This window comes from Oncorhynchus mykiss, chromosome 14 (assembly GCF_013265735.2).
Source record: "Oncorhynchus mykiss isolate Arlee chromosome 14, USDA_OmykA_1.1, whole genome shotgun sequence".
Classification (NCBI taxonomy): domain Eukaryota; kingdom Metazoa; phylum Chordata; class Actinopteri; order Salmoniformes; family Salmonidae; genus Oncorhynchus; species Oncorhynchus mykiss.
Genome location: NC_048578.1, coordinates 13,673,549 through 13,743,620, shown reverse-complemented (window position 1 = coordinate 13,743,620; position 70,072 = coordinate 13,673,549). Strand labels below are relative to the sequence as shown.

The window sequence follows — 70,072 nt, the reverse complement described above, 5'->3', positions numbered from 1 at the left end:
GCTCTCCGTCAATTAAGGCGTGTCATTGAAATGCTATTGTCCCTTCTTACTTTGTTCCTGTCTTTGTGCCTCCCTCTGTCTATCTGGTCTCTCCAGGGTCATGCTGTAGGCCTGGTGAAGAACCTGGCCCTCATGGCTTACATCTCTGTGGGCTCCCAGCCCTCTCCCATCCTGGAGTTCTTGGAGGAGTGGAGCATGGAGAACCTGGAGGAGATCTCACCTGCAGCCATCGCAGAGTTAGTCCAGCAGATGGCAGCACACTGCTCTTTATCAGTCCAGAAGATATCTAAGCGTTCTCAGTCTTTTATGCTGAGTGACTTGTATAGTTTGTCAACCTCTCTTATTTGCATTTTAACTGAATTTTTTTCTTCATTAATTCAACACTAACAGTGCCACAAAGATCTTTGTGAATGGCTGCTGGGTGGGAATACACAAGGACCCAGAGCAGCTGATGAACACACTGAGGAAACTGAGGAGGCAGATGGACATCATTGTGTCTGAGGTAAGGGATATGATTTTTTTCCCGGAATTTCAGCTTTTCTAACATTTTCATTATTTATTATTATTATTCATTTGAATTAACCTACAAACACAATATCCCTTATCCTGATGTGCTACGTTGTTCTGATCCGTGTTTACGCCTGTTTCTAGGTGTCCATGATCAGAGACATCCGAGAGAGGGAGATCCGCATCTACACAGACGCCGGGAGGATCTGTCGTCCTCTGCTGATCGTAGAGAAACAGAAGCTGCTGCTGAAGAGGAGACACATCGACCAGCTGAAGGAGAGGGAGTACAACAACTACAGTTGGCAGGACCTGGTGGCCAGCGGCGTGGTGGAGTACATCGACACCCTGGAGGAGGAGACAGTGATGCTGGCCATGACCCCTGACGACCTCCAGGAGAAGGGCGTGGCCTACTGTTCTACATACAGCCACTGTGAGATCCACCCCTCCATGATCCTGGGAGTCTGTGCTTCCATCATCCCCTTCCCCGATCACAACCAGGTACGGCTAAAAATATTACGCTCCTAAAATATATTTTTAAGTTGGCATGGTTGATTAGGTGCGGTGGCAATGGTATTGTCTATGAAAAGACAAGGATATAAAACATACTTTTTTTTTTTTCAGTCTTGGTATACAGTATCGCACGATTTGTAATTTATATGCCTCTGTTTTAAGTGTAATCTTATTAATACCATTCCCCCCCATCTTTTCCCCTGTGTAGTCTCCCAGAAACACGTACCAGTCTGCTATGGGTAAACAAGCCATGGGTGTGTACATCACCAACTTCCACGTGCGGATGGACACCCTGGCCCATGTGCTCTACTACCCCCAGAAACCCTTAGTCACCACTCGCTCTATGGAGTACCTGCGTTTCAGAGAGCTCCCAGCAGGTGAGAACTTGAGCGCTGCAGAAGTAGCAGCCAAAAACACTCCTTAACTCTGACCTAAAGATTTATGCCTCTTTGTTTTTTAAAGTTCTGGCTCGTTGAAATCCTCTCATTTGTGCCTGGTTTAGGTATCAATTCTATTGTGGCTATTGCGGCGTACACTGGCTACAACCAGGAGGACTCTGTCATCATGAACCGCTCTGCGGTGGACCGTGGATTCTTCAGGTTTGCGCTGTGATTTGAAGATAGAAATTTGCTGTGATAATGACTTTTAAGGCGGTGGTGTAATTAATGGTGTTTATTTCAGGTCTGTGTTCTACCGCTCCTATAAAGAACAAGAGTCGAAGAAAGGCTTTGATCAGGAGGAAGTCTTTGAAAAACCCACACGCGAAACATGTTCGGGTACGTCCTAGGCATCTTGGCATCTACAAGTATAGAGGAGTCGGCCAGAAAATCAGAGCCTACTATTTCCATCATCTCATAAAATGTTCCATCGGCAGCTTCCATTTAAATTGGCAGTCATACAAACAGAACTGCTCAGTGAACAATCCAATGCCCCTGCCTTCCCCCAGGTATGAGGCACGCCATTTACGACAAGCTGGACGACGACGGCCTGATAGCTCCCGGCGTGCGCGTCTCCGGCGAGGACGTGATCATCGGCAAGACGGTGACCCTGCCGGAGAACGACGACGAGCTGGACAGCACCAACCGGCGCTACACCAAGAGGGACTGCAGCACCTTCCTCCGCACCAGCGAGACGGGCATCGTGGACCAAGTCATGGTCACCCTCAACCAGGAGGGCTACAAGTTCTGCAAGATCAGGGTGTGTCCTGAGTCCTCTAGCTTCCCACAGTAGGCATATTGTGTCAAGTTGACAATGCATTAGTAGGCTGTAAAAATGACAAACGAACCGTAATAAATTATCCCTGTTGGCAGCTCTACCTATTTGTCAAATTTAGAGTAGGCAGGAAGGTCGTCCGTAGTATGGGCAGGTTTGAGTTGAGTTTTACAAGCATTATTGCTTCCATAGAAGCAACAAGCCCGAGATACCAAATCCGAGATGTTGACAGATTGACTAAATGAAATATGAGCTCCACTGGTTGAATATTGCACCCTCTAACCTTGGGCCATAAGGATATGGAGCCTCATGGCCCAACTTGTGGCATGATTTAACTCAAACTCCATTTGTTTCTTCTTGCAGGTTCGCTCTGTTCGTATCCCCCAGATTGGTGACAAGTTTGCCAGTCGACACGGGCAGAAGGGTACTTGTGGTATTCAGTACAGACAGGAGGTAGCGTATTAAACACATGTTCCTCATGCATAGTCTACAGGACTGCTCACTCTTAAGTAGATGACACAGTATGACATTGAGCCTGTAAATGTTTATCATGATGTTTAGTCAATGGCCTAGAGACATTGTGTTTACACTGAGCCTAAACATAAATAAAGCCAAAGGCCTCTTCAGAGGAAATGCTAAGTCAACCACGTCCCAATAAATACTATAAAACTGATTTAGAGAGAACATGGAAGTCTCTGTAGAACGTGGAACATTCCTGCAAGGGGTTATGCCATAGAAAGACTGGCTTAGAAAACTGGAACCCTCACACAAGTTTTTGTAAGGGAACTATGTCCTTTGTTCCGTTTCTTTCCACAGGACATGCCCTTCACTTGCGAGGGAATTACCCCAGACATCATCATCAACCCCCATGCCATCCCCTCTCGTATGACAGTCGGCCATTTGATCGAGTGCCTGCAGGGCAAGGTACCTGTCTAATAACTCCTCCCCCTACTTAATTTTAACTTGTGTTACTCCTATGTTGAGACCTCTGAAGAATGTGACAGTAAACTAATAAGGTACCTAGATTAAATATTTTAGAAATTACAAAGGTCAGTGTGAATTTGTTTGTTAAAGGTCAGACTTTTTGTCATGGAAATAAAGTATAGTGTATGGATGGGAGTTTTCTTGTTTTCACCCTCTTTCACCGTGTAGGTTTCAGCCAACAAAGGGGAGATTGGTGACGCCACACCTTTCAACGATGCGGTCAACGTGCAGAAGGTCTCCAACCTGCTGTCTGAATACGGATATCACCTGAGGGGCAACGAGGTCAGGACAACACCCTCCTTTACCATTCACATCTAACTTCCTTAGTAGCTATTTCACACTAGTCTGTCTATAGAGTACAATTAACGGGCCTCGTCTTTCCCTTCTAGGTGTTGTACAACGGTTTTACCGGCCGTAAGATTACCTCTCAGATCTTCCTCGGTCCCACATACTACCAACGCCTAAAGCACATGGTGGACGACAAGATCCACTCTCGGGCCCGAGGCCCTGTCCAGATCCTCAACAGACAGCCCATGGAGGGCAGATCACGGTAAGAATACTAAGAATTATTTAATGTAGGACTTTTTCCCTTTTATGGCACTATTTGAGTGCACTGGGCAGGCATTCCTGGGCTTGTATTCGTTAAGCAACTTTAAGTAGGAGATGAACTAGGATCAGTTCTGTCTTTTTAGATGATAATAAATGCACAGTGGGAGAGGGACCTGATCCTAGATCTGCACTTCTAGATCAGATGCTTTATGAATACAGGCCCTGATCTCGCCCAGTTAAATCTAGAATCCTTAATTGAAACAATAACAAAGCAGGCACCCCACCTCTGTTTTGGTAAAAAGCTGAGGGATGGGCCTGGAGAAATGTAACCACTGAAATTCGTAGACAGCAATGGATGCAAGGACTGACCATCCATGATATCAACATTATAGTTTTAACCATATTTTGAGGCAACAATAATGCAGTAAAACATGGTTATATTTTGGGTTATGATGGCGTACAACAGTTGAACTAAGCTCATGAGGCATTTCTAAGTTATATTCTTCAAGAAACAATGGCTATAAGTCATTACTTTATAAGTCCAAAACTTGATTTAGTAACTGCAGATTGACACTTTAACTAACCATGCTCTCATGTTGCACCCAGTGATGGAGGTCTTCGTTTTGGGGAGATGGAGCGTGATTGTCAGATAGCCCACGGCGCGGCTCAGTTCTTGCGTGAGAGGCTGTTCGAGGCGTCTGACCCCTACCAGGTCCACGTCTGCAACCTCTGTGGCCTCATGGCCATCGCCAACACCCGTACACACACCTACGAGTGCAGGGGCTGTCGCAACAAAACACAGGTACGGAACAACACCACCACCAGTCTCCCAGTTATTCCTGTTTATTACTTAGGCCGGCCTATTCACATGTTGTTTATGTCCATTATATCTTTATTACTATAACCAGAATGTCAATTCTAAATTCTAACTACAATACAGTATAGTGAAATAGATTTTAAAGTGTTCCGACAGGACTATAAAAAAGTCTTGCCTCTATAGCCTTAGTTTTGTTGAAGATTTATCGAATAAGATGTTTGTACAATGTAACTGTTTCCACCCTTTCTTGTCAGATCTCACTGGTCAGAATGCCATACGCCTGCAAGCTGCTCTTCCAGGAGCTCATGTCCATGAGTATCGCCCCTCGCATGATGACCAGTTAGGAGCACTACTAAACCCCTGTCCAGTCAACAGGAATTGAATTGTGTTGTAGGAATGTCGAGGACATCGCTTATCTCTTCAGTGGGAGAGATGGAGCCTCAGGAGACAAAAACCAAACGCAACAGTCAACTTGTTTTGACGCTAATGGTCAGGTCCCCACGATTTGTCTCGCAAAATTATTTTGGCCGTGATATCACTGTTTTATAAAGGAAGGAACATCATCTCGGTTGTTTTTGTCAAACTAGAATAAATAAATGTTGGTTTTTAATTTATTGTCACACTTTCTTCATTCAGTGTTTGTATTGAGCTAGCTAGCTTTATGTGGATTTGAAAAACTGAGGTATATACTGTGTGTGTGTGTGTGTGTATATATATATATATATATATATATATATATATATATATATATATATATATATATATATATATTTATTTCATAGTGTTACACTTCTGTGCAGACGTCTTGATCATATAACATCGAAATAGCCACAACTTGTAGTCCATTTTGTATTTATTAGTAATGTGTCAGCAAGTGTCCCATGGTAGTAACATCAGTGTTAGTAAACCATACACCAAAGTGAATACATCAAATACATCCTTAAGCTGAAAAACTAGCAACATTTTGGTAAAAGCAATGTCCACTGGCCCCTTCATTGGAGTCGCAGACTATTAGCAATAGCACCGAAAGTGGATCTCTGCATTCCAACATAAATCCTAATTTTCTTCTACGCCATTTCAAACTTGTCGTTTCCTCAAAATACCCTACAGTACATCCCCAGACATCCGCCGCTGTGTGGTTTGTTAGCTCAACCCGTGGTATATGAGCCCTGGGGTTATATGAATGCTAGAGAAAGCCTTGTGTCTGGTTAAGCCTGCCTGTCATTCCAGATCGCTCACTCCACACAATGGCTTTTGCAAAGGCATGGCTTTATGGCTTATCAAGTACCATGTCAAGGGAAAGAATGATTTGTGTACTTTTCAGGAGGTCAAAGAAAAATAGTGTACATTATCAATAAAAAGTGGAATCTCGAATGTAATGATTTATTCATATTCATTCGTTTTTCAAGTTGTGATTTTAGTTATTTTTAGCCTGCATGTCAGTATATTTCTGCCTTGGCCAACCATGATTGCCTTGAAATGTAATATTTTTGAGGTACCCAGGGTAAAATTCTTTAGAGTAAATAAATTCACAAAAACATAGAAAACTACATCAAAGGAAGAGATGGTGGAAGAGTAAGGCAGATGTGAAATACTGCTGAGTTTGGTTGAGCATGCATGTGTGTGCGCACATACAGGAAACTGCCAAAATAAAGGAAACACCAACATAAAGTGTTTTAGTAGTGTAGGGCCACCACGAGCCAGAACAGCTTCAATGCACCTTGGCATCGATTCTACAAGTGTCTGGAACTCTATTGGAGTGATGCAACACCATTCTTCCATGAGAAATTCCATAATTTGGTGTTTTGCTGATGGTGGTGGAAAATGCTGTCTCAGGCGCCACTCCAGAATCCCCCCGTGTTCAATTGGGTTGAAATCTGGTGACTGAGACAGCCATGCATATGGTTTTCAGGCTCATCAAACCATTGTGACCACTCTTGCCCTGTGGATGCAGGCATTGTCATCCTATAGTCATGGTAGCCAAAATAATGGAATGCCCAGCATTTTTATACATGACCCTAAGCATGATGGGATGTAATATTTGCTTAATTAAGCCAGGAATAATACCTGCTTACAATATACTTTGTATACCTCATTTACTCTAGTGTTTAAATTATTTTGGCAGTAACTTGCACATTTTAACGAATGACTTGTGTGTGATGCCACTGACAAGAAAAATGTGTGTGAGGCCTCGATGTGTCTTGTGGATGTCCATGATGGTAACTTTCAATGTTGTGAGATGCAGCGTTGATGCTTGTGCATACACAGTATACTGAGTATCACAATGAAAACTATGAATTGTTACCAAATAACAAATCAAGTATAAATACGATTGATGCCCTATTTCTCAGTCAGTGTACAGGTCTACTTGTGTCAGCGGTGGGATAGTTGGGGATGGGGGGGCTTGGGGCTGCTCCCTCCTCTCGTGATCCTGTAGGAGCCGCCACTGAGTCCCTACTGTGCTGAGATGCCTTACAGCTCATCATCCTTGGTCACTGGAAGAGACACAGACAAGTTCATTTATCAAAGAGGTAAGTGAATGTCTAGGGTCTGGGTCCTTAACTGGTCCTGTTTATAATAAATAATAATACTTAATTTAATTGTTAAAAGCGCTTTCTCAGACCCAAGGTGCAAAAAAACAAACATACAAATGATGACTAAAGTTGGGGAAGACCTGAATACTTGGATTGGTTTTCATCAGATTGTGTCACCTATCTAGCCCTGCTTCCTTTTTAGATCACTGGAAATGAAGGAGAAGTGCTTAGATAGGATCTTGCACGATGGAGAGTGTGCCTTGGAAAGGGTTTGTTGTTTTTAATAGTATCCATCATCACAGACCACCAGGGATGGGAGATCACCTAAAGGTAGAGCTAACCTTGTTATTGTGATGGGTTTTTCACTCAAACATCCAGGTTCTTTCCCATGGAGCAAAGCTTTAAAGGCAGGTCAAATTGCATGTGTCAACCCCAGTGACACGTGCTGCCTTGTCGAGGCAACCATCTAGCCCTGTCGAGAGCCAAGTGACGTGGGCCGAGCCAAAAGCAAAGCAGGCACTCCTAAACATGTCAGGACGGGATGGTCACCACGGGCTAGAAGTCACACACACATTGAATGTACGCATACATGCACAGACACACACACACAAAATGTACTCATACAAGGACGCACATGTACAGACACAGCATCATGCAAACCTGAAGAGACAAAATCAATGTATAAAGGGTAGACATGCCCTTTGGTGCCATGTTGTGTGGGTCTAGATTTAACATGAAACAAAGTAGAAATGCGTGTGCAATAGGAGTGCAATAGAACAGGGGTGCTTCAGTACCCTTCTTGACAGGGATGTCATCGATGGACTCCACCACGTGAATGGTGCCCACCGCTGAGGCCTCTCCCTTGGCGTTGACAGCGTGACACTCGTACGAACCCGCCTCTTCCTTGGTGAGCGGCGAGATCTGAAAAGCATGGCGACGGTGGTTATTGAACCTCAATGTGATTTTTAGCAGAACACATGATGTGGTCTGCAGTAAACAAGCAGCTGCAAGGGGACACAAACACAGCCTCAAATTCTCCCTTCCAGCCAAACTCTGCTCATTTCGACAGAGCATGGGCGCCATTTCAAGTGTTCAGGATTGTTTGCAGTTGTATAACTGCTGTCCAGTGCCGGCTTGCACCTGTGTAGATGTTTAGATGTTTACTTCTCACAACTACAAACATCTACAGTGGAAGATGGCAAATTAAGAAAACATGGCAACGAATCATTGTGGAAGATAAATACTCTGAAATGAGATCAAGAAATTGAGAGAATTTGATGTTTGACAGCAGGAGAGCAGAATAGCGAGAGTGAAAAGAGACGGAAGAAGAGATAGATATAGGTCTAACCACTGAACAGGGCCCACCAATGTTTTCTGTTCCTTTACTGAGACATTGAAGAAGGAGTTTAATTTCTATTCAGCTCTCTGTTATGTAGAGGCTCTGAACAGAACAAGTCAATGAGGAGCGTTGATGGACAACTTTGGAATATGCCTCGGGTAATATTTAAGCAATATGACATGAGGGGGTGTGGTATATGGCAAATATACTACGGCTAAGGGCTGTTCTTAAGCATGATGCAACGCGGAGTGCCTGGATACACCGCTTAGCCGTGGTATATCAGCCATATACCACAAACCCCCGAGGTGCCTTATTGATATTATAAACTGATTAGCAACGTAATTTGAACAGTAAAAAAAAAAAATCTCATACCCGTGGTATACCACTGCTTTAAGCCAATCAGCATTCAGGGCTCGAAATACCTGGTTTATAATTATAAATAAATTGCATAAATAATGGAATGTCAGCTATCTAATACATAGTAACTCTTCCACCCTATGCTTTAATTTTCCCTTTATTAACTCTGTGTGTGGTCTTTGAGGTATTTGACTGATTTGTGTCTGTGGGGGAAGATCCACAAGTCAGTATGACAGCAAAAATATTTCAAGTAGTGTGCATATCTGTATGTTTATGTGTGTGTGGGCTGGTTGGACTCACCAGGACCCAGCCGGTGACCTCATGTTTCTCAGGTCCTCCACGGGTCTGAATGGCTAGGTTGTCTCTGTCTCCTGGAAGCAGCTCCATTCTCTGTTTTCCGCTGGTGACCTGGGAAAACCACCGTTAACGTAATAACTTACTAATCAAATCAACTCATTAAAAGCACACAGTGTGCGTGCAGCTGTGAAACATTTGACGCTTCAGCTACTACACTTCGAGGCAACCAACTTAATCAGGTTATAGTAGGTTTCAATAAATTGCCCAATGTTATTTCAAGTCATCTAAAATCACATTCTCTTTGTATGACCTAAGCTCAGACACTGACATCTACAGCTATAAAAACACATGACATAAGCAAAGGCTCATCTGGGAAATCAGTGGGCCACAAGAAAGTCTTGGTATGGAAAGATGGATGTAACTAACACATGTTCTGTTGGATCCAAACCATCCATCTTCAGTTGTATTTTATCGAGCTCACTGACATGTTTTTCCTCTCTCTCCCCTCAAAGAGACGAAGTGTGAGAACCAGCTGGAGGTGAGTTTGGCCTGTTTTGGTGTGTCGAAGACGTTGAAGGTCACTTAATTCCAGAGAGAAATGCCAGGGTGGTTGTGGGTTTGATTCCCACGGGGGGTCAGTATGAAAAGGTATGCACTCTGGATAAGAGCGCACCTGCTAAATTAGTCAAATGTAAATGTTGTAACATATTTTGGCCTTTCTCTCTCCTTCACTCTCTCGCCCCGTCTCTCACTTATCTCACTCATCAGTTCTGTCTCCGTCTCCTACTCTTCCCCCTCAATTTTATCTCCCTCTCTCCCCTTTCCCATTCTTTTCCTCCCTCAATCCCCTCAGATAGGGAGGGAGAGGGGAATTTGAGGCAAGCTGAAAACTGTTCTTCAGGAGGCCCGGACATTACTTTCTCCAGGCTCTAGTCCTCTACAGTAGATAGGACCTAACCCGGGCATATTCATCACCTTCACTCTAACAGCTCAGCGTTCAACACCATAGTCCCGTCCAATCACTAAGCTAAAGACCCTGGGATTAAACACCTCCCTCTGCAACTGGATCCTGGACTTCCTGATGGGCCAACCCCAGGTGGTGAGGGTAGACAACAACATATCTGCCATGCTGACCCTCAACATGGGGGCCCCTCTGGGGATTTTTTTCAACTTCTCACCCATCTACACAGAATGCTCCATAATGACAAAGTGAAAACACGTTTTTAGACATTTTTGCAAATTTATTAAAAATGAAATGCAGAAATATCAAAATTACACACCCCTGAGTCAAAACTTTGTAGAAGCACCTTTGGCAGCGATTACAGCTGTGAGTCTTTCTGGGTAAGTCTCTCAGAGCTTTCCACCCTTGGATTGTACAACATTTGCTCATTTTATTATTTTCTAAATTCTTCAAGCTCTGTCAAATTGGTTATTTATCATTGCTAGACAACCATTTTAAGTTCTTGCCATAGATGTTCTAGTAAATTTAAGTCAAAATTGTAATTCAGAAACATTCACTGTCTTCTTGGGAAGCAAGTATAGATTTGGCTTCTTTTAGGTAATTTCCTGCTGAAAAGTAAATTAATCTACCAGTGAACCAGGTTTTCCTCGAGGGTTTTGCCTGTGCTTAGCTCCATTCTGTTTAATTTTTATCCTTTAAAACTCCCCAGTCCATAACAATTACAAGCATACCCATAACATGATGCTGCCACGACTATGCTTGAAAATATGGAGAGCGGTACTCAGTAATGTGTTGTATTGGATTTGCCCCAAACATAACACTTTGTATTCGGGACAAACATTTAATTGCTTTGCCACATTTTGCAGTATTACTTTAGTGTATTTTTGCAAACAGGATGCATATTTTGGAGATTTGTATTCTGTACAGGCTTCCTCCTTTTCACTCTGTCAATTATGTTAGTATTGTGGAGTAACTACAATGCTGTTGATCCATCCTGAGTTTTCTCCTATCACAGCCATTAAACTCTGTAATTGTTTTATTGTCACCATTGGCCTCATAGTGAAATCCCTGTGGTTTCCTTCCTCTCCGGCAACTGAGCTTTTTTCTATTTAATCCTTTTGATATAATTTTTAAATTGTTCTACTATTTCTCATTTTCTCTCTCTCTGCATTGTTGGGAAGGGCCCGAAATTAAGCATTTCACTGATAGTCTACACCGGTTGTTTATGAAGCATGTGACAAATAAAATGTGATTTGATTTGATTAGGACCATGACAGGCCCACTACCTACTGTAATTAAAACATAATGGGGCCCCTCCACTACAAGAGAAAGAGGAATGTGGTTGCTAAGCTCACCCTTAATTCCTCAAGTTCTGCTATTTAAGGTGTGTGACTGGCTATTTAAAGGAAAACCCCTAACACCAGTTACATAGGCATTGATTGCTAAATAGGTCAGATTTAACAGGTCAAGGCAAATCTCTAATCTATGGGCTCCATTCGAACAAAGCTACATTCTGTTGAGAGTGGGCGTTTGTGTTAATCGAATCAATTAAACCACGCTTACAATGTTTAAATGTATCAATTCAAACCCACACTCTCTCTTTCAGTGCAGGAAGACTTTTTTGTTTACCACCAAAACTTCCAGATTTCCATCATGATTATATCTGTTTTCATATTAACCCCTTATGTCCTGTGCTATTGTTTCAGTGTAAACTATCACGCGCTTCATATCCTCCATGGTCATATCTCTTTCATCCATTGTCCTCAACTATAGAGCCCAAATCAACATTCAGTTGGAGGGGATGTATGAATATCTAGACATAGGAAAATGAATTAACAACCTACCATATGTACAGTTATTTGGACCGTCATACTAAACTATACATGGGAGTGATTCTGATACCCATGTAGAAATGTTTTCTCAAAGCATGGGGCGATTGTCTTTTCTTTTGTACCATAACCTAGAAAAGTGTTGATTCAAATTTCAATTGAACATGTCCTATTGACCTCACCGTTGGACCTTCTGGTACCTTCTTCCAGGTGATCACAGGGGTGGGGATTCCAATGGCCTCGCAGCTCAGGTAGACCTGGGAGCCTGTGACATTGTAGACCTCACCAGGGGCTGTCACAATGACAGGTGCTATAGAGGAGGAGGAGAAGAAGAAAGGAAAAAAAGGTGAGACAATCGAGTGGATTTAATATCTCCTTCACATCAACCTGTAACATGTATTTTTACCTTGGGCGGACTCAGAGAGAGCTCTGGTGTTATCCCCTGGGACAAGCTGGTACAGGATGGAAATGAGTGAGCGTGTTACAAATGAACAGATAGCGGCTCCAGTCCTTTTAGCCGTTCAGAAAATAATTAATGTGAATCTTAAAGTAAGTGGTGAAGCTGATATAACATGGAACACATCAAGGAGTTTGGAGTTCATTCTGTTAGTTAGGAATTTGGTGAAATATTAAGCATACTTTCTCCCTTCGATTTTCTCATGCCAGTAAGAATTAGTTGAACATGACCTCTGTTTGGTTTCTCAATGTGAACCTGGACATTACTGTAATTGCCTTTGAAACATTGGGACAGGCTTTTTGCGGACTTGCACTAATTAAAACTCTATTATTAATTCTGAAAAACAAAACTGGTAATCTATTTAGCTCAAACAGAATGATCTGTCATTTCTATGGGTCAAGAAAATAATTTGTGCAATTACATCACGTCACACTTCTGGCACGTAATACTTTACATGCGATCCACAAGTGTAGACAGAAATGTAGCTTTACTGGAATGTTATTTTAGTTATGATGAATAGGCTTTGAATGACAAGGGTTGCAAAGTAAGGGCTGCTTTAGAACAATGTTATGATGAAACAGCTGACCTATGGAAGATTGACTATGTTGTCTTTTCAATGCTCTATACTCCAACCCAAGGAATGGATATGATAATTAGGATCATAAATAAGCACTGACTCATATACAGTTAAAGTCAGGAGTTTACATACACCTTTACCCAATACATTTAAATTCAGTTTTTCACAATTCCTGAGATTTAATCCTCATAAAAATTCCCTGTCTTTGGTCAGTTAGGATCACCACTTTATTTTAAGAATGTGAAATGTCAGAATAATAGTAGAGAGAATGATTTATTTCAGCTTTTATTCCCAGTGGGTCAGAAGTTTACATACACTCAATTAGTATTTGGTAGCATTGCCTTTTAATAGTTTAACTTGGGTCAAATGTTTCGGGTAGCCTTCCACAAGCTTCCCAAAATAAGTTGGGTGAAGTTTGGCCCATTCCTCCTGACAGAGCTGGTGTAACTGAGTCAGGTTTGTAGGCCTCCTTGCTCGCACATGCTTTTTCAGTTCTGCCCACAAATGTTCTATAGGTTTGAGGTCAGGGCTTCGTGATGGCCACTCCAATACCTTGACTTTGTTGTCCTTAAGCCATTTTGCCACAACTTTGGAAGTATGCATGGGGTCATTGTCCATTTGGAAGACCCATTTGCGACCAAGCTTTAACTTCATGACTGATGTCTTGAGATGTTGCTTCAATATATCCACATAATTCCCCCACCTCATGATGCCATCTATTTTGTGAAGTGCACCAGTCCCTCCTGCAGCAAAAACACCCCCACAACATGATGCTGCCACCCCCATGCTTCATGGTTGGGATGAAGTTCTTCGCCTTGCAAGCCTCCCCCATTTTCCTCCAAACATACCGATGGTCATTATGGCCAAACAGTTCTATTTTTGTTTCATCAGACCAGAGGACGTTTCTCCAAAAAGTACAATCTTTGTCCCCATGTGCAGTTGCAAACCGTAGTCTGGCATTTTTATGGCGATTTTGGAGCACTGGCTTCTTCCTTGCTGAGCGGCCTTTCAGGTTATGTCGATATAGGACTCATTTTACTGTGGATATGGATACTTTTGTACCTGTTTCCCCCAGCATCTTCACATTGCTGTTGTTCTGGGATTGATTTGCACTTTTCGCACCAAAGTACGTTCCTCTCTAGGAGACAGAATGCGTCTCCTTCCTGAGCGGTATGACGGCTGCGTGGTCCCATGGTGTTTATACTTGCGTACTATTGTTTGTACAGATGAACGTGGTACCTCCATGCATTTGGAAATTGCTCCCAAGGATGAACCAGACTTGTTGATTTCTTTTGATTTTCCCATGATGTCAAGCATAGAGGCACTGAGTTTGAAGGTAGGCCTTGAAATACATCCACAGGTACATCCCCAATTGACTCAAATGATGTCAATTATCCTATCAAAAGCTTCTAAAGCCAGGACATAATTTTCTGGAATTTTCCAAGCTGTTTAAAGGCACAGTCAACTTAGTGTATGTAAACTTCTGACCCACTGGAATTGTGATACAGTGAATTATACGTGAAATAATCTGTCTGTAAAGAATTGTTGGAAAATGTACTTGTGTCCTGCACAAAGTAGATGTCCTAACTGACTTTCCAAAACTATAGTTTGTTAACAAGAAATTTGTGGAGTGGTTGAAAAACAAGTTTGAATGACTCCATCCTAAGTGTATGTAAACTTCCAACTTCAACTGTAGCTAGAGGCCCCTGTTGTTTTGAGTTCCGGTGAAATTTACTGTCACCAGTTAAGTAAGGTCAACAAAATCCTCCCCTGAAACCACAGCCCTAGGCCTAGTCAACTAACCCGCAGAAAACAATAACAACTTGGAGTGGAGAGAGGAATGTTGGCCTTGAATTTGAACCTAACGTTACATTCACCTTGACCTGTCTGAGAGCCTAAAGGGTGCAGCTTAAGTGGTGGTCTGACCTCGCCCTGTTGTATATGGGCAAATTAGCAAGAGTGTGGGGTCTTTCGTGTGGCGCGACTTTTTCTGGCAGCTAGCCAGGTTTTCCCCATTCTTTTTCCACGTCCTGAACCTTTTCGTCTGCCTAATCCAGAGCCGCCATGCAGTTATAATGAATCATGTGAAGGTTCAGTGAACTAGACACTGCTGGCTTTGCTTTAAACCAACAGGGCCTGTCTGTGTGTTTGTAGGCGAGACGCTGCTGTTTGATCGACAGTCATCCTCCTTTATAACATTTAAAATCTCAGACATGTCTGTTCAGGGCTATATGTTCTATAGAGAGTGCCACCCCAGAGTGGAGACAACGGCTTTCAGCTTGTTCAGTGGCTGGCATTAGATCTGGTTGTTTTCGAAGGTTTATAGAGATAGAGGATGATGTAAACCTTGTCCACACCCAGTGGACAGTGCCACAGATCGTCCATAGTTCTCAGTTCTTCTATCCTGTAACTAGACAGTAGTCTAATCAAGACCATTTAGAATCAGTTTAATATATGAATTCATCGGATTAATATATTAACATTATTTGCATTGTGTAAATGGTTATTGATTATGCCAGAAAGTGTATAGCAAGCATATCACACTTAAAAATAAACATAATACCTCTTACTGATTGAGGGGAAAGATTAGTCAAGATGAAAGTGACACCAACATGTAACACCAAAATGCCATGTCTAGGCCCCTTGGTGAACTATTGGCTATCAGGTCAGAATGTATTTGATATGGATGAGAATTATTGTAGCGTGATACACCAAATCAAAACAGTTTTTCCAAAATATACAGAGTTCAATGTCCACTAAACTACTACTGCGCTCTATATAATAAGTGGACCGTTATCTGCCGTCCCCCCCATTCTCACCTGTTGAGCATTTTCCTTTATTCAAGATCTTGATTTCAGGCTTCTCCTCGTTCACCGCTTTCAGGCTGGCAACTTTCAAGTCGCAACCAGTTTTATAAGTCACCCCATCGGAGCCACACACTTCGTAGTTGGTTTTGCAGGCGCAAACGCCGATTTTTGTCTTTCTGTCCTTTTCGCTCTTTATGCACTCCAGTCCAGAGGCGCAACGCTTGGCTGTGGCTCCGCGCCCCCCACATGGTTCCCCGGCTCCATACGCGCAAACTGAACAACAACCGCAGGAGTCAAAAATTGTGCCAGACTTGCAGCCCTCCTTTGGTAGAGGATCGCACAGGCTGGGTTCACACGTGCCACAGGTGCGCGGCACACGGTCCGCAGATGCGGACGCAAGTGACAACGATACCGCCACGGCGAAAAGCACCAACATGTTGATGTTGAGTTTATAGTGGTGATTCTGTATTGCCATGGCTGTCTCATACGGTATAAAGCACTGTACAGTTCTTATTAGCGATTTTGTTGAAGCTCAACCCCGCCCCCAAAATCCCCTCCTTTGACTTCCATGTCTCCATAAAAGTTTGTCTAAATCCCCATTTTAAATTGACTTTGCAATGAACCAAAAACACCACAGTTAATACAAAATAATGTTTTATTTTACTGAAGTAACTTCAACCCAATTACTTCAACTTTTTGAACACATCTGATATAATCAACGATTTATGGATGACATAATGAGATTCACATTCAATAAATAAGCATTTTGTGCAATTTACACTGGATGTTCAAAGTACAAATCTACAGTGCCTTGCGAAAGTATTCGGTCCCCTTGAACTTTGCGACCTTTTGCCACATTTCAGGCTTCAAACATAAAGATATAAAACTGTATTTTTTTGTGAAGAATCAACAACAAGTGGGACACAATCATGAAGTGGAACGACATTTATTGGATATTTCAAACTTTTTTAACAAATCAAAAACTGAAAAATTGGGCGTGCAAAATTATTCAGCCCCTTTACTTTCAGTGCAGCAAACTCTCTCCAGAAGTTCAGTGAGGATCTCTGAATGATCCAATGTTGACCTAAATGACTAATGATGATAAATACAATCCACCTGTGTGTAATCAAGTCTCCGTATAAATGCACCTGCACTGTGATAGTCTCAGAGGTCCGTTAAAAGCGCAGAAAGAATCATGAAGAACAAGGAACACACCAGGCAGGTCCGAGATACTGTTGTGAAGAAGTTTAAAGCCGGATTTGGATACAAAAAGATTTCCCAAGCTTTAAACATCCCAAGGAGCACTGTGCAAGCGATAATATTGAAATGGAAGGAGTATCAGACCACTGCAAATCTACCAAGACCTGGCCGTCCCTCTAAACTTTCAGCTCATACAAGGAGAAGACTGATCCGAGATGCAGCCAAGAGGCCCATGATCACTCTGGATGAACTGCAGAGATCTACAGCTGAGGTGGGAGACTCTGTCCATAGGACAACAATCAGTCGTATATTGCACAAATCTGGCCTTTATGGAAGAGTGGCAAGAAGAAAGCCATTTCTTAAAGATATCCATAAAAAGTGTTGTTTAAAGTTTGCCACAAGCCACCTGGGAGACACACCAAACATGTGGAAGAAGGTGCTCTGGTCAGATGAAACCAAAATTGAACTTTTTGGCAACAATGCAAAACGTTATGTTTGGCGTAAAAGCAACACAGCTGAACACACCATCCCCACTGTCAAACATGGTGGTGGCAGCATCATGGTTTGGGCCTGCTTTTCTTCAGCAGGGACAGGGAAGATGGTTAAAATTGATGGGAAGATGGATGGAGCCAAATACAGGACCATTCTGGAAGAAAACCTGATGGAGTCTGCAAAAGACCTGAGACTGGGACGGAGATTTGTCTTCCAACAAGACAATGATCCAAAACATAAAGCAAAATCTACAATGGAATGGTTCAAAAATAAACATATCCAGGTGTTAGAATGGCCAAGTCAAAGTCCAGACCTGAATCCAATCGAGAATCTGTGGAAAGAACTGAAAACTGCTGTTCACAAATGCTCTCCATCCAACCTCACTGAGCTCGAGCTGTTTTGCAAGGAGGAATGGGAAAAAATGTCAGTCTCTCGATGTGCAAAACTGATAGAGACATACCCCAAGCGACTTACAGCTGTAATCGCAGCAAAAGGTGGCGCTACAAAGTATTAACTTAAGGGGGCTGAATAATTTTGCACGCCTAATTTTTCAGTTTTTGATTTGTTAAAAAAGTTTGAAATATCCAATAAATGTCGTTCCACTTCATGATTGTGTCCCACTTGTTGTTGATTCTTCACAAAAAAATACAGTTTTATATCTTTATGTTTGAAGCCTGAAATGTGGCAAAAGGTCGCAAAGTTCAAGGGGGCCGAATACTTTCGCAAGGCACTGTAGCATCCACTGATCATCCATGACTATGGTGGTCATCTTAAATACATTTCTTGCACATCGTTTGCCAGTTGCATTGCCAGTTACATTCCCTAACCACAGCACCAAGTTACCCTGGGTAGAACAGGGAGTGGTTGCCTTTCAAAGTAAGCATGCACATACATGTTACAGTATACACCAGTCACATAGATATCTTGATACTGACTTGGTTTGTTAGATATGGACGTGTTGGATATGTCTGATTTTCTCTGATGGACCATCACCCATTGTGGTACACTCTAGATCTCAGTTCAGTGGTCACCAACCCTTGTCTTTGAGAGATACAGGGTGTACAGTGCAGGCGTTTGTGTCAACCCAGTGCTAACACGTGATTATTCAGCTAATCATTAATACCTTGACTGGCTGAATTGGGGAAGGGGCTTTAGGGTTGATTTAGGATTGAAAGTCTTTTATCCACTATGAGATGGAAAACCGTTTTGACTTGATGTATTTGGAAACGAAGGAGGAAGCAAAATCTCTGTAAGGCGTGTCTGAGTTGGAGCACGTGGAGGGGATGCGGCACAGCCTCCGGAAGCGAGGCGAGCGCAGGAGCAGATTGTGTCCCAGTCCCACCCAACTGGAGGTCAACCAGTACAGAGTTATAGACTAGATAAGAATGAGGAGGCCAAAAGGATAGTGTGTCAATCTTTGGTATTCAGCATAGACAAATAAGCAGGGTTTAATTCCATACATAAAATAAAATTCAACTGGAAGCGAGGTTCATATGGGTAGCCCCTCAGAATCATATCTGAAAAAGCATACGAAACATCACCCTACTAGAATAGATCTAACTAAACCAAAGGTCAGGAATAGCCTCCAATTTTTTCAGTTTACCTTGGAGGATTTCATGGGCCTACTCTCACGTGGACCAGTGTTTTGGGTTTCTCTTTGGCAGATCGGTTTCTTATGTAACGATCATGCTGCTCCAAAGGAAGACAACAAAATTACAAGTCGCATGAATCAGTGTACCTGGGAAAGAGCGAGAGAGGGCTTTCAAAAACAGAGAAGGCTATTCAGGGACAAGCAGGGTTTGTCTGTCGCAACATCTGTCGAACTATAAAAAAATGTACAGCGTGTGTGTGTGTGTGTGTGTGTGTGCGTGTGTGTGCGTGCGTGTGTGGGCATCTTCCATATACGAGAGGCGTCCTGTGCATGGGTCTGTGGACTTGGTGGAATTGTCACTAAAGTCGGGGAGAAGACATCCTCAGTGTGTTTTCAGCTACTACCATTTATGTGGGCTTCTAAATAAAGTGTTCCTCTCATCCATACCTTATGTGATGGATGGATAGGCACAGAGAGGCAACTGGAGTTAGGGAGACAGAGGTGTGGCTGAAGTATTTTGTTTCAGAGCTAGTGGTAGGGTGTTAACAGGGCTGGCTAGGGAAATGTGCTAGCTGTCTGTTAATCCACAGGGGAAAGTGATGTGGCATGTTTAATAGCTTTTGTGATGAAATGTTGTTGAAGGCTAAAATGTTTCTGGTTTGTGGTTGCGTGTGCAGACAAGCATGCAGACTCGCAAGTGCATACATGCAGATATATGGACACGCACGGATGGACTCACAAACAGGCACGAAACACGATAACTTATACGCACGCACGCATGCAAACACACACACACACATAAACTTACTGAGGGCACGGTGGCAGCTATGGGCATCATCACCAGAGAAATCCCTCTGACAAAGTTGGTTACATACTTCTGGAACCTGGATGCTTCTTTCCTCCGCAGAGAAAATACTGGACAACACAGAAACCAGACGTAATAAGGTCAATAAGGTCTCAATGTTCTCATTCCTAGTGGGAAATACATTCTGTGTTTTCATGGGTCAGTGAAGGATGCAGAATGACCAAATTAAAATCCAAAACAGATGTGTCAATCACATACAGTAAATCTGAACCAGGGCGCCAGGTAGCCTAGCGGTTAAGAGCGTTGGGACAGTAACTGAAAGGTCGCTGATTTGAGTCCATGAACTGACTAGTTGAAAAGTCTGTCCTTGAGCAAGGTACTGAACCCTAATTGCTCCTGTAAGTCGCTCTGGATGTGAGCATCTGCTAAAATGTAAATATAAAAATGTTTTAGCAACCCTATTCATATTTCTATCCTTTGCAAACATATCACAGTAGATCATCTTTAACAGTATGTTCTGTTCTAGCCTACGTTTTGTTACACTAAAACATGACACTCCACCCCTGAAATCCATTGTGAGTTTAACACAGCTGAAAGCACAACAAAGCTCTCCTCTAAAATGTTTCCCTATTGTGTGTCTAATGGAGCTGCTGCTCAAGCCAGGGTGTGTTAGACCAGGGCCTCACCTCTGTGGAACAGGTTGATGACGCCCAGGGAGACAAATGGAGTCATACAACGTCAGGTTGAAGAACCATAGAGCGCCACCTACTGTCAGCTCTGTCTGCCACACTGAAATAATGACAGTATTAATCAATTAATATTTTAAATATTCCATAGTCAGAATAAAGCAGTACAAATGTGATTATGTCTCTTGTAGAAGATACAACAGCCTTGATTGTGAATTGATTGATTGATTGATTAAGTAGGTGAGTGAGTGTGGAGGTTTACCAGTGGCGTCATCAGACACCCCCAGGCTCAGGATCTGCAGGGCCAATAAAAGGTCACTTTAAAATGTGCAGTTTTGTCACATAACACAATGCCACAGATGTCTCAAGTTTTAAGGGAGCGTGCAATTGCTGAGTGCAGGAATGTACACCAGAGCTGTTGGCAGAGAATTGAATGTTCATTTCTCTACCATAAACCACCAACATCATTTTAGAGAATTTGTCAATACGGCCAACTGGCCTCACAACCGCAGACCACGTGTAACTACGCCAGCCCATCCCAGGACATCCACATCCGGCTTCTTCACCTGCGGAATCATCTGAGACCAGTCACCTGGACAGCTGATGAAACTGTGGGTTTGCACAACCGAAGAATTTCTGCACAAACTGTCAGAAACCGTCTCAGAGAAGTTTGTCTGTGTGCTCATAGTCCTCACCAGGGTCTTGACCTGACTGCAGTGGGAAAATTTGCACCTTCGATGGCCACTGGTATGCTGGAGAAGTGTGCTCTTCGTGGATGAATCCCGTTTTCAACTGTATCGGGCAGATAGCAGACAGCGTGTATGGCATCGTGTGGGCAAGCAGTTTGCTGATGTCAACGTTGTGAACAGAGTGCCCCGTGGTGCCGGTGGTGTTATGTTATGGGCAGGCATAAGCTATGGACAACGAACACAATTGCATTTTATCGATGGTAATTTGAATGCACAGAGACACCCTGATCAGATTCTGAGGCCCATTGTTGTGACATTCATCCGCCGCCATCACCTCATGTTTCAGCATGATAATGCATGGCCCCATGTCGCAAGGATCTGTACACATTTCCTGGAAGCTGAAAATGTCCACTTCTTCCATGGCCTGCATACTCACCAGACACGTCACCCATTGAGCATGTTTGGGATGTTCTGGATCGACGTGTACGACAGCGCGTTCCAGTTCCCGCCAATATCCAGCAACTTCGCACAGCCATTGAAGAGGAGTGGACAACATTCCACAGGCCACAATAAACAGCCTGATTAACTCTATGAGAAGGAGATGTGGTGGGCTGGTGGTCCCATCAGATACTGACAGGGGCATGATTCAGAAAACAAACCTTTTTTTTTAGGTATCTGTGACCAATAGATGCATATCTGTATTCCCAGCCATGTGAAATCCATAGATTAGGGCCTAATGAATGTATTTCAACTGACTGATTTCCTTATATGAACTGTAACTCAATAAAATCTTAGAAAATGCATTTATATTTTTGTTCAGTGTAAAATAGATCTAAAAAGGAAACTGTCATACACCATTGCATTGACAGTGAAGATCAAGAGAGCATTTTTCTTTTAAGAAAAACTCAAAAAGGCAAGGCTTATCAAATCAAATGTTGTCACATGCATGTAGACTAACATGAAATGCTTACTTACAATCCCTTAACCAACAATGCAGAGTTTTTAAAAAGTAAGTAAGAAAAATAAATACTAAATTAAAGAAACTAACGTTTTTAAAAATGTAACACAATAAAATAACAGTAATGAGGTTGTATACAGGCGGTACCGGTACCAAGTCAATGTGTGGTTGTAAAGGTTAGTCGAGGTAATTGAGGTATTATGTACATGTAGGTAGTAAGAGACTATGCATAGATAATAAATGGCCAGTAGCAGCATCGTAAAAAAAGGGGGTCAATGCAAATAGTCTGGATAGCCATTTGATTGACTGTTTAGCAGTCTTATGGCTTGAGGGTTGAAGCTGTTCAGGAGCCTTTTGGACCTAGACTTAGCGCTCCACACTGACAGGTGTCTGATCTCCCTATAGGCTGTCTCATCGTTGTCGGTGATCAGGCCTACCACCGTTGTGTCGTCTGCAAACTTAATGATGGTGTTGGAGTCTTGCATGGCCACCCAGTCGTGGGAGTACAGCAGGGGACTAAGCACTCACCCTTGAGGGGCAACCGTGTTGAGGATTGGCGTGGCAGATGTGTTGTTGCCTACCCTTTCCACCTGGGGGCAGCCCATCAGAAAGTCCAGTATCCAGTTGCAGATGGAGGTGTTTAGTCCCAGGGTCCTTATCTTAGTAAGGAGCTTTGAGGGCACTATGGTGTTGAATGCTGAGCTGTAGTCAGCGAACAGCATTCTCACGTAGGTGTTCCTTTTGTCCAGGTGGGAAAGGGCAGTGTGGAGAGCAATATATATTGCATCATCTGTGGATCTGTTGGGGCGATATGTGAATTGTAGTGGGTCTAGGGTTTCTGGGATATTAGTGTTGATGTAAGACATGACCAGCCTTTCAAAGCACATCATGGATACCCTTTAGGCAAGCTACCTTGGCTTTCTTGGGCACAGGGACTATGTAGGTATTACAGACTAAGCCAGGGAGAGGTTGAAAATATCAGTGAAGACTCTTGCCAGTTGGTCAGCACATGCTCTGAGTACGCGTCTTGGAAATCCATTTGGCCCCTTCCAGATGTTTAAAGGTCTTACTCACATCAGCTACATAGAGCGTGATCACACAGTTGTCTAGAATAGCTGGTACTCTCATGCATGGTTCAGTATTGCTTGCCTCGAAGTGAGCATAGAAAGCATTTAGCTCATCTGGTTGTCAGAGCCGGTGTGGTAAGATTCAATCTTAGTCCTGTATTTACACTTTGCCTGTTTGATGGTTCATTTGTTGGGCATAGTGGGATTTCTTATAAGCGTCCAGCTTATTGTCCCGCTCCTTGAAATCGGCAGCTCTAGCCATTAGGCGGATGTTGCCTGTTATCCATGACTTTTATTTGGGATATGTACATATGGTTACTGTGGGGACGACGTTATTGATGCACTTGTTGATGAAGCCGGTGACTAATGAGGAATACTCGCCAATGCTATCGGATGAATATCGGAACATATTCCAGTCTGGGCTAGCAAAACAGTACTGGTAGCGAAGCATCTGCATCATCTGACCACTTCCGTACTGAGTGAGGCAGTGCATTCTATTTCTGTTGATATGTATAGACTAGAGTCTTGAGGTTGGCGCCAAGCTCCCAGAGGCAGCCCTCCATAAGCCTGGGTCAAAGGTCATTTCTTTACCGGCAGTGTTTTTCTATCCAGCCCTTTTCACTTGGCTCGCACTGAGATCTTGTAGCGCAACCTCTTAGCCAGCTCCGCCATCTCCACTTTCAGGTCTTCAACTTAACTGGAGGCAAAGAGAAACACGGGGATTAGCTTTGATTCAACATAGACACCCCCTGCAGCCAAAAGTTATAAAATTACACTGCACACATTAGTAACCCAAAACTGGACATAGGTCGTAGAGTGAATCAGGGTAGCCAAGTAGCCTGGTCAGAAGGGAGCACTCTCTCTGAGTTATGACAACGAAACATTCAAACCGACTGCTCCTTTTTTTAAATCAAGTTCTCAAAGTCCTCCAATAGTCAGGGACCTTGATGTATTACAGACAAATATTAAAGTAAAAATGCTGTTTTCCTCATGATGACTCATGAAGGTCATTCCCAGACATGAGTAGAATAGAATGCTTGTGTGTGTGTGTGTGTGTGTGTGTGTGTGTGTGTGTGTCAGTGTGTCAGGCCTGTGAGAGGGGGGAGCAATATGCTGACCCTTGTTCTCACACAGTGGGGGAGAGAGCAGCACTGGGGAGGGGAGGAAAAGGAGTAAGTGGAGGCAGGAAAAAAACAACATCCCACAGCTGAGGAAGGATGGAGGAGTGGGAAAGAATGCTTAATAAGGCCAAGCGCTCAGCAACGTTTGCACCAGTCACAGCATTGGCTGACTTTAAAATGCCTGTCATAGTTCCCCAGAATGTGTGTAAACATCTTGATCTTCCTGGGATGTTTCAATAACAGACAAAACGATGGGAGACGAGGGAGTTTCAACAAGTGTCTCATGTGTTCCCTCTGGTGGAATGGTGAGCAGCAGAGAACATCTCCCCATTGTGATTATATCATGTTTCACATAACAAAATGGATGAGCACTTCTTTCCTGATAAAATCTGTTGTGGTTGTTTGGATACTGTACATTTACATTTTAAATTGTTTAGCAAATAATACATTACACCAGGGTTGTACCTCAATAGTCTAATGTAGCTTCCTACTCGTATCTCTTCTCCTTCAACTGCATCCATCTGTGTTCACAAAATAGGTGAAACCACTTGTCGATGCTTCCTGGATATTTGCTTTTCACCTGTGGAAATGAAGGGAATAAGATGAGGAAGGATGCTACTTCACTTTAGACTATGGAGATTGTGGCCAACCTAAGAGGGATGTGGTTGCTGTGTGTTGTGTGGTGGTCACAGGCAAAGGGAGTGTGGGAGATGCTTCGAATGGGAGGTGGTTGATTTGATGTAATGTTTTTTATTGAACCTTTATATAACAAGGCAAGTCAGTTAAAAACAAATTCTTATTAACAATGAAGGCCTACCTCAGCCAAACCCTAACGACGCTGGGCCAATTGTGCACTGCCATATGGGACTCCCAACCATGACCGGTTGTGATACAGCCTGGAATTTAACCTGGGTCTGTAGGACACCTCTAGCACTGAGATGCTGTGCCTTAGACCACTACGCCACTCGAGAGCTCCAAGTGCTTGCTAATATTCTGCGGCAGTATTGTGACAAATCTTTAAGAAGAGACAACTATTTTTATGAGAAGTAGGCTTCATTTGTGAATGGGCTAAATAAGTTGCACAGTAATATAGAAACCAACAGTCACCATTGGCACATTTGTATATAACCTGTTGCCTGTGTAGCTAGCTAGGTAGTCTGGTAAATCAGACTGTGATACCAGCTTTCCAAGTTTTTGCAGTGCTTGTTTCAGGCTGTGTTACCAGAAAGCTGGTAGCTGTCTGATTGATCAGCTTACCTAGTTAGCGACACGGGCAACAAGGTCACTGGACATTGGAACTTAAAACATTTTTTTTTGCACTTTGAAGCAACTTTCCCATTACTTTAGAAGAATAGGAACCACCCAAGAAAGCTGTTGCAAACAAGCAGCAGCAAGGTTATCTTACAACTAAAACCTGTCTGTGTAGCTTAGCTACTAGTACATAATGTATTGCACATGAGCTAGCTATCCCATGCAGTTTGGATAAAGTTATACATTCTCACTTTCATTCCAAATGCAGAAACTAATATTGAAATGAATTAAATCTGCAATCTGTACATTACAATCCAGCAAGTTAAATCAACGAGCCAATAGGATCTCACTCTGCCAACCACCTTGCTTGTTCTGCCAACTATGATTAATTTGCTGCCGTTGGAAACTACAGATTCTGTCTGGTCTATCTTGGGTTAGTTATACAAATATTTGATTATAGCGTCTGCAACAACATGGCCAGCGCCATTGAGGCTATCTCAATTTAAGTCTATTTTTCTTCTTCCCCCTTTCAATCTCAGGGTGGACTCTACCACGGGGCCACTGATTTGCTGGTACTGTTAAAGTAACTGTAATTGTAGCAGTGTCACAAGTGTAGAGAGGAGTAGGCAGTCACAGGTATAGAACTACTACATTTATTAAATCGCCATATATAAAAGCGGGACGAAACCCAAAGTGCAAAATATTAAAGTTCTCAGGGAATAGTAGGAGAGATTCCTCTCAGGAAAACAAGCAACATTTACAATGACAGAGGGAGTATATATGCAGTGATAGAGTGGGGATTGGAACCAGGTGTGTGTAATGATTACGAGACATGTACGGGGTTGATGAGTGAAGGGCGTTTGTTCACAGCAGATTTGGCAGCAGCTAGAAGGCCGGCGACGCCGAACTTCTGAGCTGGACAGGAGGGGGAGCCAGAGCGAAGGATGGTGTGACATTCAGTAGTAGTAGTGTAGAGCTAGCAGTAGTAGTGGAGAGCTAGCATAGCAAAGGAGGAAAGGAAGAAAACAATCAAGGAAAGGATGCTAGGAAACGAGGAAAGGAAATTTAGCTTGGAAATTATGTGAGGAAAGGGAGTCACAAATGTCATCTGTGGAGTCACAAATGTTGTCATATTCAGAAAAACATATTTGACCACTTGTGTTTGCAAAGTATAAAATATGTTTGTAAAAATGTGAAGGGTTAACCAGAAAACCCCTTTTTTTAATTTGCTAATCATCATTTGTTTTGAGAGTGGTGACATTTATCTAGCCAAATCCCTTAGCTTTTTATCCAAACTGTAGTAGGGTCGCTGATTTCTTATTGTTTGAATTGCAAATTGCCAGTCAAACTGCGCACAGATAATGACCTGTGTCTGTTTATACAGTCAATTATACAATCATACAATAAATTTGACTTTGTTTTTACAAATCTAACTATACTGAATAAAAATATGAATGCAACATGCAACAATTTCAACAATTTTACTGAGTTACAATTCATATAAGGAAACCAGTCAATTGAAATAAATTCATTAGGCCCTAATCTATGGATTTCACATGGCTGGGCAGCGGTGCTGGGCCTGAGGAGCCAGGCCCAGCCAATCAGAATGAGTTTTTCCCCACAAAAGGGCTTTATGACAGACAGAATACTCCTGGTATACTCCTGGCTGGTCGAAGACAATCCCGCAGGTGAAGTAGCCGGATGTGGATGTCCTGGGCTGGCGTGGTTACATGTGGTCTGCAGTTGTGAGGCCGGTTGGACGTACTGACAAATTCTCTAAAACGATATTGGAGGTGGTTTATGGTAGAGAAATTAACATAAAATTCTCTGGCAACAGCTCTGGTGTACATTTCTGCAGTCAGTATTCCAATTGCAAGCTCCCTCAAAACTTGAGACATCTGTGGCATTGTGTTAAGTGACAAAACTGCACATTTTAAAGTGACCTTTTATTGTCCCCAGCACAAAGTGCACCTGTGTCATGATCATGCTTTTTAATCAGCTTATTGATATGCCACACCTGTCAGGTGGATGGATTGTCTTGGCAAAGGAGAAATGCTCCCTAACAGGGATGTAAATAAATGTGTGGACAAAATTTGTAAGAAATAAGCGTTTTGTGCATATGGAACATTTCTGGGATCTTTTATTTCAGCTCATGAAACATGGGACCAACACTTTACATGTTGCATTCATATTTTTGTTTACTGTACATAACATAATGGTAATCATTTATATGAATGGTAAATCTCTATTGATAAACTGTGTAAATCAACCAAGATATAGCCTAGGCCTATTCATAATTCAGGTGAATGCATATTCAATAGTGTTATTGAGCATGTTTTGGCTGATATCATGAGGCTACAGATGACAAACAATCTGTTTCCCTTCCATTTGGGACTTATTTTATTATACTGTTCCACGATATTTGCATAAAAAGACACAACCTCTTCTTTTATGAAAGCGCACGCTGTCTCGTTAAGAGCTAATGACGTCGTTCACACACAGGATGGCGGGATGGAGACAGGTTTTTTGTTTTTACTGTGTTTCTTACAGTCTATGCGGGGAACATGGTGTCTGACAGTGAAAGTGATAAGAATTGCAACGGAAGTATATTTCCAGGGTTGGGGTCAATGAGGAGATGGAAGGAAGTAGGTTACAAGTTTGAATCCGATGAAGCTAGCAACAATGAGGGAGACGATGTGTCGAGGAAGATAGGTGTCGAGTTCATAAGAATGAGCTGTACTCCAGTAGCTCTGGAGATGAACTAGAAGAGGTGGCAGGTGTAGTGAAGGTCTCAGAGTAAATGGAATGGTATAGAAAACATGGTTTTCATGGGTTTGATAATAGTCCATTCAGTCCATTCCATCCATTACACTCCATTTCATCAAACCCAACCTTCATTTATGTTGTGATGCAGTATTCACGACCACAATCTCACAAAACTTGGTTAAAGAATGACTTTATGAAAAATGATCCTATTTACACTTGGTAGTCGATTTTGACACTGAAGAATACGTTTTGGACTCATAAAGATGCTACATAGGCTGTTTTCTAAATGAGAAGTTGGTTTTTAGGGGCGGTTGCTGTTTAAAGAGAAAGATGTTGCTAGATAAGATGAGCTATTCATACTTCACTGTGCTTACCATATGCGTGATGTTACCAAATCATTACTTAGAATGAAAGCCAAGCTGGCATTTGACATTAACTCATCGCTTGTCAGAGAGCATGGGAGCAATTATATTTCTCCTGATTCTGGGTCGGTAAATGTTCAGCTTTTTATTTGACCAACATCACTGAGTCTTTAAAAGATATATATTATATGTATGTGTGCAGTTCAACCTTTCTTTTGTGTCTTCATTTAGCGCTTCTCAAGGACTATGGTCATGGAGCGCCACAGGAAGGTGGGGCTGAAGCTAAGGGGATTTTGTGTTATGCTATTTGTGATGATGATGATGAAGACTGAACGTGAAGGTTTTAGACTTAATGTTTGTAAATGATTGTATTGTTAAGTTGATCAGTAATACTCACCTATATCAGCAATTTATACATATACATTTATGCAATTTATACATTTGTTCATTCTCCAGCATTAACCAGACCTTGCTCAAGAACATTAAAACCATCCACTTTAAGGGGGGTCTTTATTCAGAAAATATGTATTTATTTTGACGTAAATATGATCTGTCAGAACTTTAAACATTATTTTCCTCTGATGTATATAGCTTTGAATCAATACTCTTATGGATACCTTGAGTTTGAGAGTGAATTGTATGTAAGCAGGACTAGCCAAAACCAGCGCTTTAAAAATGGCCATGTAACGACATTACGCCTGTCATAACATTCTTCTGTATATGTGGTGTCATTTAGATATCGACAAGTGTAGTAGCAACTCCCTCATCTGTGGGGACAATTCAGATTGTTTCAACACTATCATGTGCTTTCACCCATGGAATTAGCTGTTAGGAGGTTGAAGGTCAAGGGGGTGGGATGACCTGAAATATTCTGCTTTTACAAAATGTTGTGCTGTTTTCAAATGAAACACAATTACCTTGCTCCTGTTAAAGCTTTTAAAATTCATGTATTTTTAGGTATTACTGTGTGTGTTTCTCTGGGTTTAATGACTACTGGTGGCACTCAACAATGCTTGGGTAAGCATTCTGTGTCTTTAGTATCATCCTTATAATCAGACACTCTCACCCTCATCTCTCCATCTCATCCTCACCACACACTTTCTCTTTCAGACATAGACGAGTGTGTTGGGATCCCAGATATTTGTGGGAAATGGGGAACCTGTCGTAATCAGGGTTGTAGCTACCTGTGCACGTGTCCCAATGGATTTAGGAACTCTGGCAACGGACAAACTCCGTGTGCAGGTGAGAGAAACACAATTATTCTTGAGTCTTCTGACTGTCCCATCCACTGCTGTGTTATTTTGACTGACCCATAATATTCTGTTTCTGGTATTTACCCCTTGTGTAACAGGCTTCACTGTGCCTGCTTTACTGTCCCTGGCTCAAACTAATTATCCTCTGATTAACAAACACACATAACTGTCTGCTTGACAACACATTAGCCAGATGCGCCATCGAAAAGGTACCATTTTGGTGAAGAAGGTGGAACATTTTAAACTCTCTAACACTTGGACTCGACTCAACATTATTTAGATATCAACGAGTGTATAGACATTCTCCCCGTCTGTGGGGACAATTGAACATGCGTCAACACCGCAGGCTGTTTAAAACTGTGTCTTCCTGGGTTTTGATTAGAGCCTGAGAATATCACTGGTAAAATGTTTGTGTGACGTCCTTTCTTGTCATCCCACACTTTCAACATCTCTCCCTTAATTCCTCATCTCTTTCTTTTTCTCTTCCTCTTTCAGACATTGACGAGTGTAATACAGACGGAGTATGTGGAAATGTGGGCATCTGTCAAAACCTGATTAGCAGTTACTGGTGCCAGTGTCCTGCTGGATTTACTAACTTTGGCAAAAACCAAGCTAAGTGTGTAGGTGAGAGACAAGCACCATTCCACCTGTTTTCCATGATGTACTCCTTTATCATGCACAGGTCTGTACATAGTGTACTGTAGAAGGGTATTGAGATAATGTCTCCATGCTTTTACTTTAGAGCTTATTTGTGACCAGTATGAAACACAGCCTGGACAGGTAAAGCTTTACTTTAGAATTATTACATTATTAATTGGGAAAAGGGTATTTTTCCTTGAACTTGAAATGTGTTATGCATTTTCCCACTAATGCACATGCCCCCCCTCCTCCCTCCCTCCCTCCCAGACTCTACCAGGCTTTGATCGTTTATTGTCTCTGTTGAGAAACAACTGTTTGGGGTTGAGCAACTCTATGTTGCCTGGACCGACAAGACTGCTGCCAACTGGAGATGTGCTTTTGACAGTAAGTCACCACACAGAAACACACATGCAAACGCACACACACACACGTACAAAACCCTCATGTGTCTCTTCTCTAGTTACTGGTTAATACCACTGATGTTGTTCAACTCGGCCTCCAGTCCAATGGTCACCGTAGTAGCAGTGAAGTGACTAAGTTACTGAGGACGATTGAAATCTCTATCAGACTGATCGCTCCACTGCTGACAGAGAACGTGACCAGGATAGAGACCAACCACACAGGTAACACACACACACTGAGCACATATTTACAATGGGGCGGCAGGCTCAATCTGAGCACCATACTGACCATAAACGGAGCACTAACGAGTACATTACATTGTGTCAACTTAAAATATAATTAATGCAATACTGTGTTCTTCCCAGTAATGGTGATGTCTGCTCTGTGTTGATTTTGTCAATATGATGAAAAACAGAGGTTGAGATTATGGTGAGGAGAGACAAGACTCCACCTAAAGGACCAATCAGCCTGACCAATGAGAACACTCAACTTGACACCACCTGGGAGACGGTGGTTGGAGATGACCAGAATTACCCAGGTAGCCACAGTCCTACAGTACCAATCATCTGCTCAAAATATTATTAAAGGCACACATTGAGATATTGTGAGTTGTACATGTTCTTGTATCAGGCCTTATGTTTTTTGTGTGCAGGGTTTGCGTATGTCGTTCTGCTCAGCTATAGGAATCTGGATAGTCTGAAGGACCACACTTCTCATCAGAGCCAGCAGCTCATGTCCAGTGCTGCGACGGTGTCCGTTAGCAACTCCAACACAACATACCTGCCCCAACAGGTTAATCTCACCTTCCATCACCTGCAGGTAACACTTGTCTCTACTTAATAGTTTCTGACTGTCAGTAAAACATGTTTTTCATTTATATATTTTCAATTAAGTCAAATTTTTTCCTGAATTTACTGAGTCTAAATGGAATTGACCCCAACCCATATACACTGTGTCCTAGTCCAGTGATGTTGACCCCACCTGTGTTTATTGGTCGGATGAGAATGAACCGGGGGTGTGGTCTGGGAGGGGTTGCACCTTAGTGATGTCAAACTCCAACCAGACTGTGTGCTCCTGCAACCATCTCAGCACATTCGCTGTGCTGAACGAATTGCAACAGGTAAAGGTGATGAGAACACTAACCAGTTTTCCATCCTATGACTTGTCGGGAAAGCATGCAGTTTATTAGGCAACAGACTAAGTGTGTTTATGTTGAACTTCACAGGGTGGTGAATGTGCATGGTGATGAGTTTGGTACTGCTTTCAAATAGTGCTGTGGGCTTAAGGGCACGTTTCAATACCGGAGTGGGCACATTTGCTATAAAGCGCAAAAAAAATAATTGTGAGAAAACGCTCAGTAGAGTCGAAAATGCCATGTAAACCCATTTAACTTGTATTTTTTATTCGGGTCATGGACATTTTACCGCAAAGGATATTTTTATCTGCACTATGTCATCAAGCACAGCCTTTTATCTGCAACATGTCAATGTGATGGAAACACCTCTCTGGTGGGAAAATGCACATATTGTTTTAATGCTGATTTTAGAGTATTCCCATGTAAATCTGTTGCCAAATGGATGGAAACTTACTGTAGCTAGTGTAGCACATCTGAAGAGGGAGAAAATATATTCCCAGATATCTGTGTCAGAGACTATCTTTGGCTCATCTTCAAATGTTCGTGTTTTAAACTACTAAATGTAATTGTTTGATTCATTTGTCACATTATTTAGGGGAGTTTGATATTTGTTGAGTGCTTAAGTGCTGATGTTCTTTTGGAGGCTCGAACGTGTGTTTGATATGTTCATACTGTCTAGATGGTGTGTGTCTAATGCTCGTTATTCCTCTTCGGCAGGGAAGCGGGCAGCTGTCGTTGGTGATGTGGGTGGGTGTTGTTGTGGCACTGACCTGTGTGTTCCTGTCCCTGATCACCACCCTGTGGTGTCGCTTTGTCAGCCGCAAACGCCGTGGAGGACGCCGGCTGCAACAGGATGTACAGCTACATAGAAAATAAGACATGGATTTGAACTATTTGTGTTCTAAGAAAAGCTTTACTTGGATTGAAATTCATTTGTAACATTGTCTCTTGGCTTGCAAGGGCATCCACATGCCAGCAATTCTTTTTTTAAGTAGTATGAAAATGTATCAAACAAACAAAAGTATAAGAACACAACTTTATGTTAATAGATATACAATATCTCATGTGTAGAACTCAGTTCTGGAGTGTAACAAATGAGCTCTCATCTCTATGGCAACATACATAAGTCAATTCAGTCTCATAAACATGGTTTGTAATTTGTAGAGATGAGAATAGTGGTATATCCACTCAATGCTGCATTTGTCCAGTATTATGCCACTTGGTTGTTGTTGTAACTGAGTTATTTCAAGTGAAAGTAGATTTTTCCTGTTTATTATACAGTACTTGAGAAGGTATTTTAATCCAAAAATCATCTCCCTATTATTTCCTCCATTCTGATATAAATATCTAAATATGAGTTGTCCGTTTCTTCAAAAATAAAGCACAACATCATACTGAAAGTACAATGAATTTGATAATTGCTCACCCAAGACATTGTTTTTTTTGCCTCTCATTAGGCTAGGCCTATAGAACTGCCCACATGGTGTAAAGACTTCCAAACTGACTTAAAGGCCCAGTGCAGTCAAGAACATGATTTCCTGAGTTTTATGTATATTTAAACACTTTGAGGTTGGAATAAGACTGTGAAATTGTGGACATTATGATAATGCCCTTTTAGTGTAAGAGCTGTTTGAAAATGTCAGCCTGTTTAGGTAGGATGGAGTTTTGGCTTGCTGGTGACATCACCAGGCAGTAAATTAGTCAATAGACCAATAAGAAAGAGCGTTCCAAACCTGGGCTGTATCATAAAAATCCCCCACCCCCCCCCCAAAAAAACAAGCTTTTTGGTCTTAATTTAAGGTTATGGTTAGGCATATGGTTAGCCGTGTGTTTAAGTTTAGGGTTTTGTTTCAAATGAAATTTTAATTAAGAAGAGACATTTTAGAAATAAGCTGTGGCTGTAGTAACTAGTGACGACAAGTGCACAGAGAGGGATAGCTTTGTCAAGAAGACTTCGCGTTTTGTGTCAGCCAGACTAGAGAAATGTACTGTATGTCTGCCCTGAAATTTACCGTTGATCATCATGAAGGAACATAGTGTGAGTGATATTAATATTGTAAATCCAATGTCTCCCACCATTTGATCATAGTTACTTCTTCATTTTCCAACAGGCTGTTTATCACACAAATGCATTTGCCATCATTATCATGACTTTGATATCTCTCATTCTCAATAGCTCTTGAAACTTCTCTCTTCATTGGTTAATCGACCTACCTTTTGAGCTAACATAAATCTAGATAATGTAGCCTTTCAATATATTAGGATGCTTCGGCTATGGAAGGAGAATTCATCAGGAAAATTATTGATTTAATGGACAAATAGTCCCACCACCACTTCAAGAAAAACCCAGAAACCCTCTTAATTTGTGTAATCACAAAGACACACTAAATGTTAAGCATTGCAACCCCTTTCCCGTCAATGCTGATAGAGCAAGTGAGAATGTGAAAGTTAAGGGAAATGCTGCTGCAGTAACTTGTAAAATTTGCATAAAGGTCAGTCATCTTCAAAATAAATCAAGAGCAAAACATTTTGAAAAGAAAAGAGAAAGATAAGTAGCCTTGCTTCAGAGTGAAATATGGATTGTTAGTCTGCTTTTGGTAAGGCAGATGGTTTATGTGGCCCTGTTGATAAGAGTCTATACTGTGCATGTTGGTGTTTTAGATCAATGTGTCCTCTTATGTCTGATCTTGGAGATAGACCCTCTACACTAGAGTCTAATTCAGGGATGGAACTCCTGGACGTGGTCTACGCAAAACTAGACAAATTAACCTGATGTGAATTGCGATGCAAATGGTCTTCTCATGCCACACAGTCAGTTCCTCTTTGTTTTCTACTTAAAATAATACTCCGTTGCTAGTTATGGGGAAATATTTTTACATCCCTGCACTAACCACATGTGTGAGGTCTCCAAATTATTCTTTAGAACTAAAACCAAGCTGACATGTAACATTAACTCACCAGCTGTCAGAGGTCATGGAAGCCATTCTATTTCTACTGATTGTGGGTCGGTCCATTTTCTGCTTTTTATTTGACCAACACATCATCATTGAAATGTCCTTGTTTTTGAAAGAAAAGCACATTTTTGGGCCATTAAAATAACATCAAATTGATCAGTAATACATTGTAGACATTGTTCATGTTGTAAAAGACTATTGTAGCTGGAAACGGCTTATTTTTTTATGGAATATCAACATAGGCGTATAGAGGCACATTATCAGCAACCACCATTCCTGTGTTGCAATGGCACGTTGTGTTAGCTAATCCAGGTTTATAATTTTAAAAGGCTAATTGTTCAATTTCTCACATGGAATAGCCTTAATTTCTCAGAACAAGAATAGACTGACAAGTTTTAGAAGAAAGTTATTTGTTTCTGCTCATTTTCAGCCTGTAATCGAACCCACAAATGCTGACGCTCCAGATACTCAACTAGTCTAATGGCGGCCAGTTTTATTGCTTCTTTAATCAGCACAACAGTTTTCAGCTGTGTTAACATACTTGCAAAAGAAACGACAGTCCATCTTTAATTTAGGACATGAAGGTCAGTCAATGTGGAACATTTCTAGAACTTTGAACGTTTCTTCAAGTGCAGTCGCAAAAACCATCAAGCGCTATGATGAAACTGGCTCTCATTAGGACTGCCACAGGAAAGGAAGACCCAGAGTTACCTCTGCTGCAGAGGATAAGTTCATTAGAGTTACCACCCTCAGAAATTGCAGCCCGAATAAATGCTTCAGAGGGTTCAAGTAACAGACACATCTCAACATTAACTGTTCAGAGGAGACTGCATGAATCAGGCCTTCATGGTTGAATTGCTGCAAAGAAACCACTACTAAAGGACACCAATAAGAGGAAGAGACTTGCTTGGGCTAAGAAACACGAGCAATGGTCATTAGACCGGTGAAAATCTGTCCTTTGGTCTGATGAGTCCAAATTTGAGATTTGTGGTTCCAACCGCCGTGGCTTTGTGAGACGCAGAGCAGGTGAACGGATGATCTCCACGTGTCGTTCCCACCGTGAAGCATGGAGGAGGAGATATGATGGTGTGGAGGTGCTTTGCTGGTGACACTATCAGTGATTTATGTAGAATTCAAGGCACACCTAAACAGCATGGCTACCACAGCATTCTGCAGCGATACGTCATCCCATCTGGTTTGTGCAATGACCCAAAAACAAACCTCCAGGCGGTGTAAGGGCTATTTGACCAAGAAGGAGTGATGGAGTGCTGCATCAGATGACCTGGCCTCTACAATCACCTGACCTCCACCCAATAGAGATGGTTTAGGATGAGTTGGACCGCAGAGTGAAGGAAAGCAGCCAACAAGTGTTCAGCATATGTGGAACTCCAAGACTGCCAGAAAAGCATTCCAGGTAAAGCTGGTTGAGAGAATGCCAAGAGTGTGCAAAGCAGTCATCAAGGCAAATGGTGGCTACTTTAAAGAATCTAACACATTAAATCTATTTTGATTTGTTTAACACTTTTTTGGTTATTACATGATTCCATATGTATTATTTCATAGTTTTGATGTCTTCACTATTGTAGAAAATAGTAAAAATAAAAAAAAACCTTGACTGAGTAGATGTGTCTTAATTTTGGACTGGTGCTGTACTTTGATCAGTATTGTTGACCTTTGATCATCTCCAGCATTAAACAGACCCTGTTTAGGAACGTTCAACACTATGTACTGTTTAGTAGTGGGATGTTTTTTCTGAAGATAATCTAGTATTTCGAAATTCACCTCTCATCTCCCTCATGTAGATATAATGAGAGCTTAAATGAGAAGAACATCTGTAGGCTATTCAACTTGTATCAACACCTTTGAAAGCTACTACTGTCAATGCTATTCTGTCTTCAGATCGCTTGGCTTTGAATCATGTGGTGGTCAATATAATCTTATTGAAAGTGTGACTGTGTTAACGTGTGAGGGATTATCACCCTCTCTTTGTCAAAAAAACAATCTTTAATCATCTTTCCATCTCCACTACTTTTCCCTTTACCACTCCCTTTCTCTATCAGACATAGATGAGTGTGTTGAGAACCAACATTTTTGTGGGGAACGGAGAATCGATCTCAATCAGCTGGGCAGCTACCTGTGCAAGTGTCACACAGGATTCAGTCGCTATGGCAACAGACAAACTCAGTGTGCAGGTGAGAGACACATTTCTTCTTGGGTGCTGTTGTATTGGGTTTAGTCTAAATACTCTTTTGTCTGTCTTCCATGTACAGGCTGACTACTGAACCACTATAACATTCCTTGTCAAGTTTTATTTACCCAGGCCAAAACCTGAATGGCAGTTACTGGTGCCAGTGTCCTGCTGGATTTACTAACTTCAGCAAAAACCAAACTAAGTGTGTAGGTGAGAGTGAAGCACCATTCCACCTGTTGTCCATGATGTACTCCTTTATCATGCACAGCTATGTACATAGTGTACTGTAGAAGGGTATTGAGATAATGTCTCCATGCTTTTACTTTAGAGCTTCTGTGACCAGTATGAAACACAGCCTGGACAGGTAAAGCTTTACTTTAGAATTATTACATTATTCATTAGAAAATTGTATTTTTCCTTGATCTAGAATTGTTTTATGCATTTCCCCACTAATGCACATGCCCCCCTCCCCCCTCCCAGACTGTACCAGGCTTTGATAGTTTCTTGTCTCTGTTGAGAAAAACAGTTAGGTGTTGAGCAACTCTACGTTGTAAGTCACCACACACAAACACACACATGCATATAACTATTGTCTCTTTTCTGTAGTTACTGGTTAATACCACTGATGTTCTTCAATTGGGCCTCCAGTCCAATGGTCACCGTAGTAGCAGTGAAGTGACTAAGTTACTGAGGAAGATTGAAATCTCTCTGACTGAACGCTCAGCTGCTGCCAGAGACCTAACCACACAGGTAACACATGGACTCTGAGCACACGCTGACCACATATTTACCATTTACTGACCACCTCGCAGGCACCACAGGTTGACCACAATCTGAGCACCATACTGATCATAAACGGAGCACTAACAAGCACATTACATTGTGTCAACGTTAAAATATCTTTAATGCAATACTGTGTTCTTTCAGTAATGGGGATTTCTGCTCTGTGTTGATTTTGTCAATGTTGAAAAACAGAGGTTGAGATTATGGTGAGGAGAGACAAGACTCCACCTGAAGGACCAGTCAGCCTGACCAATGAGAACACTCAACTTGACACCAACTAATTGAGAGAAAAGAGACAGCTACATATACATTTTAGTCATTTAGCAGATGCTCTTATCCAGAGCGACTTCCAGTTAGTGCATTCATCTTAAGATAGCAAGGTGGGTGAACCACATATCACAGGCATAGAAAGTACATTTTCCCTCATTAATGTAGCTATCGGTAGATTCAGAGCTAGAAGAGGGGTGGGGGTGTCAAGTGCAAGTGTTATTTTTTTATAAAAAAAATGGCGGGTGGTCGAGGTGAGGAGGATAATTATTTAAGATACTGTTTGAAGAGGTAGTGTTTCAGATGTTTTTGGAAGATGGGCAGGGACTCTGCTGACCTAGCTTCAGGGGGAAGCTGGTTCCACCATTGGGGTAACAGGTCAGAAAAGAGCTTGGATTGGGCTGAGGTGGGAGCTCCCCCCCCACCCGTGCCATGAGACCTGAGGTGGCAGAGCCGAGTGCTCGGTTTGGGCTGTAGGGTTTGAGCATAGCCTAAAGGTAGGGAGGGGCAGTTCCTCTTTCTGTTCCGTAGGTAAGCACCATGGTGTTGTAGTGGATGCGAGCTTCGACTAGAAGCCAGTAGAGTGAGTGAAGGAGTGGGGTGACATGAGGGATCTTGGGAAGGTTGAAAACCATGCAGGCTTCTGAGTTCTGGATAAGTTGCAGGGGGTTGATTGCACAAGTGGTGAGCGCAGCCTCCTGCGAGTTGCAGTAGTCCAGACAGGAGAGGACAAGTGCCTGGATAAGGACATGTGCAGCTGCACTCCGAACTGATGATTACTTGTGTGCTGCCATCTGTGTGCAGTATTGAACAGTTGTGGAGGCTGCTGAGGCGGAGAATGGCTCATAATAATGGTTGGAATTGAGGAAATGGAATGGTATAAAAAACATGGTTTTCATGGGTTTGATAATAGTCCATTCAGTCCATTCCATCCATTACACTCCATTTCAACAAACCCAACCTTCATTTATGTTGTGATGCAGTATTCACGACCACAATCTCACAAAACTTGGTTAAAGAATGACTTTATGAAAAATGATCCTATTTACACTTGGTAGTCGATTTTGGCAGTAAAGAATACGTTTCGGACTCATATAGATGCTACATAGGCTGTTTTCTAAATGAGAAGTTGTTTTTTAGGGGCGGTTGCTGTTTAAAGAGAAAGATGTTGCTAGATAAGATGAGCTATTCTTACTTCACTGTGCTTACCATATGCGTGATGTTACCAAATCATTACTTAGAATGAAAGCCAAGCTGGTATTTGACATTAACTCATCGCTTGTCAGAGAGCATGGGAGCAATTATATTTCTCCTGATTCTGGGTCAGTAAATGTTCAGCTTTTTATTTGACCAACATCACTGAGTCTTTAAAAGATATATATTATATGTATGTGTGCAGTTCAACCTTTCTTTTGTGTCTTCATTTAGCGCTTCTCAAGGACTATGGTCATGGAGCGCCACAGGAAGGTGGGTCTAAAGCTATTTTGTGTTATGCTATTTGTGATGATGATATGTAAATATGTATTTATCTTGACGTAAATATGATCTCTGTCAGAACTTTAAACATTATTTTCCTCTGATGTATAGAGCTTTGAATCAATACTCTTATGGATACCTTGAGTTTGAGAGTGAATCGTATGTAAGCAGGACTAGCCAAAACGTTTAAATGGCCATGCAACAACATTACACCTGTCATAACATTCTTTTGTATATGTGGTGTCATTTAGATATCGACGAGTGCAGTAGCAACTCCCTCATCTGTGGGGACAATTCAGATTGTTTCAAAACTGAGGGTAGCTACTTCTGTTTGTGTCATCCTGGGTTTGATGACTTTACTGGTGCCGCGCGACAATGCTTGGGTAAGAATTCTGTGTCTTTAGTATCATCCTTATAATCAGAGACTCTCACCCTCATCTCTCCATCTCCACTTCATCCTCACCAAATGCTTTTTCTTTCAGACATAGAGGAGTGTGTTACGTTCCCAAATATTTGTGGGAAATGGGGAACCTGTCTTAATCAGGTGGGTAGCTACCTGTGCACGTGTCCCAATGGATTTAGGAACTCTGGCGACGGACACACTCCGTGTGTAGGTGAGAGAAACACAATTCTTCTTGAGTCTTCTGACTGTCGCGTCCACTGCTGTGTTATTTTGACTGACCCATAATATTCTGTTTCTGGTATTTACCCCTTGTGTAACAGGCTTCACTGTGCCTGCTTTACTGTCCCTGGCTCAAACTAATTATCCTCTGATTAACAAACACACATAACTGTCTGCTTGACAACACATTAGTCAGATGCGCCATCGAAAAGGTACCATTTTGGTGATGAAGGTGGAAACATTTTAAACTCTCTTACACTTGGACTCAACATTATTTAGATATCAACGAGTGTATAGACATTCTCTCCATCTGTGGGGACAATTGAACATGCGTCAACACCGCAGGCTGTTTAAAACGGTGTCTTCCTGGGTTTAGATTAGAGCCTGAGAATATCACTGGTAAAATGTTTGTGTGTGACGTCCTTTCTTGTCATCCCACACTTTCAACATCTCTCCCTTAATTCCTCATCTCTTTCTTTCTCTCTTCCTCTTTCAGACATTGACGAGTGTAATACAGACGGAGTATGTGGAAATGTGGGCATCTGTCAAAACCTGATTGGCAGTTACTGGTGCCAGTGTCCTGCTGGATTTACTAACTTTGGCAAAAACCAAGCTAAGTGTGTAGGTGAGAGACAAGCACCATTCCACTTGTCGTCCATGATGTACTCCTTTATCATGCACAGGTCTGTACATAGTGTACTGTAGAAGGGTATTGAGATAACACTGTATGTCTCCATGTTTTAACTTTAGAGCTTATTTGTGACCAGTATGAAACACAGCCTGGACAGGTAAAGCTTTACTTTAGAATTATTACATTATTCATTGAGAAAAGGGTATTTTTCCTTGATCTTGAATGTCTTATGCATTTTCCCACTAATGCACATGCCCCCCCTCCTCCCTCCCTCCCAGACTCTACCAGGCTTTGATCGTTTATTTTCTCTGTTGAGAAACAACTGTTTGGTGTTGAGCAACTCTACGTTTTCTGGACCTACAAGATCGCTGCCATCTGGAGATATGCTTTTGACAGTAAGTCAACACACATGCAAACGCACACACACACTAGAGGTCGACCGATTAATCAGAATGGCCGATTAATCAGGGCCGATTTCAAGTTTTCATAACAATCAGAAATCGGTATTTTTTGGACACCGATTTTTTTTCACCTTTATTTATCCGTTATTTAACTAGGCAAGTCAGTTAAGAACACATTGTTATTTTCAATGACGGCCTAGGAACAGTGGGTTAACTGCCTTGTTCAGGGGCAGAACGCCAGATTTTTACCTTGTCAGCTCAGGGATTCAATCTTGCAAATTTACAGTTAACTAGTCCAACGCTCTAACCACCTGATTACATTGCACTCCACGAGGAGACTGCGTGTTACACGAATGCAGTAAGAAGGCAAGGTAAGTTGCTAGCTAGCATTAAACTTATAATATAAAAAACAATAAATCAATCATAATCACTAGTTAACTACACATGGTTGATGATATTGCTAGTTTATCTAGCGTGTCCTGCGTTGCATATAATCGATGCGGTGCTTATACGCGAAAAAGGACTGTCTTGCTCCAATGTGTACCTAACCATAAACATCAATGCCTTTCTTAAAATCAATACACAAGTATATATTTTTAAACCCGCATATGTAGTTAATATTGCCTGCTAACCTGGCTTGTTGTGAACTCTGTGAAGACTATTTCTTCCTAACAAAGACAGCCAACTTCGCCAAACTGAGGATGATTTAACAAAAGCGCATTTGCAAAAAAAGCACAATCATTGCACGGCTGCACCTAACCATAAACATCAATTCCTTTCTTTAAATCAATACACAGAAGTATACATTTTTGAACCTGCATATTTAGCTAAAATAAATCCAGGTTAGCAGGCAATATTAACCAGGTGAAATTGTGTCACTTCTCTTGCGTTCATTACACGCAGAGTCAGTGTATATGCAACAGTTTGGGCCGCCTAATTTGCCAGAATTGTACGTAATTATGACATAACATTGAAAGTTGTGCAATGTAACAGGAATATTTAGACTTATGGATGCCACCTGTTAGATAAAATATGGAATGGTTCCGTATTTCACCTAAAGAATAAACGTCTTGTTTTCGAGATGATAGTTTCCGGATTCGACCACATTAATGACCTAAGGCTCATATTTCTGTGTGTTATTATGTTATAATTAAGTCTATGATTTGATAGAGCAGTCTGACTGAGCGATGGTAGGCACCAGCAGGCTCGTAAGCATTCATTCAAACAGCACTTTAGTGCGTTTTGCCAGCAGCTCGTCGCTGTGCTTCAAGCATTGAGCTGTTTATGACTTCAAGCCTAACAACTCCCGAGATTAGGCTGGTGTAACCAATGTGAAATGGCTAGCTAGTTAGCAGGGTGCGCGCTAATAGCGTTTCAAACGTCACTTGCTCTGAGACTTGGAGTAGTTGTTCCCCTTTCTCTGCATGGGTAACGCTGCTTCGAGGGTGGCTGTTGTCGATGTGTTCCTGGTTCGAGCCCAGGTAGGGGCGAGGAGAGGGACGGAAGCTATACTGTTACACTGGCAATACTAAATTGCCTATAAGAACATCAAATAGTCAAAGGTATATGAAATACAAATCGTATAGAAAGCAATTGTTCTATAATTCCTATAATAACTACAACCTAAAACTTCTTACCTGTTAAAATGAACCACCAGCTTTCATATGTTCTCATGTTCTGAGCAAGGAACTTAAAAGTTACCTTTTTTACATGGCACATATTGCACTTTTACTTTCTTCTCCAACACTTTTTTTTTTGCATTATTTAAACCAAATTGAACATGCTTCATTTTTTTTAGGCTAAATTGATTTTATTGATGTATTATATTAAGTTGAAATAAGTTTTAATTCAGTATTGTTGTAATTGTCATTATTATTATTATTTTTTTTTTAAATCGGTCGATTTAATCGGTATCGGCTTTTTTGGTCCTCCAATAATCGGTATCGGCGTTGAAAAATCATAATCGGTCGACCTCTAACACACACGTACAAAACCCTAATGTCTCTCTTCTCTAGTTACTGGTTAATACCACTGATGTTCTTCAACTGGGCCTCCAGTCCAATGGTCACCGTAGTAGCTTGTGAAGTGACTAAGTTACTGAGGACGATTGAAATCTCTATCAGACTGATCGCTCCACTGCTGACAGAGAACGTGACCAGGATAGAGACCAACCACACAGGTAACACACACACACACTGAGCACATATTTACAATGGGGCGGCAGGTAGCCTAACGGACGTTGGAACAGTAACCGGAAGGTTGCTGAATCGAATCCCCGAGCTGACAAGATAAAAATCTGTCGTTCTGCCCCTGAGCAAGGCAGTTAACCCATTGTTCCATGGGCGACGAAGACGTGGATGCCGATTTAAGGCAGCTGCCCGCACCTCTCTGATTCAGAGGGGTTGGGTTAAATGCAGAAGATACAATTCAGTTGAACACATTCAGTTGGACCACTGACTAGGTATCACGCTTTCCCATTTACTTACCACTTCACAGGTACTGCAATCTGAGCACCATACTGACCGTAAACGGAGCACTAACGAGCACATTACATTGTGTCAACTTAAAATATAATTAATGCAATACTGTGTTCTTTCAGTAATGGTGATTTATGCTCTGTGTTGATTTTGTCAATATGTTGAAAAGCAGAGGTTGAGATTATGGTGAGAAGAGACAAGACTCCACCTGAAGGACCAGTCAGCCTGACCAATGAGAACACTCAATTTGACACCACCTGGGAGACGGTGGTTGGAGATGACCAGAATTACCCAGGTAGCCACAGTCCTGCAGTACCAATCGTCTGCTCCAAATATTATTAAAGGCACACATTGAGATATTGTGAGTTGTACATGTTCTTGTATCAGGCCTTATGTTTTCTTGTGTTGTTTTTTGTGTGCAGGGTTTGCGTATGTCTTTCTGCTCAGCTATAGGAATCTGGATAGTCTGAAGGACAACACTTCTCATCAGAGCCAGCAGCTCATGTCCAGTGCTGCGACGGTGTCCGTTAGCAACTCCAACACAACATACCTGCCCCAACAGGTTAATCTCACCTTCCATCACCTGCAGGTAACACTTGTCTCTACTTAATAGTTTCTGACTGTCAGTAAAACATGTTTTTCATTGATATATTTTCCATCAAGTCACATTTTTTCCTGAATTTTCTGAGTCTAAATGGAATTGACCCCAACCCATATACACTGTGTCCTAGTCCAGTGATGTTGACCCCACCTGTGTTTATTGGTCGGATGAGAATGAACCGGGGGTGTGGTCTGGGAGGGGTTGCACCTTAGTGATGTCAAACTCCAACCAGACTGTGTGCTCCTGCAACCATCTCAGCACATTCGCTCTGATGAGCGAAATGCAACAGGTAAAGGTGATGAGAACACTAACCAGTTTTCCATCCAACCTTTTTATGCGAGTAAAGTACATGTCGGATGAAAAATGTCATGACAGGCCTGATGGAAACTTTCTAAATGTCAAGAATACAAAATAAGCTAGACAAGGTGGGATTGTATCTGTAAAAATAATTATGCAAGACATGTCGTGGAAACGCTTTTATGGCCAAATATTGATATAATAACCATGATATGGAAGTAAACTTGGAGTCACGCTATGACGTGTGTGGTCCTCCCACTATGACTTGTCGGGAAAGCATGCAGTTTATTAGGCAACAGACTAAGTATGTTTATGTTGAACTTCACAGGGTGGTGAATGTGCATGGTGATGAGCTTGATGCTGCTTTCAAATAGCGCTGTGGGCTTAAGGGCACGTTTCAATACCGGAGTGGGCACAAAAAAATAATTGTGAGAAAACCCTCAGTAGAGTCGAAAATGCCATGTAAACCCATTTAACTTGTATTTTTTATTCGGGTCATGGACATTTTACCGCAAAGGATATTTTTATCTGCACTATGTCATCAAGCACAGCCTTTTATCTGCAACATGTCAATGTGATGGAAACACCTCTCTGGTGGGAAAATGCACATATTGTTTTAATGCTGATTTTAGAGTATTCCCATGTAAATCTGTTGCCAAATGGATGGAAACTTACTGTAGCTACTGTAGCACATCTGAAGAGGGAGAAAATATATTCCCAGATATCTGTGTCAGAGACTATCGTTGGCTCATCTGGAAGTGTTTGATTCATTTGTCACATTATTTAGGGGAGTTTGATATTTGTTGAGTGCTTAAGTGCTGATGTTCTTTTGGAGGCTCGAACGTGTGTTTTGATATGTTCGTATTGTCTAGATGGTGTGTGTCTGATGCTTGTTGAGTGCTTAAGTGAAGTGCTGTTGTTTGATATGTTCGTATTGTCTAGATGGTGTGTGTCTGATGCTTGTTGAGTGCTTAAGTTAAGTGCTGTTGTTTGATATGTTCATACTGTCTAGATGGTGTGTGTCTAATGCTTGTTATTCCTCTTCGGCAGGGAAGCGGGCAGCTGTCGTTGGTGATGTGGGTGGGTGTTGTTGTGGCACTGACCTGTGTGTTCCTGTCCCTGATCACCACCCTGTGGTGTCGCTTTGTCAGCCGCAAACGCCGTGGAGGACACCGGCTGCAACAGGATGTACAGCTACATAGAAAATAAGACATGGATTTGAACTATTTGTGTTCTAAGAAAAGCTTTACTTGGATTGAAATTCATTTGTAACATTGTCTCTTGGCTTGCAAGGGCATCCACATGCCAGCAATTCTTTTTTTAAGTAGTATGAAAATGTATCAAACAAACAAAAATATAAGAACACAACTTTATGTTAATAGATATACAATATCTCATGTGTCGAACTGTTATCAGTTCTGAAGTGTAACAGATGAGCTCTCATCTCTATGGCAACAGACATAAGTCATTTCAGTCTCATAAACATGGTTTGTAATTTGTAGAGATGAGAATACAATGCTGCATTTGTCCAGTATTATGCCACTTGGTTGTTGTTGTAACTGAGTTATTTTAAGTGAAAGTAATATTTTTCCTGTTAATCGACCTACCTTTGAGCTAACATACATCTAGATAATGTAGCCTTTCAATGTATTAGGATGCTTCGGCTATGGAAGGAGATTTCTTCAGGAAAATGATTGATTTCATGGACAAATAGTCCCACCACCACTTCAAGAAAAAACCCAGAAACCCTCTTCATTTGTGTAATCACAAAGACACACTAAATGTTAAGCATTGCAACCCCTTTCCCGTCAATGCTGATAGAGCAAGTGAGAATGTGAAAGTTAAGGGAAATGCTGCTGCAGTAACTTGTAAAATTTGCAGAAAGGTCAGTCATCTTCAAAATAAATCAAGAGCAAGACATTTTGAAAAGAAAAGAGAAAGATAAGTAGCCTTGCTTCAGAGTGAAATATGGATTCTAAGTCTGCTTTTGGTAAGGCAGATGGTTTATGTGGCCCTGTTGATAAGAGTCTATACTGTGCATGTTGGTGTTTTAGATCAATGTGTCCTCTTATGTCTGATCTTGGAGATAGACCCTCTACACTAGAGTCTAATTCAGGGATGGAACTCCTGGACGTGGTCTATGCAAAACTAGACAAATTAACCTGATGTGAATTGCGATGCAAATGGTCTTCTCATGCCACACAGTCAGTTTCTCTTTGTTTTCTACTTAAAATAATACTCCGTTGCTAGTTATGAGGAACTATTTTTACTTCCCTGCGCTAACCACATGCGTGAGGTCTCCAAATTATTCTTTAGAACTAAAACCAAGCTGACATGTAACATTAACTCACCAGCTGTCAGAGGTCATGGAAGCCATTCTATTTCTACTGATTGTGGGTCGGTCCATTTTCTACTTTTTATTTGACCAACACATCATCATTGAAATGTCCTTGTTTTTGAAAGAAATTCACATTTTTCGTTCATTAAAATAACATCAAATTGATCAGTAATACATTGTAGACATTGTTCATGTTGTAAAAGACTATTGTAGCTGGAAACGGCTTATTTTTTATGGAATATCAACATAGGCGTATAGAGGCACATTATCAGCAACCACCATTCCTGTGTTGCAATGGCACGTTGTGTTAGCTAATCCAGGTTTATAATTTTAAAAGGCTAATTGTTCAATTTCTCACATGGAATAGCCTTAATTTCTCAGAACAAGAATAGACTGACAAGTTTCAGAAGAAAGTTATTTGTTTCTGCTCATTTTCAGCCTGTAATCGAACCCACAAATGCTGACACTCCAGAAACACAACTAGTCTAATGGCGGCCAGTTTTATTGCTTCTTTAATCAGCACAACAGTTTTCAGCTGTGTTAACATACTTGCAAAAGAAACGACAGTCCATCATTAATTTAGGACATGAAGGTCAGTCAATGTGGAACATTTCTAGAACTTTGAAAGTTTCTTCAAGTGCAGTCGCAAAAACCATCAAGCGCTATGATGAAACTGGCTCTCATTAGGACTGCCACAGGAAAGGAAGACCCAGAGTTACCTCTGCTGCAGAGGATAAGTTCATTAGAGTTACCACCCTCAGAAATTGCAGCCTGAATAAATGCTTCAGAGAGTTCAAGTAACAGACACATCTCAACATTAACTGTTCAGAGGAGACTGCATGAATCAGGCCTTCATGGTCGAATTGCTGCAAAGAAACCACTACTAAAGGACACCAATAAGAGGAAGAGACTTGCTTGGGCCAAGAAACACGAGCAATGGTCATTAGACCGGTGAAAATCTGTCCTTTGGTCTGATGAGTCCAAATTTGAGATTTGTGGTTCCAACCGCCGTGGCTTTGTGAGACGCAGAGCAGGTGAACGGATGATCTCCACATGTGTCGTTCCCACCGTGAAGCATGGAGGAGGAGGTATGATGGTGTGGAAGTGCTTTGCTGGTGACACTGTCAGTGATTTATGTAGAATTCAAGGCACACTTAAACAGCATGGCTACCACAGCATTCTGTAGCAATACGCCATCCCATCTGGTATGTGCTTAGTGGGACTATCATTTGTTTTTCAACAGGACAATGACCCAAAAACAAACCTCCAGGCTGTGTAAGTGCTATTTGACCAAGAAGGAGAGGGATGGAGTGCTGCATCAGATGACCTGGCCTCCACAATCACCTGACCTCCACCCAATAGAGATGGTTTAGGATGAGTTGGACCGCAGAGTGAAGGAAAGCAGTCAACAAGTGTTCTGCATATGTGGGAACTCCAAGACTGCCAGAAAAGCATTCCAGGTAAAGCTGGTTGAGAGAATGCCAAGAGTAAGCAAAGCTGTCATCGAGGCAAATGGTGGCTACTTGATAATGTCCAGAATTAAACAGACCCTGTTTAGGAACGTTCAACACTATGTACTGTTTAGTAGTGGGATGTTTTTTCTGAAGATAATCTAGTATTTCGAAATTCACCTCTCATCTCCCTCATGTAGATATAATGAGAGCTTAAATGAGAAGAACATCTGTAGGCTATTCAACTTGTATCAACACCTGTGAAAGCTACTACTGTCAATGCTATTCTGTCTTCAGATCGCTTGGCTTTGAATCATGTGGTGGTCAATATAATCTTATTGAAAGTGTGACTGTGTTAACGTGTGAGGGATTATCACCCTCTCTTTGTCAATAAACAGTCTTTAATCTTTCCATCTCCACTACTTTTCCCTTTACCACTCCCTTTCTCTATCAGACATAGATGAGTGTGTTGAGAACCAACATTTTAGTGGGGAATGGGGAATCGATCTCAATCAGCTGGGCAGCTACCTGTGCAAGTGTCACACAGGATTCAGTCGCTATGGCAACAGACAAACTCAGTGTGCAGGTGAGAGACACATTTCTTCTTGGGTGCTGTTGTATTGGGTTTAGTCTAAATACTCTTTTGTCTGTCTTCCATGTACAGGCTGACTACTGAACCACTATAACATTCCTTGTCAAGTTTTATTTACCCAGGCCAAAACCTGAATGGCAGTTACTGGTGCCAGTGTCCTGCTGGATTTACTAACTTTAGCAAAAACCAAACTAAGTGTGTAGGTGAGAGTCAAGCACCATTCCACCTGTTGTCCATGATGTACTCCTTTATCATGCACAGCTATGTACATAGTGTACTGTAGAAGGGTATTGAGATAACACTGTATGTCTCCATGTTTTAACTTTAGCGCTTATTTGTGACCAGTATGAAACACAGCCTGGACAGGTAAAGCTTTACTTTAGAATTATTACATTATTAATTGAGAAAAGGTTATTTTTTCTTGATCTTGAATGTTTTATGCATTTTCCCACTAATGCACATGCCCCCCCTCCTCCCTCCCTCCCAGACTCTACCAGGCCTTGTTAGTTTATTGTCTCTGTTGAGAAACAACTGTTTGGTGTTGAGCAACTCTACGTTGCCTGGATCTACAAGATCGCTGCCATCTGGAGATATTCTTTTGACAGTAAGTCACCACACAGAAACACACATGCAAACGCACACACACACTAGCGGTCGATCGATTTTTCGGAATGGCCGATTAATCAGGGCCGATTTCAAGTTTTCATAACAATCGGAAATCTGTATTTTTTGGACACCGATTTTTTTACACCTTTATTTATCCGTTATTTAACTAGGCAAGTCAGTTAAGAACACATTGTTATTTTCAATGACGGCCTAGGAACGAACGGTGGGTTAACTGCCTTGTTCAGGGGCAGAACGACAGATTTTTACCTTGTCAGCTCGGGATTCAATCTTGCAACCTTACAGTTAACTAGTCCAACGCTCTAACCACCTGATTACATTGCACTCCCCTAGGAGACTGCCTGTTACACGAATGCAGTAAGAATCCATGGTAAGTTGCTAGCTAGCATTAAACTTATTATATAAAAAACAATCAATCATAATCACTAGTTAACTACACATGGTTGATGATATTACTAGTTTATCTAGCGTGTCCTGCGTTGCATATAATCGATGCGGTGCGTATTCGCGAAAAAGGACTGTCTTGCTCCAATGTGTACCTAACCATAAACATCAATGCCTTTCTTAAAATCAATACACAAGTATATATTTTTAAACCTATTGCCTGCTAACCTGGCTCGTTGCGAAGTCTGTGAAGACTATTTCTTCCTAACAAAGACAGCCAACTTCGCCAAATGGGGGATGATTTAAAAAAAGCACAATCGTTGCACGACTGCACCTAACCATAAACATCAATTCCTTTCTTTAAATCAATACACAGAAGTATACATTTTTAAACCTGCATATTTAGCTAAAATAAATCCAGGTTAGCAGGCAATATTAACCAGGTGAAATTGTGTCACTTCTCTTGCGTTCATTACACGCAGAGTCAGTGTATATGCAACAGTTTGGGCCGCCTAATTTGCCAGAATTTTACGTAATTATGACATAACATTGAAGGTTGTGCAATGTAACAGGAATATTTAGACTTATGGATGCCACCCATAAGATAAAATACGGTTCTATACGGTTCCGTATTTCACTGAAAGAGTAAACGTCTTGTTTTCGAGATGATAGTTCCCGGATTCAACCATATTAATGACCCAAGGCTCGTATTTCTGTGTGTTATTAGGTTATAATTAAGTCTATGATTTGATAGAGCAGTCTGACTGAGCGATGGTAGGCACCAGCAGGCTCGTAAGCATTCATTCAAACAGCACTTTAGTGCGTTTTGCCAGCAGCTCGTTGCTGTGCTTCAAGCATTGAGCTGTTTATGACTTCAAGCCTAACAACTCCCGAGATTAGGCTGGTGTAACCAATGTGAAATGGCTAGTTAGCAGGGTGCGCGCTAATAGCGTTTCAAACGTCACTCGCTCTGAGACTTGGAGTAGTTGTTTCCCTTTCTCTGCATGGGTAACGCTGCTTCGAGGGTGGCTGTTGTCGATGTGTTCCTGGTTCGAGCCCGAGTAGGGACGAGGAGAGGGACTTAAGCTATACTGTTACACTGGCAATACTAAAGTGCGTATAAGAACATCAAATAGTCAAAGGTATATGAAATACAAATCGTATAGAGAGAAATTGTCCTATAATTCCTATAATAACTACAACCTAAAACTTCTTACCTGGGAAAATTGAATACTCCTGTTAAAATAACCCACCAGCTTTCATATGTTCTCATGTTCTGAGCAAGGAACTTAAAAGTTACCTTTTTTACATGGCACATATTGCACTTTTACTTTCTTCTCCAACACTTTGTTTTTGCATTATTTAAACCAAATTGAACATGCTTCATTTTTTTTAGGCTAAATTGATTTTATTGATGTATTATATTAAGTTAAAATAAGTGTTCATTCAGTATTGTTGTAATTGTCATTATTACAAATGCATGTTTTTTTTTAAATCGTCCGTTTAATCAGTATCGGCTTTTTTCGTCCTCCAATAATCGGTATCGGTATTGAAAAATCATAATCGGTCGACCTCTAACACACACGTACAAAACCCTTATGTCGCTCTTCTCTTGTTACTGGTTAATACCACTGATGTTGTTCAACTGGGCCTCCAGTCCAATGGTCACCGCAGTAGCAGTGAAGTGACTAAGTTACTGAGAACGATTGAAATCTCTATCAGACTGATCGCTCCACTGTTGACAGAGAACGTGACCAGGATAGAGACCAACCACACAGGTAATATAAACACACTGAGCACATGCTGACCACATATTTACAATGGGTCAGCAGGTAGCCTAGTGGTGAGAATGTTGAACCAGTAACCGGAAGTTTGCTGGATCCAATCCCTGAGCTGACAAGGTAAAAGTCTGTCATTCTGCCCCTGAGCAAGGCAGTTAACCTATTGTTCCATGGGCGACAAAGACGTGGATGTCGATTTAAGGCAGCTGCCCACACCTCTCTGATTCAGAGGGGTTGTGTTAAATGCGGAAGACACAATTCAGTTCACAAGCAGCTCATGTCCAGTGCCGCGGCGGTGTCTGTTAGCAACTCCCACACAACATACCTGCCACAACAGGTTAATCTCACCTTCCATCACCTGCAGGTAACACTTGTCTCTAATTAATAGTCTATGACTGTCAGTAAAATATGTTTATATGTTTTTCATTTACATGTTTTACATTAAGTCACATTTTTTCCTAAATTGACTGAGTGGTAATGGAATTGACCCAAACCCATATACACTGTGTCCTAGTCCAGTGATGTTGACCCCACCTGTGTTTATTGGTCGGATGAGAATGGACCGGGGGTGTGGTCTGGGAGGGGTTGCACCTTAGTGATTTCGAACTCCACCCACACTGTGTGCTCCTGCAACCATCTCAGCACATTCGCTATGCTGAAGGGAATCCATCAGGGACAGGTAAAGAGAACACTAACCTGTTTTCCATCTCACCTTTTTATGCGAGTAAAGTACATGTTGTTTAAAAAATGTCATGGACAGGCCTGATGAAAACAGAAAATGTTTCTGAAAACTTTCTAATTGTCAAGAAACCAAAATAAGCTAGACAAGGTGGGATCTTTTTGTGTCTGTAGAAATATGTATGCAAGAAATGTCAGTGGAAACGTTTTTAAGGCCAAATATTGATATAATAACCATAATATGGAAGTAAACTTGGAGACACGCTATGACGTGTGTGGTCCTCCCACTATGACTTGTCGGGAAAGCATGCAGTTTATTAGGCAACAGACTAAGTATGTTAATGCTGAACTTCACAGGGTGGTGAATGAGTGATGAGTTTGATACTGCTTTCAAATAGCGCTGTGGGCTTAAGGGCACGTGACAAAACTGGAGTGTGCACACTTGCTATATAAAGCTTTTTTTGTTTGTTGAGAAAACCATCAGTAGTATTGAAAATGCCATGTAAACCCATGTAACTTTATTTTTTATTCGGTACATGTTAACTTAACCGCAAAGGGTATTTTATGTGCACTATGTCATCACGTACAGGCTTTTATTTGTAACAAATCATTTTGATGGAAACACCTCTCTGATGGGAAAATGAAAATGTTGTTATAATGCAGATTTTAGAGTATTCCTATGTACATCTTTCGCAAATTGGCTGGAAACCTAGCTAGTGTAGCACATCTGATGGGGGTGAAAACATATTCCAGGATATCTGTGTCAGAGACTTCCTTTGGTTCCTCTGGAAAGGTTAATGTTTTAAACTGCTAAATGTGTTTGATGCATTTGTCACATTATTTAGGGGAGTTTGATGCTTGTTGAGTGCTTGAGTGCTGCTGTTGTGTTTGATATGTTCATATTGTCTAGATGGTGTGTGTCTAATGCTTGTTATTCCTCTTCGGCAGGGAAGCGGGCAGTTGTCGTTGGTGATGTGGGTGGGTGTTGTTGTGGCACTGACCTGTGTGTTCCGTATCACCACCCTGTGGTGTCGCTTTGTCAGCCGCAAACGCCGTGGAGGACGCCGGCTGCAACAGGATGTACAGCTACATAGAAAATAAGACATGGATTTGAACTATTTGTGTTCTAAGAAAAGCTACTTGGAATCCATTTGAAAATATTGTCTCTTGGCTTGCAAGGACATCCAATTGCCAGAATTTGTATTTATTTAAGTAGTTTAAAAATGTATCAAACAAACAAAAACAAAAACACAACTTTTTATTAATAGATATAACATTTTGCATCTATAGAAATCAGTTCTGGAATGTAATAGATGTGCTCTCATCTCTATGGCAACATAAGTAATTTCAGTCTCATAAACATGGTTTGTAATTTGTAGAGATGAGAATAGTGGTAAATCCACTCAACGCTGCATTTGTCCAGTATTTCTTTTTTAAATTGTACCTTTCTTTAACTAGGCAAGTCGGCCTAGGAACTGCCTGTTCAGGGGCAGAACGACAGATTTGTACCTTGTCAGCTCTGGGATTTGAACTTGCAACCTTTCGGTTACAAGTCCAACACTGTAACCACTAGGCTACTCTGCTGCCTCTTTTTTAAATTGTAATTTTATGCCACTTGGTTGTTGTTGTAACTGACTTATTTGAAGTGAAAGTAATATTTTTCCTGTTTATTTTACAGTGCTTGAGAAGGTATTTAAATCCACAAATCATCTTGCTATTATATCCTTCATTCTGACATAAATGTCTAAATATGAGCTGTCCGTTTTGTAAAAATAATAAAGCACAACATCATGCTGAAAGTACAAAGAATTTGATAATTGCTCACCCAAGACATTGTTTTTTTTGCCTCTCATTAGGCTAGGCCTATAGAACTGCCCACATGGTGTAAACACTTCCAAACTGACTTAAAGGCCCAGTGCAGTCAAGAACATGATTTCCTGAGTTTTATGTATATTTAAACACTTTGAGGTTGGAATAAGACTGTGAAATTGTGGACATTATGATAATGCCCTTTTAGTGTAAGAGCTGTTTGAAAATGTCAGCCTGTTTAGGTAGAATGAAGTTTTGGCTTGCTGGTGACATCACCAGGCAGTAAATTAGTCAATAGACTAATAAGAAAGAGCGTTCCAAACCTGGGCTGTAATCATAAAAATCCCCCATCCCCCAAAAAATAAGCTTTTTGGTTTTAGTTGAAGGTTAGGCAGGCATATGGTTAGCCGTGTGTTTAAGTTTAGGGTTAGGATTCAAATTAAATTTTAATTAATTAAGAAGAGACATTTTAGAAATAAGCTGTGGCTGTAGTAACTAGTGACGACAAGTGCACAGAGAGGGATAGCTTTGTCAAGAAGACTTCGCGTTTTGTGTCAGCCAGACTAGAGAAATGTACTGTATGTCTGCCCTAAAATTTACCATTGATCATCATGAAGGAACATAGTGTGAGTGATATTAATATTGTAAATCTACTGTCTCCCACCATTTGATCATAGTTGCTTCTTCATTTTCCAACAGGCTGTTTATCACACAAATGCATTTGCCATCATTATCATGACTTTGATATCTCTCATTCTCAATAGGTCTTGAAACTTCTCTCTTCATTGGTTAATCGGCCTACCTTTTGAGCTAACATAAATCTAGATAATGTAGCCTTTCAATATATTGGGATGCTTCGGCTATGGAGGGAGATTTCGTCAGGAAAATGATTGATTTCATGGACAAATAGTCCCACCACCACTTCAAGAAAAACCCAGAAACGCTCTTCATTTGTGTAATCACAAAGTCACACTAAATGTTAAGCATTGCAACCCCTTTCCCGTTAATGCTGATAGAGCAAGTGAGAATGTGAAAGTTACGGGAAATGCTGCTGTAGTAACTTGTAAAATTTGCATAAAGGTCAGACATCTTCGAAATAAATCAAGAGCAAGACATTTTGAAAAGAAAAGAGAAAGATAAGTAGCCTTGCTTCAGAGTGAAATCTGGATTCTAAGTCTGCTTTTGGTAAGGCAGCTGGTTTATGTGGCCCTGTTGATAAGAGTCTATACTGTGCATGTTGGTGTTTTAGATCAGTGTCCTCTTATGTCTGATCTTGGAGATAGACCCTCTACACTAGAGTCTAATTCAGGGATGGAACTCCTGGACGTGGTCTACGCAAAACTAGACAAATGAACCTGATGTGAATTGCGATGCAAATGGTCTTCTCATGCTACCCAGTCAGTTCCTCTTTGTTCTCGACTTCCAAGAAAATGCCTGTGCTAGTTATGGGGAACTATTTTTACTTCCCTGCGCTAACCACATCCGTGAGGTCTCCAAATTATTCTTTAGAACTAAAACCAAGCTGACATGTAACATTAACTCACCAGCTGTCAGAGATCATGGGAGCCATTCTATTTCTACTGATTGTGGGTCGGTCCATTTTCTGCTTTTTATTTGACCAACACATCCACAAGTCTGTTTAAAATATTTAACATATGCATGTGTGCAGTTCAACTTTTCTTTGTCTTCATTTAGCGCTACTCAAGGACCAAGGAACAAGAGTTACTAGATGTGCGAATGGCTTTACTCAACCGAATTCCAATCCAGAGTTTCTGAATTGTATTGGTAATGATGGAGAATATGGTTATAATTTCCTGCATAGTATTTTGCTTTAGGAATGTGCTTTGATCAGTAATGTTGACCTCTGATAATCTCCAGCATTAAACAGACCCTGTTTAGGAACATTCAACACTATGTACTGTTTAGTAGTGGGATGTTTTTTCTGCTATTTTGGCTTCAGATCGCTTGGCTTTGAATCATGTGGTGGTCAATATAATCTTATTGAAAGTGTGACTGTGTTAACGTGTGAGGGATTATCACCCTCTCTTTGTCAAAAAACAGTCTTTAATCTTTCCATCTCCACTACTTTTCCCTTTACCACTCCCATTCTCCATCAGACATAGATGAGTGTGTTGAGAACCAACATTTTTGTGGGGAACGGGGAATCTGTGTCAATCAGCTGGGCAGCTACCTGTGCAAGTGTCCCACAGGATTCAGTAACTACGACAACAGACAAACTCAGTGTGCAGGTGAGAGAAACATTTCCTCTTGGGTGCTGTTGTATTGGGTTTAGTCTAAATACTCTTTTGTCTGTCTTCCATGTACATGCTGACTACTGAACCACCATAAAAGTCTATGTCAGGTTTTATACTGTACATACAATGGTTTTTGAGGTAATATGTCTCCATGTTTTTACATTAGAGCTTAATTGTGACCGGTATGAAACACAGCCTGGACAGGTAAGGCTTTACTTTAGAATTATTACATTATTAATTGGGAAAAGGGTATTTTTCCATGATCTTGAATGCATCTTGTATGCATTTTCCCACTAATGCACATGCCCCCCCCCCCCCCCCCCCCTTCTCCCTCCCAGACTGTACCAGGCTTTGATAGTTTCTTGTCTCTGTTGAAAAACAACTGTTTGGTGTTGAACAGCTCTACGTCGTCTGGACCGACAAGACCGCTGTCAACTGGAGATGTGCTTTTGACAGTAAGTCACCACACAGAAACACACATGCAAACACTAGAGGTCAGCCGATGAATCGGTGTCAGTATTGGCGTTGAAAAATCATAATCGGTCGACCTCTAACACACACGTACAAAACCCTTATGTCTCTCTCTAGTTACTGGTTAATACCACTGATGTTGTTCAACTGGGCCTCCAGTCCAATGGTCACCGTAGTAGCAGTGAAGTGACTAAGTTACTGAGGACGATTGAAATCTCATTCAGACTGATCGCTCCACTGCTGACAGAGAACGTGACCAGGACAGAGACCAACCACACCGGTAACATAAACACACTGAGCACACGCTGACCACATATTTACCATTTACTGACCACCTCGCAGGTACCTTTATTGAACACGATGGGAGACAGAGAGCTGGTTTCAAGCGCAGGGCACAGCAGGTGTTTATTTGTAAGGGACCACAGGAGGCGGCAGATAGTTGGGTCCAGTGGCAGGCAGAAGGTCTTACACAAAAAATCTAAAAAGGCAACAGTACAGGCAGGGAAAAGACTAGTAACGTCCGGGAGATCAGGCAATAGGTTGATAAGAGGAAATCCCATAGGCTATAGTGCAGGCAGGGAATAGACAAAAGGCATCGTTACTTTTTGCCTGCCTCACTATCATACACAGGAGGATTAAATTACAGATGCAAAAACAGAGCTCCTAATAGAAGTGTATCACAAAACAAACACCTCACAATGATGGGGTGCAAAGAACTGAACTAAATTGTGCGTGATGATGACATACAGGTGTGTGAACAGGTGATCAGAATTCAGGTGATTGGGATCTGGAGATTGAGCTGCGTTCAGGGGATCTATGTGTTTGAGAGTGTGAGCTGGAAAGTGAGCTGCGTTCAGGGGATTTTCGTGTTTGGGAGTGTGAGTTGGAAGCAGACGTTACAGTACCACAGGAAGACCACAATCTGAGCACCATACTGACCATAAACAGAGCACTAACAAGCACATTACATTGTGTCAACTTAAAATATAATTAATGCAATACTGTGTTCTTTCAGTAATGGTGATTTCTGCTCTGTGTTGATTTTGTCAATATGATGAAAAACAGAGGTTGAGATTATGGTGAGGAGAGACAAGACTCCACCTAAAGGACCAGTCAGCCTGACCAATGAGAATACTCAACTTGACACCACCTGGGAGACGGTGGTTGGAGATGACCAGAATTACCTAGGTAGCCACTGTCCTACAGTACCAATCATCTGCTCAAAATATTACTAAAGACATAGATTGATGGATTCACTTGGGATATTGTGAGTTGTATATGTTTTTGTATCAGGCCTTATGTTTTCTTGTGTTGTTTTTTGTGTGCAGGGTTTGCGTATGTCGTTCTGCTCAGCTATAGGAATCTGGATAGTCTGAAGGACAACACTTCTCATCAGAGCCAGCAGCTCATGTCCAGTGCTGCGACGGTGTCCGTTAGCAACTCCAATACAACATACCTGCCCCAACAGGTTAATCTCACCTTCCATCACCTGCAGGTAACACTTGTCTCTACTTAATAGTTTCTGACTGTCAGTAAAACATGTTGTTCATTGATATATTTTTCATGAAGTCACATTCTTTCCTGAATTTACTGAGTCTAAATGGAATTGACCCCAACCCATATACACTGTGTCCTAGTCCAGTGATGTTGACCCCACCTGTGTTTATTGGTCGGATGAGAATGGACCGGGGGTGTGGTCTGGGAGGGGTTGCACCTTAGTGATTTCGAACTCCACCCACACTCGGTGCTCCTGCAACCATCTCAGCACATTCGCTCTGCTGAAGGGAATCCATCAGGGACAGGTAAAGAGAACACTAACCTGTTTTCCATCTCACCTTTTTATGCGAGTAAAGTACATGTCGTTTAAAAAATGTAATGACAGGCCTGATGAAAACTTTCTAAATGTCAAGAAAACTAAATAAGCTAGACAAGGTGGGATTGTATCGGTAAAAATAATTATGCAAGACATGTCGGTGGAAACGCTTTTAAGGCCAAATATTGATATAATAACCATAATATGGAAGTAAACTTGGAGTCACGCTATGACGTGTGTGGTCCTCCCACTATGACTTGTCGGGAAAGCATGCAGTTTATTAGGCAACAGACTAAGTATGTTTATGTTGAACTTCACAGGGTGGTGAATGTGCATGGTGATGAGCTTGATACTGCTTTCAAATAGCGCTGTGGGCTTAAGGGCACGTTTCAATACCGGGGTGGTATTTTTATATTTTTATCTGTATTTTTATCTGCACTATGTCATCAAGTACAGCCTTTTATCCGCAACAAGTCAATGTGATGGAAACACATCTCTGGTGGGAAAATGCACATATTGTTTTAATGCTGATTTTAGAGTATTCCCATGTAAATCTGTTGCCAAATGGATGGAAACTTACTACTACTGTAGCACATCTGAAGAGGGAGAAAATATATTCCCAGATATCTGTGTCAGAGACTATCTTTGGCTCATCTGGAAATGTTCATGTTTTAAACTACTAAATGTAAGTGTTTGATTAATTTGTCACATTATTTAGGGGAGTTTGATATTTGTTGAGTGCTTAAGTGCTGATGTTCTTTTGGAGGCTTGAACGTGTGTTTGATATACTGTCTAGATGGTGTGTGTCTGACGCTTGTTGAGTGCTATAGTTAAGTGCTGTTGTTTGATATGTTCATACTGTCTAGATGGTGTGTGTCTGATGCTCGTTATTCCTCTTCGGCAGGGAAGCGGGCAGCTATCGTTGGTGATGTGGGTGGGTGTTGTTGTGGCACTGACCTGTGTGTTCCTGTCCCTGATCACCACCCTGTGGTGTCGCTTTGTCAGCCGCAAACGCCGTGGAGGACGCCGGCTGCAACAGGATGTACAGCTACATAGAAAATAAGACATGGATTTGAACTATTTGTGTTCTAAGAAAAGCTTGTAACATTGTCTCTTGGCTTGCAAGGACATCCAAATGCCAGCATTTAAATGTTTTTTTAAGTATTATATAAAAAAAAACAAAAATATAAGAACACAACTTTATATTAATAGATATACAATATCTCATGTATAGAACTCTTATTAGTTCTAGACTGTAGCATATGAGCTCTTAACTATATGTCAAAATACATAAGTCATTTTATGCTCACGAGTTTTACCTATAATTTGTGGCATGAATTTTCCTAGAATAGTGGTATATCCACCCAACGCTGCATTTGTCAAGTATCAAGCCACTTTGTTGTTGTTGTAACTATTTTCTGAGAGCTAATCAAGTGAAAATAATATTTGGCCCTGTCATTCAATCATCTTGCAATATTTTGCTCCAATCTGATTCAAATATCTAAATACAATTGGTCCCTTTCTTCAGCAATAAAGCTATACCACACTGAAAGTACAATGTATTTTACCATTGCTCTCCCAAAACATATATTTTTTTGCCTGCCCACATGTTGTAAAGACTTCCAAACACCCAAACTGACTTAAACCAGAAAGTGCCCTAACAAGAGCCAATGAAATACAACAACCCTCCAGACAATGTGGGCTGTGATTGTTCAAAATCACATCCCTGTGCCTTCCTGCTAGCCACCGCTGGTTGATGGCCTTAGTGCTGGCACGCAGTTTGCGCAGACGCAGTTGTTGCAGCCTCCGCTGCAGGGCTTTGGGGAGCTTGCCTCCCTTGGATGGGATCTCCTTCAGCCTCTGCTTGGGGGGGGGTTGTGAGGCGGAAGTCACATATGGTGGGGTAGTGGTTGTACATGTGTGGAAGTGTTATAGCCCTCGGCACTCACCGTGACCTCGTACTCACCCGGGTTCAGCAGGCGCCAGTAGTCCCAGTCAGGTACTACAGTAGGGGCAGGACACAAAATGGCTACTGGTAAGTGGTTGGCTTCTTTGGCCTACTAATGTCATAACATATTCCTGTAGTGCCATCTAGGGGCAATTTGACAGCATAATTTCTAGATTTTCTTGTATCATTTACTGACATAAAAAAATGTGCATGTGAGGAGGGAGGGAGCCCATCTGATCTAATATGGTGGTCTATGGCATCCATGTTCTATTATAGCATCCTCAATGCCAGCCTCTGTGTATTTGTCTCTGATTACACCCTTGCGTCCTCTATGGACCTTCTATACAAAGCAAAAATATAGAGTTAGGATCAACAACACCATCGTGTTGTGTTTACCTGCACTAGACACTATTGATGGACGAACCTGCTCCATGTAGAGCTGTAAAGACTCTTTGTTGTTCTCCCACTTGATGGGCAGCTCACTGGCATGAGGGAACTTATCACAGGACAACTCCACTGTTACAGAGGACAGCTCCACAGTTACACACTAACACGAGAGAAGAAGCTGTGGTGATTGCTCTTTATCAGCTCCGTGCACTCTATCCAATCATACACTCTTAGAGAAAAGGGTTCCAAAAGTGTTCTTGCGGTGTCCCCATAGGAGGACCCTTTTAGGTTTCAGGTTGAACACTTTTGGATTCCATGTAGAACCCTCTGTGAAAAGGGTTCGTCTTTCTACCTGGAACCAAAAGGGTTCTATCTAGAACCAAAAAGGGTCATTAAATGTGAAGACTGTTATTTTATCAAATCAATTCTCTATGTGTAATTATTATTACGTGATTAAACTAATCATGTAAACTTTAATTAACTAGGAAGTCGGGGCACCACTGGAAAATGTTTATAGAGTCTATTTCCCGAATTGACTCTTCAGATATTTTCATATCTTATTGATAAGTAATTTTCATTAATGTATTGTACCTCATCAGTTCTCATTACTGAATGTCACAAACCATTGGATATTTGCATGAACCCTAGCCTAAATGATGAATCAGCGATCTACAAATTGGCTTAATTATTTATTTACTAACTAACTAAATAATCACAGAAATACATAATCACACACACAATTAGTTATACAAGGGTTACTACATGATACAAAGACAAAGTCCCCAGTGGACGATATGACGGATTGGTAGACAAAGGAAAGGGGATGTGGACCGCTCAAGAGCGGGAAACTCATAGCTGATGACTACACTCATAGATATTGCTATTCTTACATGAACAACTGCTCATTCGAAAATAAATTGCAATTGACATATTTACTGGTGTATGTCTTGCTGTCTCTCTCTGTGGTCACCGGTCCGTCTGCTGGAGAGTCAATCGACAGAAAGTCTCTGGTTGTGTTCATAATGGATATGTCAGGCGTACCCATGGTTGTCGCATAGGATGGATGTTTCGGGGGTGTCTGTATTCTTGTCCTAGGCTTCGTACATTTCCAGCTGCAGACTGGTAGTTCGACGGCCTAGGATTTCTTACTTCTTGAATTGAATTGATAGTCTCAGAATTTAACAATTTCCAGCGGTGTAGCCAATGCTCCACGCTGTATGGTCCTATCCTTTGGTAGAGTTGTAGTGCCCAACCATTTCAACAGGTAGTGTCATCTCCATATTTTCTGGTCTGATGGCCTATAGAATTGTAGCAATTCCAATGTGGGGAATCCATCCCGGCGTTCTCTGACTTAATGTACATTTTGTAGGAAGTGGTTTTATACTCTGTGGAAGAAGGGGCGGTTCTATGATGCCTAATGGGATGTTTGGGCTCACGGGGGCGTGGTCACTGACTAGTTAAACGTTATATGAAAATCCATACTCTCATTTAGAAGGTTCACATTACATCTTTTCACAAAGAGTGTCATGTTTAATCACATATGTTTCACAATATTTATATGTAAACCTGACAGCTGGGAAATGTACACTTTTAGAGATACAGTTATGTGTGTTTCCTGTCCTTCATGAGATCATCAAATGAAACACACTCGACATGACTGTCCCTTAAGTGTACACGGACCATTCCCACATTCCCAAAAATATAAATATTGTTTAATTATTCAACTTTTGATGTCCAAGGGTCACTGTGTTCCACAGTTTACATTCCAATCTCGAACACAACAGAGCATAGAGGCAGCGTATTTTATGACCGCCCATAAAACAGCAGACTTCCTGCTCTCTCCCTCTACCAGAGAGAGCACACTGTAGAGCGGATCCACAGTAACCTGATCCTTCAGATCGTCACAGGAGAGTTATGGCAGGGTTCTCCAAATGGTTCTCCCATGGGGACAGCCAAAGAACCCTTTTAGGTTTTAGATAGCAGCCAGAATCTCCAGACAGCAGATCTGCCCTTTACGCAGCGCCTTTTTTATAGTGTCAATCACTCGAGTCTGCCATTTTTTTTCGGCAAGATTAGAATTGATACGATCAGAGTGAACTTGTATCCAAACTGCATCTTGTCAATATTCCATAACCCATTTGTGAGCATCTTGTGTCTCCCGTGACAGTTTTTTTGAAACACTGCCAGACAGACTCACACTCTGGTAATAGATAATGAGAAGGTTGTATAAAACTAAACAGCAACGAAGCACACACGTCTCCACTCACCAGTGACTTGATAAGCTGATTGTGGCCTGGCTGCTCAATGTGCCTGCTAGCTACTATTTGCTAGCTTCATTAACCTTTTGTGACTAGGTGGCAGTATTTTCATTTTTGGAAAAATAACGTTCCCGTAGTAAACGGGATATTTTGTCAGGACAAGATGCTAGAATATGCATATCATGGAAGGATAGAAAACACTCTAAAGTTTCCAAAACTGTAAAAATATTGTCTGTGAGTATAACAGAACTGATATTGCAGGCGAAAGCCTGAGAAAAATCCAATCCGGAAGTGCCTCATGTTTTGAAAGCGCTGCGTTCCAATGCGTCCCTATTGAGCAGTGAATGGGCTATCAACCAGATGACCTTTTCTCCGTATTCCCCAAGGTGTCTACAGCATTGTGATGTAGTTTTACGCATTTATGTTGAAGAATACGTAAGCGGCTACATTGCGCAACTGGTCACCTGATGGCTCCCAGAGTGATTCTCGCGTAAAATACAGAGGTAGCCATTATTCCAATCGGTCCTACTGAAAAACCATATCCCGGTGGATATATTATAGAATAGATATTTAAAAAACACCTTGAGGATTGATTATAAACAACATTTGCCATGTTTCTGTCGATATTATGGAGCTAATTTGGAATGTTTTTCAACGTTTTTGTGACTGCAATTTCTGGGCGATTTCTCAGCCAAACGTGAAGAACAAACGGAGCTATTTCGCCTACAAAAATAATACTTTTGAAAAAAAAGAACATTGGCTATCTAACTGGGAGTCTCGTGAGTGAAAACATCCAAAGCTCATCAAAGGTAAACGATTTCATTTGATTGCTTTTCTGATTTCCGTGACCAAGTTACCTGCTGCTAGCTGGACAATATGCTATGCTAGGCTATCGATAAACTTACACAAATGCTTGTCTAGCTTTGGCTGTAAATAATATTTTTAAAATCTGAGATGACAGGGTGATTAACAAAAGGCTAAGCTGTGTCTCAATATATTTCACTTGTGATTTTCATGAATAGGATATTTTCTAGGAATATTTATGTCCGTTGCGTTATGCTAATTCGTGTCAGTCGATGATTACGCTCCCTCATGCGGGATGGGGAGTCATTAGAGGTTTTAACAAACACAGAATTGGAATTTAGCTAGTTAACAAGTTATTTTGGGCACTGACAAACAGTGTGTAGCTCGTGCTTTATTTACGATAGTTTGACAGCTTGCAGATGATGACATTGTAGACATGTTATTTTTCTCAGAAATCAGTTCTGAGCATGCAGCCAGACCAAACAATTTACCTAGATGTAAAACAAAGACCTCGGCAAAAACGTCTAAATTAATTACAGATTTCTTGATTTATCTTAGATTAATTCAGACTAGTGGCTATGTTGTTGCTACAGTGACTCAAGAGAGACAAATATCAAAACCAGCCAAGGTACGATATGCAAACATAACACACCCACATCAAACCACACTCTTAAGATAACTATTGTTTAGCTTCAGTCATGGCTGCTAGCATTTCTTAACGAGTTAACCTCTTTATCCTACCCCCTCCTTTTTCGAACATTCTGTTAAAAATCGCGCAACATTTCAGTGTCCTGCTACTCATGCCAGGAATATAGTATATGCATATGATTAGTATGTGTGGATAGAAAACACTCTGAAGTTTCTAAAACTGGTTAAATCACGGCTGTGACTATGACAGAGCGTGTGTTTCATCGAAAAGCGCAAGAAAAACTGGTCACTGAAATCTGAAAAAAGTATCCATGCGCCCCTTTCATGGATTATTTAAAGGAAACCAAATTTAATATGGAGACGGATGCAATTCCTACAGCTTCCACACGATTTCGCCAAAAACGTCATTTTCATTGACAAAAATCCTTTGAGACATTACCAATAGATCCGTGATTCCATCCAGCCTACCTAAATCGATTTTGGAAGATTGAAAAATGGACACTTTTGTAGCTTTTGTAGCTGCTATTGAATACAGATCGCCCAGTGATCAATTTGATCGCTTATTAACGTTTACAAATACCTAAAGTTGGGTTATAAAAGTAGGTTGAAGTGTTTTGTCAAAGAATATAGGCAACATATAATTTTTAAACATGACGTTGCGTGTTGGAAGAGAGCTTTTTTCGTGATGCAGACAGGCTATACAAATGGATATTTTGGGCATTCATGGACGGATTTAATCGGGAAAAATACCAATTTGTGATGTTTATGGGACATATAGGAGTGCCAACAAAGAATATCATCAAAGGTAATGAATGTTTTATATTTTATTTCTGCGTTTTTGTGTAGCGCCGGCTACGTTAATTATTTTGTTTACGTCGCCTTCAGGCATTTTGGGGTGTTGCATGCTATCAGATAATAGCTTCTCATGCTTTCGCAGAAAAGCATTTTAAAAATCTGACTTGTTGGCTAGATTCACAACGAGTGTAGCTTTCATTCAATACCCTGCATGTATATTTTAATGAACGTTTGAGTTTTAACGAGTACATTTAGCATTTAGCGTAGCGCATTTGCATTTCCAGGTGCCTACTTGAGACGTCTGCGTCTCAAGTAGGAGCAAGAAGTTAAACTCAAAACGAGGCCAAATCAGGAAGGACAGTCGTCCTTTAAGCCTTGTGTTACAGAAAAACATTAGGGATTACATAGGAAGGAACCCACAAAAAAGAAACAAGGAACATTTCTCTCACTATGAACCCACTATCTGTGAGTTCACATTATAAATACTGGAACATGACATGGAGAGACAGTCATTTACCAGTGGAACATTAATCGTGTAACTACCCATCCCGGATCCGGGAGAATTGTCATCAACTGATACTAAGTAGCATAACGCAACGGACAAAAAATCTTACTAGAAAATATTCATATTCATGAAATCACAAGTGAAATATATTCAAACACAGCTTAGCCTTTTGTTAATCACCCTGTAATCTCAGATTTTGAAAATATGCTTTACAGCCAAAGCAAGACAAGCATTTGTGTAAGTTTATCGATAGCCTAGCATAGCATTATGCCTAGCTAGCAGCAGGCATTCTGGTCATAAAAATCAGAAAAGCAATCAAATTAAATAGTTTACCTTTGATGAGCTTCGGATGTTTTCACTCATGAGACTCCCAGTTAGATAGCAAATGTTCCTTTTTTCCCGAATTTTTTTTTTGTAGCCAAAAATAGCTCCATTAGTTCATCACGTTTGGCTGAGAAAATGATCGGAAATTGTGGTCACGACAACGCCGAAAAATATATATATATAATCAATCCTCAAGGTGTTTTTCAAATATCTATTCAATAATATATCAACCGGGACAGAGCTTTTTTCAGTAAGACCGGGTGGAAAAATGGCTACCTCTGTCTTTTGCGCGAGAAATACACAAAGAGCCATCAGGTAGACACTGACGCAATGTTGTAGCTCAGGCTCATTTTTCAAAATAAAAGCCTGAAATGTCTTGTGTTGACATGTCTTGTGATACTAGACACATTAAGGAAGCCATAGAAAAAGGAATCTTGTTGATATCCCATTCACTGCTCAATAGGGAAGCATAGGATTATTCAGAAACCGCTGCGTTCCTGATTGGATTTTTCTCATTATTTTGCCTGCAATATCAGTTTTGTTATACTCACAGACAATATCTTTACAGTTTTGGAAACTTTAGAGTGTTTTCTATGCTAAACTGTCAATTATATGCATATTCTATTTTCTGGTCCTGAAAAATAGCCAGTTTACTTTGGGAACGTTATTTTTCCAAAAATAAAAAAAAGACCCCTAGATTCAACAAGTTAAACTACAGTCTGACTTAACCTCTGCCAAGAGAGTTGGAGATAAACAAATATTTACAGTCAAAAACCATTGAAAGCTTTTTACTCCGTACAAAACAGGCCAAGAATTTCCACTGTTGACATATTAAGAAGACTAGTCACCCTCTATATAATAGGATTTTCCTCTCTATTCCAGTGTGCAGGCTAACCAGTTCTCCGTCTATGCTGCGGCATTCCTGGCTCTCTCTCTTCCATTATAAGTACTGTAGGTAAGGGGTATTAGTGGTTGCCAGTACTGGCAGACCGATTCAACACTTTAGACATGTCAGTGTAGACAAGGGTTAAATCCAGTCTCTGAGAGCATACAGTACAAAGTACTATAGCAGTGGTACTGTAGATACGTTATGTAGTATTGCCTTAAGATAAAACTTCATAAACTGGAGTAGGTCTATATCTACTTATCCAGCTCATGCTTTCCAAGGCTGTCAGAGATCTCCATGACGTACATCTTGAGGCCCATGTGGCTCTTCCCGATGCTGTAGATACGGGTGATGTCAGGACAGGACTCGGTCACTGACTTCATGAGCTGAGGAGGGACAGAGTTAAATGGTACTGAGCATTATGGTGTTGTCTGGTGGGCAGAAGACCCCAGGGTGTGCACATTTTTGGGGGACAGATTTCTTTGTTGTTGTTGCACCCACAGGGTCCATCAGGAATGGATTGGGTAACACTGCCTTAAGTGCAGCGGAGGCTGGTTAGGGGAGGATGGCTCATAATAATGGTTAGAACGGAGCAACTGCAATGTCATCAAAGACATGGAAACCATTCTACTAATTCTGCTCCAGTCATTACCACGAGCCCGTTCTCCCAAATTAAGGTGCCACCAACCTCCTGTGGTTAAGTGTGAGAAGAAAGTATGTGCAGTAGAGTTTTATTACTTTACAAATAGATCCAAGTCTTGGATTAGTTTGCAGAGCACATGGGGAGAGTGTGGTGTGTGTGTGGACACAAGAGCCCAGTGTTATATCATAATGGTCAGATTCACCTCAAGCTCTTTACTGAGCGGTGGTGGCAGTGTAGTGAGGAGGGGAAAAGAAGAAAAAAAAATGGAATAATATTTGTCTTTCGGTGAGACTGAGGGAGGTAGCTACAACCACAAACCCTCTGCTTCCAGGACAGCTCAGTCAAGCGCCACACAGAGTAGATTGAATGGAAGGGAGGGAGTTTCTTGCTAACTGTTGCATGCAATGGATGCCTATGCTCTTAGAAAAAAGGCTTCCAAAAGCGTTCTTCTCCTGTTCCCATAGCAGAACACTTTGTGGTTCCATGTAGAACACAATTGTGGAAAGGGTCCTAGATGGACCCAAAAGGGTTCTACCTGGAACCAAAAAGGGTTCTTCAAATGGTTATCCTATGGGGACAGCCAAAGAACCCTTTAAGGTTCTAGATAGCACCTTTGTAAGGTCCCTACTGCACTTATTTAGAGTGCACAAGATCACAACATTTTAGCCAGTGTATGATTTATTTTCTGAGTCACTGTGTAGTTCTAAAATATGGTGAGTCAGTTGTTTAGAATGGTAATATGATTGATTATCTACCTAGAAACTGCCTGGCTCTATTCTTATTGGTCTGAAGTTTGCTAATTGTTAGAGGAAAACAGGAAGTAGTTGAGTGGTCGTGTTTCACTGCTTAGACTTTGCCAGATCTTAAAATGCCTGGAAATGTATTTTACTTATCAGCTAACCACATCATATGATATAGCAATCTGTCAGTCAATGACACAGTCGATGATGTGGCACACAATGCAACCGATGGTTGATGCATGCAAAGTCTAAGCAGTGGAACGCAACAGATATATGGCTGTGAATATGGTCAGTTCCATAGAGATGTATAGAGGGCTCTTGTCCCCAAAAGGTATTTTTAATCTAACCACGTCATATGTTATAGCAATCTGGTGCCGGATGACACAGTCGATGATATGGCATACAACCATTGGTTGATGCATGCAACTTCTAAGCAGGGAAACGCGACCAATGCTGAGTTTATAACCAGGTGGAAAGGTGGTAATTACCAGTCATAAATACCAGTTGGATGCATTCAAATGCTTTGACCTCGTTGAGAAACGTCAATTGATTAATTGCCAACCATAAACTAAATGGTGTTAAAAAAATGAATAGATTGCTTTTTATAAATAACGTTATGTTGTTACATTTTTTTTACTGTCAAAAAGGCTGTTAATCGAGGTCATTTCCGTAGTAGGTGACGTCAGAGGTCAACATGTGGGAAAAATCGGAGCTCAGGGATGATAGACAAGTTTCCCACTCGTTATTGCCAGTTGGATGGGCATTCAAGTGGATTTTTCCCAGCCGAATACCACCTTCCTACTTGGTTATGAATGCAGCACTATATTTTCAAAATATTAACCCGTCTTCATTCAGTGTTTGTCTACATAGAGAGTCATCCATCCACCAACTAAATAACCCTCAAACTACACCAGTAGTCTATGGATGAGTGTTGAAGGTCTCTACTTCAGGACTTACTTTCCTCATCTCCCTGTAGTTGGTGTCTGAAGTCCAGTTTGTCCTGGGTGCCTTGCTCCGTCTGCTGCCAAACGTAGATGTTGTTGGGATCTACAGGAGTGAAATGACACAACATAATGGAAAAGCT

At 41.3% G+C, this 70,072-nt stretch overlaps 5 protein-coding genes and 1 pseudogene across 17 annotated transcripts in view; 4 read left to right on the top strand and 2 right to left on the bottom strand.

The window, feature by feature from the left end:
- The window catches only part of LOC110488858 (DNA-directed RNA polymerase II subunit RPB2), a 9,745-nt gene extending 4,551 nt beyond the window's left edge, over positions 1-5,194 (top strand). For both annotated transcript variants that reach the window (XM_036943016.1, XM_036943017.1), the window contains exons 12-24: positions 97-236; positions 391-502; positions 652-1,005; positions 1,226-1,394; positions 1,520-1,616; positions 1,699-1,793; positions 1,964-2,214; positions 2,593-2,682; positions 3,046-3,153; positions 3,382-3,495; positions 3,603-3,763; positions 4,369-4,564; positions 4,834-5,194. In XM_036943016.1, the coding sequence (XP_036798911.1) occupies positions 97-236; positions 391-502; positions 652-1,005; positions 1,226-1,394; positions 1,520-1,616; positions 1,699-1,793; positions 1,964-2,214; positions 2,593-2,682; positions 3,046-3,153; positions 3,382-3,495; positions 3,603-3,763; positions 4,369-4,564; positions 4,834-4,923 (1,977 nt within the window). In that variant the 3' untranslated portion in view covers positions 4,924-5,194. The remainder of the gene's footprint in view (positions 1-96; positions 237-390; positions 503-651; positions 1,006-1,225; positions 1,395-1,519; positions 1,617-1,698; positions 1,794-1,963; positions 2,215-2,592; positions 2,683-3,045; positions 3,154-3,381; positions 3,496-3,602; positions 3,764-4,368; positions 4,565-4,833) is intronic.
- A 220-nt stretch (positions 5,195-5,414) lies between these two features.
- Positions 5,415-16,246, bottom strand: LOC110488857 (insulin-like growth factor-binding protein 7). Of its 2 annotated transcripts, none has more exons than XM_036943018.1 (5): positions 15,750-16,246; positions 12,097-12,206; positions 9,110-9,217; positions 7,908-8,034; positions 5,415-7,074 (listed from the first exon to the last, which is right to left on the bottom strand). In XM_036943018.1, exons 1-5 carry the CDS (start codon positions 16,210-16,212, stop codon positions 7,052-7,054), a joined length of 831 nt encoding a protein of 276 aa, XP_036798913.1. In that variant the 5' UTR covers positions 16,213-16,246; the 3' UTR covers positions 5,415-7,051. The 2 variants fall into 2 exon arrangements, with proteins under 2 accessions (XP_036798913.1, XP_021416962.1); XM_021561287.2 differs by having other exon boundaries at positions 12,079-12,206; positions 15,750-16,244.
- Positions 16,247-28,120: 11,874 nt separating this feature from the next.
- Positions 28,121-33,555, top strand: LOC110488853 (adhesion G protein-coupled receptor E2). 3 transcript variants are annotated; one of them, XM_036943010.1, is made up of 12 exons: positions 28,121-28,242; positions 28,957-28,995; positions 29,683-29,742; positions 29,836-29,967; positions 30,474-30,602; positions 30,721-30,758; positions 30,885-31,001; positions 31,078-31,240; positions 31,435-31,557; positions 31,672-31,838; positions 31,981-32,139; positions 32,872-33,555. In XM_036943010.1, exons 1-12 carry the CDS (start codon positions 28,233-28,235, stop codon positions 33,028-33,030), a joined length of 1,296 nt encoding a protein of 431 aa, XP_036798905.1. In that variant the 5' UTR covers positions 28,121-28,232; the 3' UTR covers positions 33,031-33,555. The 3 variants fall into 3 exon arrangements, with proteins under 3 accessions (XP_036798905.1, XP_021416958.2, XP_021416956.2); XM_021561281.2 differs by lacking the exon at positions 28,121-28,242 and adding an exon at positions 28,771-28,850; XM_021561283.2 differs by lacking the exons at positions 28,121-28,242; positions 31,981-32,139 and adding an exon at positions 28,767-28,850.
- A 6,001-nt stretch (positions 33,556-39,556) lies between these two features.
- LOC110488852 (adhesion G protein-coupled receptor E2) lies at positions 39,557-55,994 on the top strand. 8 transcript variants are annotated; one of them, XM_036943013.1, is made up of 12 exons: positions 39,590-39,671; positions 39,778-39,816; positions 40,077-40,208; positions 40,308-40,439; positions 40,944-41,072; positions 41,198-41,235; positions 41,357-41,473; positions 43,495-43,658; positions 44,126-44,251; positions 44,379-44,545; positions 52,539-52,703; positions 53,651-55,994. In XM_036943013.1, exons 8-12 carry the CDS (start codon positions 43,514-43,516, stop codon positions 53,801-53,803), a joined length of 756 nt encoding a protein of 251 aa, XP_036798908.1. In that variant the 5' UTR covers positions 39,590-39,671; positions 39,778-39,816; positions 40,077-40,208; positions 40,308-40,439; positions 40,944-41,072; positions 41,198-41,235; positions 41,357-41,473; positions 43,495-43,513; the 3' UTR covers positions 53,804-55,994. The 8 variants fall into 8 exon arrangements, 6 of the variants coding, with proteins under 6 accessions (XP_036798910.1, XP_036798908.1, XP_021416955.2 ...); XM_021561277.2 differs by lacking the exons at positions 52,539-52,703; positions 53,651-55,994 and adding exons at positions 44,688-44,846; positions 45,905-46,396 and having other exon boundaries at positions 39,608-39,671; XM_021561278.2 differs by lacking the exons at positions 52,539-52,703; positions 53,651-55,994 and adding exons at positions 44,688-44,846; positions 45,905-46,396 and having other exon boundaries at positions 39,613-39,671; positions 44,129-44,251.
- Positions 46,412-60,598, top strand: LOC110487738 (adhesion G protein-coupled receptor E5). Of its 2 annotated transcripts, XM_036943011.1 has the most exons (11): positions 46,412-47,150; positions 56,001-56,101; positions 56,207-56,296; positions 56,629-56,760; positions 56,933-56,970; positions 57,105-57,221; positions 57,355-57,517; positions 58,303-58,425; positions 58,566-58,732; positions 58,875-59,039; positions 59,955-60,598. In XM_036943011.1, exons 2-11 carry the CDS (start codon positions 56,071-56,073, stop codon positions 60,111-60,113), a joined length of 1,185 nt encoding a protein of 394 aa, XP_036798906.1. In that variant the 5' UTR covers positions 46,412-47,150; positions 56,001-56,070; the 3' UTR covers positions 60,114-60,598. The 2 variants fall into 2 exon arrangements, with proteins under 2 accessions (XP_036798906.1, XP_036798907.1); XM_036943012.1 differs by lacking the exon at positions 58,875-59,039.
- LOC118938749 lies at positions 60,574-62,430 on the bottom strand (annotated as a pseudogene).
- Between the last annotated feature and the right edge of the window lie 7,642 nt (positions 62,431-70,072).

Coding starts and splice junctions, on each gene's coding strand:
- LOC110488853 (XM_021561281.2), top strand. CDS start 28,820: ATGGGAGCAATTATATTTCTCCTGATTCTGG. Junction 30,759..30,884: donor ATGAAACACAGCCTGGACAG/GTAAAGCTTTAC, acceptor CCTCCCTCCCAG/ACTCTACCAGGCTTTGATCG. Junction 31,002..31,077: donor CTGGAGATGTGCTTTTGACA/GTAAGTCACCAC, acceptor TCTCTTCTCTAG/TTACTGGTTAATACCACTGA.
- LOC110487738 (XM_036943011.1), top strand. CDS start 56,071: ATGGGAGCCATTCTATTTCTACTGATTGTGG. Junction 56,761..56,932: donor CAGACAAACTCAGTGTGCAG/GTGAGAGAAACA, acceptor TTTTTACATTAG/AGCTTAATTGTGACCGGTAT. Junction 57,222..57,354: donor CTGGAGATGTGCTTTTGACA/GTAAGTCACCAC, acceptor GTCTCTCTCTAG/TTACTGGTTAATACCACTGA.
- LOC110488852 (XM_036943013.1), top strand. CDS start 43,514: ATGTTCTTCAACTGGGCCTCCAGTCCAATGGTCACCGTAGTAGCTTGT. Junction 44,252..44,378: donor AGATGACCAGAATTACCCAG/GTAGCCACAGTC, acceptor TTTTGTGTGCAG/GGTTTGCGTATGTCTTTCTG. Junction 44,546..52,538: donor TCACCTTCCATCACCTGCAG/GTAACACTTGTC, acceptor ACTGTGTCCTAG/TCCAGTGATGTTGACCCCAC.
- LOC110488857 (XM_021561287.2), bottom strand. CDS start 16,212: ATGGCAATACAGAATCACCACTATAAACTCAACATCAACATGTTGGTG. Junction 9,218..12,078: donor AGGTACCAGAAGGTCCAACG/GTGAGGTCAATA, acceptor TGGTTTTCCCAG/GTCACCAGCGGAAAACAGAG. Junction 8,035..9,109: donor AGGTCACCGGCTGGGTCCTG/GTGAGTCCAACC, acceptor CATGCTTTTCAG/ATCTCGCCGCTCACCAAGGA.